Source organism: Carassius auratus, unplaced genomic scaffold (assembly GCF_003368295.1).
Source record: "Carassius auratus strain Wakin unplaced genomic scaffold, ASM336829v1 scaf_tig00015192, whole genome shotgun sequence".
Taxonomy (NCBI): domain Eukaryota; kingdom Metazoa; phylum Chordata; class Actinopteri; order Cypriniformes; family Cyprinidae; genus Carassius; species Carassius auratus.
In genome coordinates this window covers 1999-71009 of record NW_020524560.1, presented here as the reverse complement: position 1 = coordinate 71009, position 69011 = coordinate 1999, and the positions used below count along the sequence as shown (strand labels likewise).

General features: G+C 38.9%; 1 protein-coding gene and 1 long non-coding RNA gene across 4 annotated transcripts; one reads left to right on the top strand and one right to left on the bottom strand.

Moving 5' to 3' along the window:
• Positions 1 to 27503: 27503 nt before the first annotated feature.
• Positions 27504 to 30785, bottom strand: LOC113074582 (uncharacterized). Of its 3 annotated transcripts, XR_003280677.1 has the most exons (4): positions 30616 to 30785; positions 30377 to 30455; positions 29188 to 29714; positions 27994 to 28052 (listed from the first exon to the last, which is right to left on the bottom strand). It is a non-coding gene; the product is annotated as an uncharacterized LOC113074582 (long non-coding RNA). The 3 variants fall into 3 exon arrangements; XR_003280676.1 differs by lacking the exons at positions 27994 to 28052; positions 30377 to 30455 and adding an exon at positions 27504 to 27984; XR_003280675.1 differs by lacking the exon at positions 30377 to 30455.
• Positions 30786 to 31044: 259 nt separating this feature from the next.
• LOC113074581 (zinc finger protein 271-like) lies at positions 31045 to 48033 on the top strand. Its single transcript, XM_026247431.1, has 2 exons — positions 31045 to 31098; positions 45843 to 48033. The coding sequence occupies exon 2, from the start codon at positions 45971 to 45973 to the stop codon at positions 47660 to 47662; it is 1692 nt and encodes a 563-aa protein (XP_026103216.1). The 5' UTR covers positions 31045 to 31098; positions 45843 to 45970; the 3' UTR covers positions 47663 to 48033.
• The last annotated feature ends 20978 nt before the right edge of the window (positions 48034 to 69011 follow it).

The following is a 69011-nucleotide window of genomic DNA, read 5'->3' as shown; positions in this document are numbered from 1 at the left end:
TCTGTGAAATCCTTGTGGAATATGCAAAAGCTGTGCTTACACCTTGATTAATACTGCAATATTTAATTAAAGTGCACCAAGTAGTTTTTAAGAGTTTTAAAGAGGTTGTGAATAGACGTCCACTGACGTCTTTTACACGTCTCGTTATGGTTTGTGAAAAGATGTCCAAGCAAGACTAGCAGAAAAAAAAATTATATACAAAGTAAATATATTCACTTTATCTTGTTTAAAAAAATTATAATCACAAAGAGCCCAGTGTGGTTGAGGGATTGCAAAGCAATGCTGCAATTTAGTCATTATTTCAACCTGTTTTATGTATTTGTTGTTATTATTTTTATTGAATCTATGCATATACATGTGAAACAGATATATACCCGGTCACAATTTCGTTCTGAGTTGAATGTAATTACTAAAACGGTGCTGCCAAGATGTAGACACAAAATATACTAATGTATTTCGTGATATTACAAAATCCCGCGATAGGATAGATTATCTCGCGAGATCTCGCTTTCTTCCGGAAGTTTTGTATTATTTGATTAACGTGCTTGAGTTTTACTTGTTTGACACGAAGGAACCGAGAGAAATGATGCCCACGTTGTCAACTGAAATTCACTGAGTATGGCTAAAATTAGCTAACGTTAGAAAGCTAAAAGTTACTTATATTGATGTGATTTTTATTGGTACGCTTTAATTAATTATTCAGGGGACATCACAGCTCTCCTGTCTTATCAGAAATTTCCTGTTCACTTTCTCACAGTTACACTGTGAGTGTTTCTCAAGGGCATCACATTAACTCATAACACCTTTTGTACAATAAAATTAAAATCTAATGCTTGTTGATTACCTTTTTCTAATGTTTCATTCATGATTCATTCATCTTGGTCCAAGGTTTTTTTTTTAGCTGTAGACCATAAAGATATTTTGAAAATAAGTGCATGTCATTTATCTCAAATGTTTTATTTTATTTATTTTAAAAATACATGTATTCTCTTCCCTCAGATGCTGTGAAGAGGTGGAGACTCTGAATGGGATGCAGCAATGACAGAACAACTGAAGCTTGCTCCGGGAAGAGATGGGGGTGGAGGTTACAAGAAATGAGCCAAACAACTGTAGTTTGTTTTTAAGGGATAGTTCATCCAAAAATGAAAATAGTCATTTTCTCACCCTCATGTTACGATCATAATAATTTTTCCTACAGTGGCAGTGAATGGATTGTGAGATCTGCTTGGTTACAAACATTCTTCCAAATATCTGTGTGTTTATGAGACAACTGTGTAAGTCAATGACAAGATTAATAAACAATTAATAAAAAGAAACCATCTTTTAACATTCTAGTAGAAAACATTCTCAGAAATGTAATATTTTAATTAATGTCGGTTCTATACAGTTTAAAAACATTTACCCCACTTTGATTTCATAAATAGCAATGATTTCAAACATATTTTATGATGAGGGTCTTATGTTTTATGATTTTCTTGTCACATGACAACAATGGCTCCTGCAAGGTGTTTATGCCACATGTTCAAATATTAATATGAATAATAATCTTAATATTATATGATTAATGTATTTTAAAATAAATGCATTTAATATTGATTTATATTATATATTAAAAACATTAATAAACACTTCAAATATAACAAAACAATAATAATGGACTTTAAGATTGAGTATTTCAGCACTTTTTATTCAGTGATGCCCCTCATTAAATCATATTTGTGATGAAAAAAATGGTAGGCCTGTAAACTTATTTCAGAAATCCAAAATGGATACAAAGATAACATTGAAAAACAAATTTTTAAATATATTATCATCTTTAAGATTCTTATTTGTCATTGTCCCAGTAAAGCAAACATGAAAACCATATCGTCAGAACACAGAAAGGTATACAGGTTTGAAACATGAGGGTGAGTAAATGAAAGAATTTCCCCTTTATATAATAATTCAGTATTTTGTAATTAGTATTTTATTTTGGTTAACAGATGCTAAACTGTTCAAAAACAATAAAATGTGCTAAATCAGAACATGCTTCTTTTTTTGCATATGTCCACAAATAATGTGTTATTGTTTGTGATGTACACGTGATTAAGATGTTTTATAGACGTTCATGTCTGACTGGACCGATCTTGAACTTTTGTCAAGATGTTTTAAACCTCAAGACATAATTGATTGCCTTGCAAGATGTTACACAGTGGGTGTGTGATTATTTTATATGCAGGCTTTTATATACATACACTTAAACTATGCAGCAACGCATTTAAAAATCCAGAAGACAACGACGTCCAGAAATCGGCGCATTTAGACGTCCAGGGACGTGCAGAAAAGACGTGCAGTTCACGTCTAGAAGACGTCAAAGACGTCGGTTCAACTTTCATTTTGGAACTATTTTTCAACCATAACGGGACGTCTCGGATGGACGTCTTTTCAACGGTCAAAAGACGTCCAAATGTTTGCTGGGCATCTTCTCGACGAGGAGCTTGGGTTCGGGGGAACCTGACTGCCCTGCCGGAACGTTCGCAGCTGGCTACACGATGGACGCGTGGGCGAATTGGCGGGTCGTGCGTCTGGCGGCTCTTTCCGTGGAGGACATTGAAGACATCTTAGAGAGCTGCACGGGTCCGATTTTGTAAATCCGCACCCGCCCGTACCCGCAGTGTTTAAAACCGCATCCGATCCGTTTTCCGACAGCAGCACTAATTAAAATCTGCACCCGAAATCAAATCAGTTAAGCAAATCACATTAGACACACTTTTTTCGAATTTTATTGCCAGGTCATACAGAAGTTATTTATGGAAAACTCTTTTTAAAAGAGTTTTTTATACATTGTATCTTAATTTTGATCAATGTTTTATCTATCAATTGCCCATATTTTAATAAATAAGAAGCAAATATATAGCAGACAATGAAATAACCTTAGTGTAATTGACAGAATTACTAAAAAATATTTCGCTACCTTAAATTTAAATATTTTATGCATAATATAAATGCATGCATGTCTATTTCCCTCATATTAAATATAAAACGCATGTGGACTGATATTTTCCAATGTCTGGACTCCTTTATTAATGGAGTAGGCTATATAAAGAGACGTTTCAATATACTGGTATTAAATGCATTTTCTGTCGAAATACGTGCTTTGCAAAGAACATGGTCCATCAATCACTGATCACATTAGAATAATGTAGAGGCCCTGAAAATGTTTGAGTTTCAAAAGTAAAACTGTAGTAGAAAAAAAAGAAGAGACAAGAGAATGTCATAATTTGTATGTCACAATTTTTATTGGTGTGGCATTCATATGCAAACAAATATTTGATGGATTTTGTTTTTTTTATATATAATGTATTTTTATATATAATGTTCTGAAAGGTTTAAAATGTGCATATGTGAAAAAAAAAAGTCATACAAGGACTGTTTTCTTGAGAACGTCATATTTGCGTTGAGAACTGTGGACTTTGACCTCTCAAGTTCAAGAGGGGAGGGGTCGCAGAGGAGAACGAGAGGAAGCTCGTGGGAGGGAAAGGAGTGTTCGCAGCGGAAAAAAAAAACTGGCAGTGAGTCAACGCTCACGGACATTTTGAGTGGCAGGCCAGTGACTAAAGTTGCGTGAGTTGCTTGTGTGACTGTGTCACGCATCAGGTTTGCAGCTGCAGCACGCAAGAACATTTTGAGGGAGTTTGGAAAGAGGCTGCACACTTCAACTCCGTGTGAGTCAAATTTATGCACGAGCATAGCACGTGAGAGAATCAAAGTTTTTTTATTCGTTTATTTGTTTATTAGAGTGAGAATTCATCCGAAGAATAATCCCGTGTTTCATTTCTCAAGTTCAGTGATGCAGTTATAATAAATTGGGTAATTTGGTTGAAATCCGGAAGAATATACTCGTGTTTTATTTTATTAGTTCAGTGGAGAAAAAAAAAGTATCACCGTTGTGCGTAGTTAGGAGGCAAGTGCGTGCATATTTTCGTTAAGAAACAGAGACCGTCGAGTCAAGATTTGGAGCACTGCATGGACTTTAGCGGATCCATCTCAAGAGTTAATCGACATCCACTCAACGTCGTCACGGGACACGACGGGGTTGCTGTTTATCATCTCGTCAGGACGTGAAGATTAGAGGTTTCTATTCTGAAATTGGAATTTTGTGTTTCCTGGATTCGTGAGTACATTGGTTTTGCATCAAAAGAGCTCCAACTAGCGCGCCATCGGTGTACTGAAATCCCAGCTGGGTAAAAATTCAAAGTGTTACCTTATTCATTGTATTTTTGTTTGTTTTGGGGGAACAGTGATTATTTGAATTTATTGCTGTTGATTTTGTGACTTTGTGAATTTGATCATTCGAGAAGAGAAAAATCACACAAAGACAAAAATAGTTCAGAGGAAAATAAATAAATATATGTTTATTGATCTGGTATAATTTTGTGTGATTTCTGGTGGAAAAAAAAACACTTGCTATTTAATTTTTCCTGTGAAATATTTGTATTTCCATAGTTAAGTGTAAACACATTTTTTTTTAGTTCCAAATAGAAACATAGGTTAAGATCTGAGATCTGGGTTATATTGGTACTGTAACTGTAAGAGAAGTGTGCCTTTAACTGGGGTAGCGATAAAGTAAAGATCCCTTAGCCAGATAGCTATCTTGTGAGCCACGTTTAGAGACGACCCGGCAGGAGGGCTACATTTTTGTGGGGGCTCGTCCGGGATATTTCAGATCATTTCAGTTTGTGTTTTCAGAAGCTGTGAACGTGTATGTTCAGTGAAAATTTGGAAGTAATTTATGTGTATACATTGTTTCTTTGAGAATTATATGAAGAGAGCTTTAATGCTAAACAGTCAGTTCCTGTTTTTCTGAGTACATACTGTTGATGATGCAAGTGAAACAAAATGGAGGTTAGTGAGATTATTGCTTGGTGCAGAGAGAAGGGTGTTGAGCTGGACAGGGTTATCATTCTGAGCAACGTACCTGCAGAATGTGAAGACAAAATAGTCTATGATGTGCTGGATGCTGTCCTGGGAATGAGGAAATGCAAAAGTGCTTGATCGCCATTCTGATAAGACTCAGCGACAACAGTTTCTTCTGATTGAGACCGCTAGCAAGGTTTCTGAGATGGCTATCCCTGCAGAGCTCGGAGGACCTGAAGTAGGTACCTGGTACACACAGGTTATTCATGTCGCAGCTGAGGCACCTAAACAGAACAGTGAAGATGAATTTCAGACTAAGCTGATGTCTTTTCTTCAAGCGGAAGGAAAGTCGCTATCTGACATTCCAAGTTTAGCTTCCCCTGCACCTGTGCTTAACACTAAGCTTGTTGATGCCATAAATTCCCTTGTTCAAACGTGTCATGTGGCATCGTCTGAAGAGAGAGCTGGATATAGGAAGTTGCGTCCCTTCTCAGGGTTCATTCCCACTCCCCATGGAGAGGATGAGTATGAGGTCTGGGTGGAGCAGACCACCCACATTCTGGAAGAGTGGCAGTATTCTGATAATGTTAAGAAGCAGAGACTAGTAGAGTGTCTCAGAGGTCCTGCAGCAGACATTGTAAGGTTTGAGAAGACTGGTAACCCATCCGCTACCTTCAATGATTACCTTAGTGCACTAGAGTCAGCGTTTGGCACTACCGAGGATGCTGCAGACTTGATGTTAAAATTTCGGAGCACTTACCAGAGCGAGGGAGAGAAGCTCTCAGCCTACATAATGAGGTTGGACAGGATGCTGCACAGTATGTTGAGGAAGAGAGGCATTGAGTTCCCTGCAATGAATCGTCTCCGGATGCAGCAAATAGTTAGAGGTGCCCTCTCAAGTGACCTGGTGGCTATGCGTTTGAGGATGACCCATAAGTTGTGTGCCCCACCTCCCTTCAATGAGCTAATGAAGGAGGTAAGAGAAGAGGAAAGTATGTTACACCAAAGGAGGTCAGTCCAGGCAAATGTAGCTGTGGCTGCACGGAATGAGTCGTCTGGCAACAGTCTGGCCAATTCAGAAGTTGAAATGCTGAAGAGGGAGATTAGGGGGTTGAAGAATGAGGTGTCTCGCTTATCAGCTGTGGCAAAAGAACCCGTCACTCATGATCGTCCAGTTACGCACAGTTTAGCTGCAACTGCAGAGAGTAAAACACCCACCAGACCAGTGAACAAGGCTAACATCTTCTGTTACAGATGCGGAGAAGATGGTCATCTGAAACGTGACTGTACAAAGGAAGAAAACCTCAGGAGAGTAAACCAGCGGCTCATTAAAATGAGACAGCCGTCGGGAAATGCCTCCGGGGCTCAGTAGAGGAACGGCCTGAAGCTCCGAGGAAGACGCGTTCCACAAAGTGCAAAAGAGCCAGAGTTGAATTGGTAGACCTTCCGAGCGGGTTAGTGGGACCTAGCTCTGTCCTTCCCATCCAGGTTGAAGGTATCTACACTAAGGCCTTACTGGATAGTGGATCGCAGGTCACACTGCTGTACAGATCATTCTATGAGAAACACTTGAAGCATCTGCCATTGACACCAATAGAAAATTTGGAAATATGGGGATTGAGCTCACAGAGATACCCTTATGATGGCTGCTTGGCTTTAAGGCTAGAGTTTCCAGGATCTGTAGCAGGAGTGGCAGAATCCATAGATGCACTTGTGTTGGTCTGTCCTGACCCTGTCATGAAAGGAGATGTCAACATTCTGGTGGGAACAAACACGACTGTGGTAAAGAAGCTGGTAGCAGTTTGCCAGGAAAGGATGGGAAATGATTTTCTTCATACCATGACTGTTCATCCTGAGATCAGATCTGCCTATGAACGGGTCATTACTGTCAGCAAGTGTGATGTTGACGAAAGTAGAGGTACTGTCTGGTTTCCTCGCCGCAAGCCGTTGAAGCTGACTCCAGGAGAGAGTGTGAGGGTTTCTGGAATCCTGAAATACCCTGTTACCTTATCTACTAAAACTTTGTTAGTGGATCAGCCAGAAGAGTCCTGCCTTCCAGAGGAACTGCTAGTGCGAGCTGAGGTGCAGTCTGCTACTGCTGTCCAGTCAAAAAGAGTTGGAGTCACTATCAGGAATGTCTCTGCTCGGCCAGTGATGATCAAGAGAGGAATGCCTATCGCACATGTGTTTCCTGTTGATGTTGTGCCTACAGTCTCTAAGCCCAGAGAGAGTAGTGGGAAAACCAAACTGACTAAGGATTCATTTAACTTTGGCGATTCCCCTGTGTCTACCGAATGGAAACAGCGGCTGGCTAAAAAGATGTTAGAGAGAAAGGATGTTTTCTCTTGCGATGAATTCGATGTTGGATGTTCAAAGAGTACCCAACACCACATCAGACTGATAGAGGATAAACCTTTTAGTGAGAGGTCACGACGGCTTGCACCAGGCGACATTGAGGATGTTAGGCAACACTTGGAGAAGCTGAAGGAGGCTGATATTATTGCTGAGTCCAGAAGTCCTTACGCTTCACCAATTGTCGTAGTCCGGAAAAAGAACGGACAGATAAGGATGTGTGTGGACTACAGGACGCTGAATCGTCGCACAATACCTGACCAATACACCGTTCCCCGCATTGAAGATGCTCTGGCCTGCTTAAATGGAAGCCAGTGGTTCAGTGTATTGGACCTTAGAAGTGGATATTATCAGATTCCCATGAGTGAAGAGGACCAAGAAAAGACAGCTTTCATTTGCCCAGTGGGATTTTACCAATTCCAGCGGATGCCACAGGGGATTTGTGGAGCTCCCTCGACCTTCCAGCGAGTGATGGAAAAGACGGTGGGAGACATGAACCTGTTGGAAGTGTTGGTCTACTTGGATGACCTCATTATCTTCGGACGGACTTTGGAGGAGCATGAGGAGAGGCTGCTTAAGGTGCTGGACCGCTTACAGAGCGAAGGGTTGAAGTTGTCCCTGGACAAGTGCACCTTTTGTCAGACTTCTGTCAGTTATGTTGGTCACATTGTGTCTCAAGATGGTGTTTCGACTGATCCCTCCAAAATTGAAGCTGTCAAATCTTGGCCCAGACCCCAGAACGTGACAGAGCTACGTTCTTTCTTAGGTTTCTGTGGGTACTATAGAAGATTCGTGAAAGAATATTCTAAAGTGTCTTACCCACTTAATCAGTTGCTGAAAGGGTGTTTTCCGGCCAAGACCTTGAAGAAAATGAAAGCTGGAGACAATCCCGACCGGATTGTGTACAAATCTTTGGATCCATTTGGAAGTAGATGGACGGATGCTTGTGAAGCTGCTTTCAATGAGTTGAAGGTGAGACTTACCAAGGCTCCTGTGTTGGCCTTTGCCAACTCTCAGCTCCCATACGTCCTACATGTTGATGCCTGCTGTGAAGGTTTGGGCGGGGTTCTATATCAGGACCAAGGACAGGGATTGAAACCTGTAGCTTTTGTCGGCAGGAGCTTGACGCCTTCTGAAAGGAACTACCCAGTCCACAAACTTGAGTTCTTGGCTTTAAAGTGGGCTGTTGTGGACAAGCTACATGATTACCTGTACGGAGTAAAGTTTGAAGTGCAGACAGACAACAACCCACTAACTTATGTTTTAACCACAGCCAAATTGGATGCTGCAGGACATAGGTGGCTGGCGGCTCTCTCTGCTTATGACTTCAGTCTCAAGTACAGGCCTGGGAGACAAAATGTTGATGCCGATGCTTTGTCTCGTCGTCCTCATAGGAGCATAAAGGACCAGGAGTGGACTAATATATCATCCTCTGGAGTGAGATCCCTGTGTAACCTGAGAGGGCAAGACAGGTCCAGCTGCTTCGCAACTGCTAGCGGGATTATCATATCATTGGGAGGAACTCCTGAAGCAGTCCCCAGAGCTTACTGTAACTTAGCCACTCTGGATACTTCCACGATTCCAAAACTGAGTTCCGTGGATCTGTCACATGCTCAGCAGGAGGATCTTTGTCTGGGAGAGATATGGAGAGCACTGAAAGGAGGAGATCTGTCCAAGGTCAACAAAGAAGCTCACAAGGACCTTCCATTAATAATGAGAGAGGGGGACAGATTAGTGCTGGAGAATGGAGTGATGTTTCGGTGCACAAAAAGCCCAGACAAACCTCGTCGTGAGCAGTTGTGCCTGCCCAGGAAGTTTCATGACGTAGTTCTCAGGTCGCTGCATGATGATTCTGGACACCTGGGATTTGATAAGACTTATGGCTTGGTGAGAGAGAGATTTTACTGGCCACGAATGAAGATTGAGGTGGAGAAGTACTGCCAAACATGTGCCAGATGTGTCCAGAGGAAGACTCTGCCAAAGAGAGTAGCACCATTGTCACACTTATCTAGTAATGGACCAATGGATCTTGTGTGTATGGATTTTCTATCCATAGAGCCTGACTCCAAGAACATCTGTAATGTCCTTGTCATCACAGACCACTACACCAGGTATGCACAGGCGTTTCCGACTAAGGATCAGAAGGCGTCCACAGTTGCAAAGGTCCTGTGGGAGAAATACTTTGTTCACTATGGACTGCCTAGACGGATGCATTCGGACCAGGGACGGGATTTCGAGAGCAGGCTCATCCATGAGTTGTTTGACTTGTTAGGAGTGGAGAAATCCCGGACAACACCGTACCATCCCCAGGGTGATCCGCAACCGGAGCGGTTTAACCGGACACTCTTGGATATGTTGGGGACCCTGGATTCGAGGCAGAAACAGCAGTGGAGCCGTCACATTGGACATCTTGTACATGTGTACAATAGCAGTGTGAACGAAGCCACAGGATACTCACCTTACTTCCTTATGTTCGGAAGGGAAGCCAGATTGCCCATAGACCTGAGTTTTGGTGTGTCTAGTGATGGAACTTCCACTAAGTCTTACCAGCGCTTTGTGCAGACCATGCAAAGAGAGTTGAAGTCTGCGTACGAGCTGGCGGAGGAAAAAGCTGGAAAGAAAAATGCAGGAAATAAGAGAAGGTACGATCAGAGACTGCATTACTCTCACCTTGTTTCGGGAGATAGAGTCCTGATCAGGAATCTTGAATTGCAAGGGAAGCACAAGTTGGCAGACAGATGGAGTGCTGAGCCTTACATTGTCCAGAGTCAAATGCCAAACTTACCTGTGTTTCGGCTTAAGCCAGAGAGTGGAACTGGACCTGTCAAGATCCTGCATAGGAATCACATTCTTCCTATTGGTCAAGGGTTGAGGCAGCAACAAGTTTCTGACAGTGTCCCGAAACCCAGAAAGAGAGTTCTGAGGAAAAGGAAGAATGCTGAAAAGAATCAGAGTCCAGAGCATGTTGTGGAAGATGCTCCTGTAAGGCAAGAAGCAGAAACCAGAGATGCTCAATATGCTGATGAAAGTTCAGAGAGTGAGGATGGAATGTATGGGGTGTGGTATTATGTACCTGAAAATCATCCTTTGACCCCTAAGAGAAGGGACACTTCTCAGAGTGATGCTGTGGTTTCTGATAACACTGTTCATGAGAATGTTGTTTCTGAGGATGTTTCTGAGCACTCTGATGAAGGAATTGAGCCAAATGAGTCTGTTTCAAGACTGCTACCAGAAAGTGATTCGGGCAACTTACAAAATTTGAGCCGAGTATCAGACCTCTGTAATAAGGTTTCAAGTGAGGGTCAAGACCACTCAGATGAGAATGTAACGCAAGGTATCTCTGCTGATGTAACTGAAGATTACAGAAGGTCTCATAGAGAGAGAATTGTGCCTAAGAGGTTTACATATGATACTCTTGGGGAGCCAAAATTTGAGCCTGCCGTTTCTCAAACTAAAGTCGTAAATCCTGTTAGATACTGTTCTACTGTCTTTTTATGGTTGAAAGTACCTGCGAGAAGGTTGAGTACCTGTTCAGTTGATTTTCCTACTAGACGCTAATGTGAGTGATTTCCTTCAGTATAGACATGGATCTATTGTGACATTATCTTGCTCATTCAATTGAAAAGTGTATAAGTGTCTCAAACTGTCTGGGAAAAGAGTTGAGATATTGAAATGTAAAAAAAAAAAAGTTACTGAAGGGACTGTATGTGATTCCTTTGTTTCTCTCGTTATGAGGACATAACGATTCTTGGTGGGGGGAGAATGTAGAGCCCTGAAAATGTTTGAGTTTCAAAAGTAAAACTGTAGTAGAAAAAAAAAGAAGAGACAAGAGAATGTCATAATTTGTATGTCACATTTTTATTGGTGTGCATTCATATGCAAACAAATGTTTGATGGATTTTGTTTTTTTATATATAATGTATTTTTATATATAATGTTTCTGAAAGGTTTAAAATGTGCATATGTGAAAAAAAAAAGTCATACAAGGACTGTTTTCTTGAGAACGTCATATTTGCGTTGAGAACTGTGGACTTTGACCTCTCAAGTTCAAGAGGGGAGGGGTCGCAGAGGAGAACGAGAGGAAGCTCGTGGGAGGGAAAGGAGTGTTCGCAGCGGAAAAAAAAAACTGGCAGTGAGTCAACGCTCACGGACATTTTGAGTGGCAGGCCAGTGACTAAAGTTGCGTGAGTTGCTTGTGTGACTGTGTCACGCATCAGGTTTGCAGCTGGCAGCACGCAAGAACATTTTGAGGGAGTTTGGAAAGAGGCTGCACACTTCAACTCCGTGTGAGTCAAATTTATGCACGAGCATAGCACGTGAGAGAATCAAAGTTTTTTTATTCCGTTTATTTGTTTTATTAGAGTGAGAATTCATCCGGAAGAATAATCCCGTGTTTCATTTCTCAAGTTCAGTGATGCAGTTATAATAAATTGGGTAATTTGGTTGAAATCCGGAAGAATATACTCGTGTTTTATTTTATTAGTTCAGTGGAGAAAAAAAAAGTATCACCGTTGTGTGCGTAGTTAGGAGGCAAGTGCGTGCATATTTTCGTTAAGAAACAGAGACCGTCGAGTCAAGATTTGGAGCACTGCATGGACTTTAGCGGATCCATCTCAAGAGTTAATCGACATCCACTCAACGTCTTCACGGGACACGACGGGGTTGCTGTTTATCATCTCGTCAGGACGTGAAAATTAGAGGTTTCTATTCTGAAATTGGAATTTTGTGTTTCCTGGATTCGTGAGTACATTGGTTTTGCATCAAAAGAGCTCCAACTAGCGCGCCATCGGTGTACTGAAAATCCCAGCTGGGTAAAATTCAAAGTGTTACCTTATTCATTGTATTTTTGTTTTGTTTTGGGGGAACAGTGATTATTTGAATTTATTGCTGTTGATTTTGTGACTTTGTGAATTTGATCATTCAAGAAGAGAAAAATCACACAAAGACAAAAATAGTTCAGAGGAAAATAAATAAATATATGTTTATTGATCTGGTATAATTTTGTTTGATTTCTGGTGAAAAAAAAAACACTTGCTATTTAATTTTTCCTGTGAAATATTTGTATTTCCATAGTTAAGTGTAAACACATTTTTTTTTAGTTCCAAATAGAAAACATAGGTTAAGATCTGAGATCTGGGTTATATTGGTACTGTAACTGTAAGAGAAGTGTGCCTTTACTGGGGTAGCGGATAAAGTAAAGATCCCTTAGCCAGATAGCTATCTTGTGAGCCACGTTTAGAGACGACCCGGCAGGAGGGCTACAATAAAATATCTCATAATAAAATACAAAATTGACTGATTTATTAATGCATAGTTCTCATCAGTCGGAAATACAGATAAACGCTTTCATTTGTTGTATTTTTGATCCTGAAAGAAAACAGAACAACAAAAGAGCGAATCATACCACTGTCTGAGGTTGTGCTTCAACCCAGCAAACATTCAGACGTCTTTTGACCGTTGAAAAGACGTCCATCCGAGACGTCCCGTCATGGTTGAAAAATAGTTCCAAAATGAAAGTTGAACCGACGTCTTTGACGTCTTTTAGACGTGAACTGCACGTCTTTTCTGCACGTCCCTGGACGTCTAAATGTGTCGTCTTCTGGACGTCTAAATGCGCCGATTTCTGGACGTCGTTGTCTTCTGGATTTTTAAATGCGTTGCTGCATATTTTAAGTGTATATATATATATAAGCCTGCATATAAAATAATCACACACCCACTGTGTAACATCGTGCAAGGCAATCAATTATGTCTTGAGGTTTAACACATTTTGACAAAAGTTCAAGATCGGTCCAGTCAGACATGAACGTCCATAAAACATCTTAATCACGTGTACATCACTAACAATAACAAATTATTTGTGGACATGTGCAAAAAAAGAAGCATGTTCTGATTTAGCACATTTTATTGTTTTTGAAAAGTTTAGCATCTGTTAACCAAACTAAAATACTAATTACAAAATACTGAATTATTATATAAAGGGAAAATTCTTTCATTTACTCACCCACGTTTCAAACCTGTATACTTTTCTGTGTTCTGACAATATTGTTTTCATGTTTGCTTTACTGGGACAATGACAAATAAGAATCTTCAAGATGATAATCTATTTAAAAATGTGTTTTTCAATGTTATCTTTGTATCCATTTTGGATTTCTGAAATAAGTTTACAGGCCTACCATTTTTTTCATCAGAAATATGATTTAATGAGGGGCATCACTGAATAAAAAGTGCTGAAATACTCAAAGTCCATTATTATTGTTAAAAATGTATATTTGCACAGTGTTTGTTTATTAATGTTTTTAATATATAATATTATAACTCAATATTAATTGCATTTATTTTAAAATACTTTAATCATATAATATTAAGAATATTATTAATATTTGAACATGTGGCATAAACACCTTGCAGGAGCCATTGTTGTCATGTGACAAGAAAATCATAAAACATAAGACCCTCATCATAAAATATGTTTGAAATCATTGCTATTTATAAAATCAAAGTGGTGTAAATGATTTTAAACTGCATAGAACCGACATGAATTCAAATATTACATTTCTGAGAATGTTTTCTACTAGAATGTTAAAAGATGGTTTCTTTTTATCAATTCTTTTTTAATCTTGTCATTGACTTACACAGTTGTCTTATAAACACAAAGATATTTGGAAGAATGTTTGTAACCAAGCAGATCTCACAATCCATTAACTGCCACTGTAGGAAAAATTATTATGATCGTAACATGAGGGTGAGAAAATTATGACTATTTTCATTTTTGGGTGAACTATCCCTTAAAACACACTACAGTTGTTTGGCTCATTTCTTGTAACCTCCACCCCCATCTCTTCCCGGAGCAAGCTTCAGTTGTTCTGTCATTGCTGCATCCCATTCAGAGTCTCCACCTCTTCACAGCATCTGAGGGAAGAGAATACATGTTTTTTTTTTTATAAATAAAATAAAAAATTTGAGATAAATGACATGCACTTATTTTCAAAATATCTTTATGGTCTACAGCTAAAAAAAAACCTTTGAACAAGATGAATGAATCATGAATGAAACATTAGAAAAAAATGTAATCAACGAGCATTAGATTTTATTTTTATTGTGCAAAAGGTGTTATGCTTTAATGTGATGCCCTTGAGAAACACCCTTAACTAACGTTTAGAGGTGTAACTGTGATAAAAGGTGAACAGGACATTTCTGAATAATTAATTAAAGCGTGCCAATAAAAATTACATCAATATAAGTAACTTTTAGCCTTCTAACATTAGCTAATTTTAGCCATACTCAGTGAATTTCAGTTGACAATGTAGGCATCATTTCTCTCGGTTCCTTTTTGTCAAACAAGTAAAACCCAAGCACGTTAATCAAATAATACAAAATGTACTTACACAACAGTAGATTTTATATAATTTATATCGATACATCTCAGTCCTCTTCGAGTCCTCTCCTCCTCGTGGTTGCCTGCTCAATATACCGGAACTTCCGGGAGAAAGCGAGATCTCGCGAGATAATCTATCATATCGCGGGATTTTGTAATTACACGAAATATATTAGTATATTTTGTGTCTACATCTTGGCAGCACCGTTTTGGCAATTACATTCAACTCAGACCGAAATTGTGACCGGGTATTTATCTGTTTTACATGTATATGCATAGATTCAATAAAAATAATAACAACAAATACATAAAACAGGTTGAAATAATGACTAAATTGCAGCATTGCTTTGCAATCACTTAACCACACTGGTCTCTTTGTGATTATATATTTTTATAAACAAGATAAAGTGATTATATTTACTTTAGATGTCTTGCTTGGACATCTTTTCACAAACCATGACGAGACGTGTAAAAGACGTCAGTGGACGTCAATTCACAACCTCTTTAAAACCTCTTAAAAACTACTTGGTGCACTTTAATTAATTATTGCAGTATTAATCAAGGTGTAAGCACAGCTTTTGCATATTCCACAAGGATTTCACAGAGGGTCATGATGGACGTGTGATGGACGTGTAACGTACGTGTAAATGACGTCACTAGGTGACGTCCTCTCACAACCGATTCACAACGCGGGTAAATATTGAACTACACGTATCTAAAAGTCAAAGAAACAATTATACATGAAACCCCATAGAACTATAAACGTGTACAAACATATCTGAATGCATTTTTAGGAAATGTTCTGTGTTACATATTTCTACCGATTTATGCCGTCCTACCGCGACTATTTTTGGCCGGCCACACGACGTCGCTGTCGGACCAATGTTTGCTGGGAAGTCATTTATTAATCGTTCAAAGCTGGGCATCGCGAGAGGCGGATCTGCGCCAGAGCACGCGTAAATGAGCTGCACAAAGTAAAAAAAAACAACCCTGGATAGCCTAGATTAGGCCCATATTCACAAATGTGTTAGCTATGGAATGAAATATCTGATATTCCGATTGTCAAATACATGCAAGTGGAAGTGTATTGTTGTTTAAACACCTTTATAACGATCGCGTTATGCGCAATATAATTTTATGACACAAATTTTAAAATAGGCTTAAATCAAACACATTTTAATTCAGATTCTGTATATATATATATGAACGGAAAACAAAAACAACGGAAAAAAAACAGCTGGCTGATCATAACTGATCTTAACGTCTGTTAACTATGACTCATGCAGCCGTCCCTTACGAAAATTAACCATGGTTTTACTACAAATAAAACCAAAAAACCATGGTTACTGTAGTTAAACCATGGTAACCACAAATTAACCATGGTTTTGCTATATTAACCATAGTTTAACCATGGTATTTGTAGTAAATCTGTGGTTTTACAAATGGCAGTCAGTACGCCAAAAAAACCATGGGTTACTACAGTTTTACTATAATAAAACCATGGTTATTTTTGGGGTTCGCGCCATGGTGATTTTTTTTTTTTTAAACTGGAACGTAGGCCAATTTTAACGTTTGCACGTGACTGTTTTGTACCCGTGTTTAGACCCGTGTTTCCCTGTGTCCGACCCGACCCGCACCCGTATCCGACACAGTTGGATATTTTTCACCCGTTTCAGACAAATTTGCAGGACTCTAATCTAGCTATTCGGAACCATGATATCAGGTATTGGATCATTGGGCCTTGCCCTAGGTTATGGAAAAAAAATTAAGAAGGTGGGAACAGCTGTCCAAAGCCTCACAAGGCTGCCCGTCATGATTGAAGCAGTGGGCAGAGCGGTCAGCATTGAGACTGAGAATATTAACTGCAATATGGGTAACATCACAGTGAAGCTCTCGGCTTTGGAAAGGGAGATGGAGGATTTGGAGACCAAAAAAGACAATCACAGTGACCGTTAAATTGGAATGCGGCTACTAGACCAAAACAACTGGTATCTTATCTTCTTTCGGCTCCACTCCCAGCTTGGCCTTGGCTGGATAACAAATTTTCCCCTTGGAAAGCATGGCAACGAGACGCTCCACGTTCCTCAACCTATTTCCCAAAGACACCTGCTGATTGTTGTTGACTCTGTCTAGGACCTGACCAAGGCTGTCTCCATGGCAACTTGCTGTTACGCTGTATAATCTGCGGACTGAGGCATCTAGAGACTGAGGTAGAGGATGGAGATTCTGCCGCTGATTATATCCTTTTTTCAAAATATATTATCTCATTAATATTGTGTAATTATTAATCAAGTGTTTGATCAGTATTTAACCTCCAAGATTGTTGTATGATGTGATGAAATGAAGAAAGCCATCTATACACTATAGATTGATGCATGCATACTCAGAAACATATTATTTCTTCCTAGAAGTGTCAGGTTTTACATGTCATGAACGTGTGTGAGTATTCTTTCTCCTAGGGTCACAAGGTCAGCTAAAAAGGACCAGGGGGCTTCTTCTATGTACTACGAGGGAGACATGCAGTATTCTAACATGTCCAAATGTACATTAGATATTAAGAACTCTGTTTTATCCTGTATTTCTATTCTTCAAGATTATGTCAGCCTGCTTTGTGTGTGTAACCAACCGTAGTGATAAAAAGGATTGCCAGTGCTAGAGAACCTTGGAAATAGCAGATAAGGTTTGTGTGTGTGTGCGCCCATAAAGTGATGCGGCTGACCTTGCTGGATTCCAGACCTAGGATGAGGTGTCTTCTTCAACCGTGCTGACACCTGCTATAATCACTGGAGATATGCTGAAGATGTGTATGCCCATATGTGAAGATTGTCTAAGTTTATCTAGGTTTTGGAACCAATCAGATTGCTGCTGACCAGCGCTTTGACGGAACTAAAGTCTTTGTCTGGAGTATAACTATGACTGATTTTGTATTGTACGGCAGAGCAGCTTGCGGACTCCTGCGAGAGTATTGACGCTGACTTCTGCCGATTAAACTGCAAACTATTTCCTTTAAGTAAAATTATTATTATTAATTGAACTCATCTCTGACTCCTGGTCTTCATTACGACAACACCTGGTCCTTGGGTTTTGAACTGTTATCCCCAACAAGACAATCGCAACTCTCCCGGCCTACTAATACACAAACTCTTACACATATACAGATATGCACTCACCTCCCCACCCCCATCCCTCGCCTTCGCTGCTTCATACCGCCAGTCTGTCAAGCGGGTCTGTGACCAGCGCTTTTTAGCTTAAGGTTAGGACGGCTGCTGCCTGCACTGGATTACCTCGACCCCCCCCCAATTTCTGTCCCCAGTTGCAAAGTCGTGTGTTTATGGTGATTATGTGCTTTTGTTGCTGAGGTGTTTTTTCATGTTCCCATACTGTACTCCAAAAGGAGCATAGTATGGGTGTTGGTTCTCCTCACTTTCCTAATGTTATGCTGTATTTCTTCCTCAATTCCCTGTCTTCCTGTTCTGTCTAGCCCATTGTATGTATGTTCTGTATGTATGGACAGGTTGATGGCTAATTTCGCTGGTACTTGTGACTAGTGACAATAAAGGGCTACTTTCTTACTTACTTTTAGTGACTGTGCATTTATTTGCAATCAAGTCAATGATATCGCTGTAGATGAAGTGACCCCAACTAAGCAAGCCAGAGGCGACAGCGGCAAGGAACCAAAACTCCATCGATGTCAGATTGGAGAGAAAAACCTTGGGAGAAACCAGGCTCAGTTGGGGGGCCAGTTCTCCTCTGACCAGACGAAACCAGTAGTTCAATTCCAGGCTGCAGCAAAGTCAGATTGTGCAGAAGAATCATCTGTTTCCTGTGGTCTTGTCCTGGTGGTCCTCTGAGACAAGGTCTTTACAGGGGATCTGTATCCGGGGCTCTAGTTGTCCTGGTCTCCGCTGTCTTTCAGGGATGTAGAGGTCCTTTCTAGGTGCTGATCCACCATCTGGTCTGAATACGTACTGTATCCGGGTGACTGCAGTGACCCTCTGATCTGGATACAGACTGGATCTGGTGGCCAGGGTGACCTCGGAACAAGAGAGAAACAGACTAATATTAGCGTAGATGCCATTCTTCTAATAATGTAGCAAGTACATAGGGTTTTATGGGAAGTGTTCCCGGTTCCGGTTTACCTAATTAATGCAGCCTAAAAATCCTTTTACGGATTTGGATATTAAAAGCATATTAGTATGTTATGTGTAAGCCAGGTTAAAGAGATGGGTCTGCCACCCGAACAGTGTTAGGTAGATTATTCCAGAGTTTAGTCGCCAAATAGGAAAAGGTTCTGCCACCCGCAGTTGATTTTGATATTCTAGGTATTATCAAATTGCCTGAGTTTTGAGAACACCGTGGACATGGAGGATTATAATGTAACAGGAGCTCATTCAAATACTCAGGGTTTCCGCGGGGCCATACAAAAATCATAAATTTAACAATAAGAATTTAAGGCTATATAAAGTCATAAAAACGTCAGATTTTCCATACAAGGTCATAAAAGACATTTGGCCATGTCTTAAATTGATATGCTAGTCCATTAATTTGTTCTTCCATCAAAATGCGCTCGCAGCGGCAATGGCATTAATTTGTTTCACCTGTTGTAGTTCTGTATGAGGAATCTGGGTGGTATCACACTGGTATCACATCGTTCCAGAACTACAAGGTCCATGCGGCAGCATACAGACTTGTCAGAAGGACTTTCACAGAAACCCACGCGAACTCCGAACATATGCCGCGTTTCCACCGAAATTACCCGGAAAATTTTTACCAGGAACTTTTTTTCCCAGGAACTTTTTTCCCCCCAGACCTGTTGCTTTCTGCGTTTCCACCGCGGTGTAAAGTACCTGGAAGATTAGGCAAATAGACTGGTGACGTAGGTCTGCGCGCGTTTCTCAATACAAAGTACTGCTGATTTTTTTTTTTTTTTTAAGTACTCTGATTTTGGACGTGCATCCTCGGTAGTTAGTTCAGACTTTGTGCATTCGACTCGGGAGTGTGATGTCCGCGACGACGCAAGTCCGGTAAATCTATAAACAGCAGTGTACTTGATAACTTCAGTCAGCTCGTCTTGGCTACTGCAATTTTCCTATTTACAATAAAACGAAATAGGATATAAAATACCACTGCCTCCTCTGGTTTTCATTTAAGCATAATAACAGCTGCAGAAATGTACTTAGTTCAGGGATATGTGTATATGCAGCCATTACAATGAAACGAAATATTATATAAATTTGCCTTTTTTATTTTCATTTTAACATATAGATAAATTGAATACAGACCAAAGAAAATCTGTTAGATTTACCCCGCAGCTGAATTATATGTTATGTTTAACCACTAAAGACACATCAGAGCCAGCGGCACATATCAGAAGGTCTATCCCAGGAGAGGCTGCTCTCTGCGGATACATGAGGACTGAGCTCTCGCTGATCGAGTGGAGCTCACCGTCGCAGAGATCGGCGAAACACATTTTTTAAATAGGCACGGTCTTTATAAATAAACCATAGATTTGAGTTTTAAACAACTACATTCTCGCCTGAAATACTTTTAAAATTACATTTCATGACACAATAACAGTAATATTTGAAAATGATCCAAATAAATGGTGGTTGAACTCAACCAATGCTGCGTGAACTCAGATTGCTTTGGCTACTGCAATTTTCCCCTCAGTACATTTACAATAAAACGAAATAGGATATAAAATACCACTGCCTCCTTTCGTTTTCATTTAAACATAATAACAGCTGCAGAAATGTACTTAGTTCAGGGATATGTGTAACGTTATATACAGCCATTACAATGAAAGAAATATTATATAGACTTGCCTTTTTTATTTTTATTTTAACATATAGATAAATTGAATACAGACCAAAGAAAACCTGTTAGATTTACCCCGCAGCTGAATTATATGTTATGTTTAACCACTAAAGACACATCAGAGCCAGCGGCACATATCAGAAGGTCTAGCCGAAGTGAGGCTGCCTCTGGGCGGATAGATGATCACTGAGCTCTCGCTGATCGTGTGGAGCTCACCGTCTCAGAGATCGGCGAAACACATTTTTAAATAGGCGCTGTCTTTATAAATAAACAACAGATTTGAGTTTTAAACAACTACATTCTCGCCTGAAATACTTTTAAAATTACATTTCATGACACAATAACAGTAATATTTTGAAAATGTTGATCCGAATAAATGGTGGTTGAACTCAACCAATGCTGCGTCAACTCAACCAATCAGGATGTTTAGCGCCAAAGTCCCGCCCCCGAAAGTTCCTGAACTTTAAAAAAGTACCACCTCGCCAGCAGGGACTTTCTGGGGGGCATTTTTTTACCCGGAACTTTATTTAGTTCCTGGTTCCTGCGGTGGAAACACACCTAGTACCGGACCAAGTCCCTAGTTCCTGGGTAAAGTTCCTGCGGTGGAAACGCGGCTATACTGTATCATACTGCTTAGAGTCACGCCCCTGCCTGTGGGTGTTCAATACTGTGACCAAACAGAAAGTAATGCCATAAAATAATTGTTAATTTACAATGTTAATTTACAATGTTACTTTACAATGTTACGATTGTTAAGTGTTTCTGTGTTCTTGATCCTCAAGAAAAAGAAGGCGAAGGCTTCAGTTTCTTAATCTTAAGAAATAATAGAATAACTCTTTAAATAATAAAACTTGTTACTTTCAATGAAAGTCAAAAATAGGAATTTTAATGACTGAAGTTATTTAGGATTTTTAGAAAAAATTAATACAAGACGTAGTCAGCTAGACGATGAACATTATTAATATTATTAAATAATAATTGTTATATGATGCAGTCACACTTGTAGCAATATTTGTTAGTTCTGTTTGTTGATTCAGGGTTAGCATCATCTGGGGTCCTCTGAGGGTCAGCATCATCTCTTCTCAGGTGTTCTGGATCCAGACTGGAGCTTCTGTAAATCCCGTGGCAAAACATAGAAACAAATAGAGACATCATTAGCATAGCTGCTGATCCAACAAAGCAAAATTAATTAGTTTAACCAAAGATAAAGAATAATAATGCACTCGCAATTTAAGAGATACATTATTGGAATGCTTGGCGAAAGAGATGTGTTTTTAATCTAGATTTAAACAGAGAGAGTGTGTCTGAAACTCGAACATTATCAGGAAGGCTATAGATTTGAATATATACTGTATTTTATTCCTGTGATGTGCAGCTGAATGGTCAGCATCATTCCTCCAGTCTTCAGTGTCACTTGATCTTCAGAAATCAGAATAATATGATGATTTACTGCTTAAGAAAAATTTGTTATTATTATTATTATTACTATTGTTGTTGTTATGTTATGTTGAAAACAGCCGAGTACAATCTTTTCAGTTTCTTAAATGAATACAAAGTTCATAAGAACAGCATTTATGTTTTATATATATATATAAATATATAATATATCTGGAGCTTGTGTAAATCCTAGTTAACACGGGATGTAAATCCCGTGGCAAAACATAGAAACAAAATACAGACATCATTAGCATAGCTGCTGATCCAACAAAGTAAAATTAGTTTAACCCAAGCTAATGAATAAAAAATGCACATTTGATCAGATGCAACTACACTCACAATTTAAGAGATACATTATTCGAATGCTTGGCGAAAGAGATGTGTTTTTAATCTAGATTTAAACAGAGAGAGTGTGTCTGAACCCCGAACATTATCAGGAAGGCTATTCCAGAGTTTGGGAGCCAAATGTGAAAAAGCTCTACCTCCTTTAGTGGACTTTGCTATCCTAGGAATGACCAAAAGTCCAGCATTTTGTCACCTTAGGGTGCGTGATGGGTTGTAACGTGGTAGAAGGCTAGTTAGGCACGCAGGAGCTAAACCATTTAGGGCCTTATAGGTAAGTAATGATCATTTGTAACTGATACGGAACTTAAAGGGGGGGTGAAATGCTATTTCATGCATACTGAGTTTTTTTACAATGTTAAAGAGTTGTATTCCCATGCTAAACATGGACAAAGTTTAAAAAATTAAGTTGTACGTTTGAAGGAGTATTTTTGTTCCAAAAATACTCCTCCTGGTTTGTCACAAGTTTCAGAAAGTTTTTTTCGAGTATGGCTCTGTGTGACGTTAGATGGAGCGGAATTTCCTTATATGGGTCCTAAGGGCACTTCTGCCGGAAGAGTGCGCGCTCCCGTATAGCAGAGCACTGAGAGCACAACAGACATTCACTGATCAGAACGAGAGCGTCGCGAATTGTCACAAAAGAAGTGTGTTTTTGGTTGCCAGGGCAAGACAACCCTGCACAGATTACCAAAAAAAAAAAACAGCATCAAGGGACCAGTGGATGGAGTTTGTTTTTACAGAGCATCAACGGAGTTGTGTAAGTGTTTGTGTTTGTTCCCTGCATTTCGAAGATGCTTGTTTTACAAACAAGGCCCAGTTTGACGCCGGATTTGCATATCGGGTTCGAGCCCCGCTCGGAGCGAGTCGTTGCTGCTGCTGCTCTCGTTCAGTTTCAGCCTCGGGATCTGATTCTGGATCATAAATAAACGGCTGAATCTGACTGTTAGCCATGGTTTGTTTTGGATGATGTTTTTTTTTCCCTCACGGTTAGGGATGCACCGAAATGAAAATTCTTGGCCGAAACCGAAAACCGAAAAAGAGAAAACCAAGGCCGAAAACCGAAACCGAAACACCGAAAGAAATTATGCCAATTATTAGTACCATTGCATTTTTTGCTATGACCGTGTACTAACTTTACTAAAATTAAGACATTGCAATTGCATAAATTAATATTAAAGTTTCAAAGATAATTACAATTACATAACTTATGAAAAAAAAAAAATACATAATTACAAATTATGCAAATATTTATTAAGCACATTGCAACAATGCACAGTATAAAATAAAATTCAAACTAAAAATGTATCCCACTCATGTGTATATTTAATAATAATGTACAGGCCTACTGGCCTGCAGAAAGGTTTTAAAATGAACTGTTCTCTCATAAAAACAAAGTGCATTTAGGTGAAGTGCGTTTGAAATTTTTCTCTGTAGGACTAGAAAGTGCATTACTTCTCCAGTTGGCAAGACTGTTATCACTTCTGGGGATGGGGACTTCAGACAGATAACCATCTAGCTGTTGAGCAGTTGAGCTTGTCATCTGCCTGACATTTGAGAAATATTTGAGAGAGTGTATTTAAATACAGGGCCAGGGCATAAATAAACATTTTTATCAAATTAAAGCAGAAATCTAGCAGAAATATGGCTACAATCTGATATTATGTATATATATATATGTCACATAATGTAGCCTAAGAACAAAATAGCCAACGAATTATTATTATTTGAGGCACTTTCTTGCTGAGCTGAACATATCAGACAACAAGGGTTCATGCCACTCATCTGGTGCAGAGACGAGTCTTTTTTTCTGCGCTCTGATCTGTCTCCTGCGCTTGATGGTGATAAAAGTATATCGGCCGAAAACCGAAAAGGCCATTTTCGGCCGAAAATTTTCGGTGGCCGAATATTCGGTGCATCCCTACTCACGGTAATGTCACAGCTTCCACATGCTCTCAACGCAAAAGCCTACTCGCGCTCGTGATTCTTTAGCTCCGCCCACACGTCACAACTCCAGCCGGTCGTGTTTATCCGGGAAAAATCGGTACAGACTATTTTTCTCTTATGAATATAATAAAACTAAAGACTTTTTGGAGTTATGAAGGATGCAGTACTACTCTATAGGTACTCAAGATTAACAGGATATTGAGTGAAAACGAGCATTTCACCCCCCCTTTAATAGGTAGCCAGTGTAGAGACTGTAAAATTGAGGTAACATGATCATATTTTCTTGACCTGGTAAGGACTCTAGCTGCTGCATTTTGGACTACCTGTAGCTTGTTTATTGAAGAAGCAGGACAACCACCTAAAAGTGCATTACAATAGTCCAGACTAGAGGTCATGAATGCATGAACTAGCTTTTCTGCATCAGAAACAGATAACATGTTTCGTAGCTTGGCAATGTTGGAAGATGGAAGAATGCAGTTTTTGTAACATTGGAAATATGATTTTCAAAAGACAAATTGCTGTCTAATATGACACCCAGATTTCTGACTGTAGAGTAAGTAACAGTACATCCGTCTAGTTGCAAATTGTAATCTACAAGATTCTGTGTAGTGTTTTTTGGTCCAATAATTAATATCTTAATTAATGTCATATCCGAATTTAATTGGAGAAAATTATTTGTCATCAAATCTTTTACAATTTTAACACACTCTGTTAGCTTAGATAATTGGGAAGTTTCATCTGGTCTCGTTGAGATATATAGCTGAGTATCATCAGCATAACAGTGGAAGCTAATTCCGTATTTTCTAATAATATTACCAAGGGGCAACATGTATATTGAAAATAGAAGGGGACCTAGGACGGATCCTTGTGGCACTCCATATTTTACTGATGATAAATGAGATGACTCCCCATTTGAGTAAACAAAATGCTAGCGATCAGACAGGTAGGATCTAAACCATCTCAGAGCCTGCCCTTGAATACCTGTATAGTTTTGTAATCGATCTATGAGTATGTCATGATCTATGGTGTCGAACGCAGCACTAAGATCAAGTAAGACTAGAAATGAGATGCAGCCTTGTTCTGACGCAAGGAGCAGGTCATTTGTAATTTTAACAAGTGCAGTTTCTGTGCTATGGTGGGGCCTGAAACCTGATTGAAATTCTTCATACAGATCATTTTTATGCAGGAAGGTGCTCAATTGAGCAGACACAACTTTTTCATTTTTGACATAAATGGAAGATTTGAAATAGGCCTATAATTTGCCAGTACACTAGGATCTAGTTTTGGTTTCTTAATAAAAGGCTTGATAACCGCCAGCTTGAATGGTTTTAAGATGTGAACTAAAGATAACGACGAGTTAATGATATTGAGAAGCGGTTCTTAAGCTACAGGTAACAACTCTTTCAGTAATTTAGTGGGTACAGGATCTAATAAACATGTTGTTGGTTTAGATACAGTGATAAGTTTTTTTATTATAAAGATTATTTAGCTCTTCCTGTCCTATGGTTGTCCTATGGTTGTAAACCATTGCAGTTTATTTTTGGGTGCGATGGATGAAACTGAAGTGTTAGACGCTGTAGAATCACTATTGTATTTCTAATGTTAAATATTTTATCAGTGAAGAAATTCATAAAGTCATTACTATTTAACGTTGGTGGAATATTTGAATCAGGTGGCGTCTGGTAATTTGTTAATTTAGCCACTGTGCTAAATAAAAACCTTGGATTGTTTTGGTTATTTTCAATGAGTTTGTGTATATGCTCTGCCCTAGCAGTTTTTAGAGCCTGTCTATAGCTGGACATAATGTTTTTCCATGCAATTCTAAAAACTTCTAAGTTAGTTTTTCTCCATTTGCATTCAAGACTATGAGTTTCTTTCTTGAGAGAGTGAGTATTACTGTTATACCATGGCACAGTACGTTTTTCTGTAACCTTTTTCAATTTGATGGGGGCAACAGTTTCGAATGTTTAGAGAAAATTGTGCCCATGTTGTCAGTCATTTCGTCTAATTCATGCGTATTTTTGGGTACAAACAGCAGTTGAGATAGATCAGGCAGGTTATTTGCGAATCTTTCTTTGGTGGCTGGAACAATAGTTCTGCACAGACGGTAACGCTGAGACATAGTTACTATCAGTTATACGCAGCATGCACAATAAAAGGAAATGGTCTGTAATATCATCACTTTGAGGTACAATATCTATAGCAGTAAGATCGATTCCATGAGATATAATTAAATCTAGTGTATGATTAAAACGATGAGTGGGCCCGGTGACATTTTGCTTGACTCCAATAGAGTTTATTAGGTCAGTAAACGCAAGTCCTAATGTATCATTTGTATTATCAACGTGAATATTAAAATCTCCCATGATTAGCGCCTTATCGACTGTAACTAGAAGGTCTGAGAGGAAATCTGCAAATTCTTTTAGGATTCTGTATACGGCCCTGGTGGTCTATACACAGTAGCCAGAGCAAGAGATACATTAGATTTCTTTTGTATGTCTGACAGAGTAACATTTAGCAGAAATATTTCAAAAGAGTTAAACCTGTATCCTGTTTTCTGGGTAACATTGAGAATATCACTATATATTGTTGCAACACCTCCGCCACGACCAGTCTGACGGGGCTCATGTTTATAACAGTAGTTTGGTGGAGTAGACTCATTTAGACCAAAATAATCATTTGGTTTTTGCCAGGTTTCAGTCAAGCAGAGTACATCAAAACTATAATCTGGGATCATTTCATTTACATTAACTGCTTTGGGTGTGTAGTTAATATTTATGAGCCCAAACTTAAAACATTGTTTTTGTTCATTTACTTAACATTTTTCTGGTTTAATTGCGATAAGATTTTTTTTTTTTATATTTATATTTTGACCTCACTATTCGGGGAACAGACACAGTCTTAATAGGTTTTACAGTGCAAGTACTTTTATCATTTAAGTGGGTGGAACAAAACTCATCATAATAGTTATTTGAGAATTGACTTACTAGTCACATGGAGCGAAGTGTCCTGGAGATGTTTTCCGAGAGCAGCTCCGCTCCGCCTCTGCTGGGGTGCAGACCATCAGCGCGAAACAGTCTAGGACGCTCCCAGAAAAGATTCCAGTTATTAACAAATAGCAGTTTCTGTTCTTTACACCATGACAACAACCATTCATTTAAAGCAAAAAGTCTACTGAACCTTTCGTGTCCTCGTCGATACGTGGGCAGTGGTCCTGACGTTGTTCGTCGCCGCGGGCGTCGTGCTGCGAACCGTCTCGATCAGGCTGCTGAAGTCCCTCTTCAGCATCTCCGTCTGCCGCAGTGTGGTGTCGTTAACCCCGGCGTGAAGCACGACCGCTCTGGGGCTCTCGTCGTCCTTCAGGATCACGGGTATCTGCGCAGAAACATTGAGAACACTTTACTTTCGGCTAACGTAGCACTTACGTGTCGGACGATGGAGTCTCCGATGATCACAGCGTCGCATCCTGTCTCGTGGAGGGGAGCAGAGCGGTTCCGGATGGAGATCTCAAAGGCAGGAGGCGGAGAAGTCGTCGCCCGGGGCCCGACTCGCGTCCTCCGCTGTGGATGCACCCAGGGTCCGTGGTGTCCCGGCGTCGCAGTGAAGGACATCTGGGAAGAACGCGTCCTGTGTGCACCGGGCCTGTGCAGAGAAACACACGGAGTAGACGTGGTTTGACTGTTAACAGCATGCTGTATACTTACACTGGACTTGTGAGTGTCAGCCCGGGATGATTCCAGCGCGGCTCTCCACTCTCTCAGCTGGGCCTGCCTTACCTCCAGGTCGCGAATCTGCTTCCCCACGGCCTCGAGCTCGAGCTGCACAGAGTGGAGACATTCATCCGCCATGCTTGCTGATGCTAACGGGCTATAAGCCAATAGCGGACCTGGGAGATCAAAATGAAAATAGTGATAGCGAGGCACTCTGATTGTTTTTGTTGTAGAATACAATAGAGGATATATTCACACGTTATATAAACGTAAACTATGGTGTATAAAATGTATTTTTAAGTTAAAAAATGTCGATGAAAATAATATAGTGACGGAGCTCAAACGCAGTACAGACGCCAACAACAAACAGGAAGTGACGTATAATCTCACCAATTGCTTATTTATAAGTAATAAGCAATATTTTAAAATCTATATGATGTTTGATAGGGAGCCAGTGCAGTGTTGACAGGACCGGGCTAATATGGTCATACTTCCTGGTTCTAGTCAGAACTCTTACTGCTACATTTTGGACTTTTTGTTTACGAAGCGTGAAGAACAACCACTCAATAAAGAATTACAATAATCGAACCTTGAGGTGATGAATGCATGGATTAACATGTCTGCATTTGACATTGAGAGCATAGGCCATAATTTAGATATATTTTTGTGATGGAAAAATACAGTTTTACAAATGCTAGAAACGTGGCTTTCTAAGGAAAGATTTCTGTCGAATAGCACACAGAGGTTCCTAACTAATGACGAAGAATTGATAGAGCAGCCATCAAGTCTTAGACAGTGTTCTATGTTAATACACGAGTTTTTAGGTCCCATAATTAACACCTGTTTTTTTTTCAGAATTTAGCAGTAAGAAATTACTCGTCAACCAGTTTTTTATATCGACTATGCATTCCATTTAGTTTTTCAAATTGGTGTGTTTCACCGGGCCGTGAAGAAATATAACCTGCAGAAACCCTGAAAAACTGCTGCCAGTGGCAGTGAGCAGTAGCTATGCACCTCCACCTCTCTCTAGATACTGCTACTGCACTTTTTTCGCATCACAACACCCTTTGGGCTATGCCCATCCACACACACATTACTATTTATAGTGTGTCTACATCATCCCAAAGGCTCTCTCCACAATGTTACGTGCACGAGCATGCTTTGAGTTGAAGCGAGCCTGTACAGGATTCTGTGCTCAAACAGGGATAACCACCATCTCCAAGGAGGCATTTTTCTGCAGGTGGATAAAGGCAGCCAGTGTAAATGGGGCTGTTCTTCAGCACCCTGGCATCGTGCACAGACCCAGGATACCTGACAAAGATGTCGATGAACTTCCCCTTGTGGTCAGTGAAGAACTGCAGCTGGACTGAGTGGAACAGCTTTCAGTTGAAGTAGCATGGGGCTTCACTTGCTGGTGGCTTGATCCGGATGTGGAATCCGTCTATTGCACCAGCCACCATGCAAAAAGCTGAAGACCCAGCCAGTTGAGCAAAAACCTGCCCCCACTTCCTCCAGGTCGTCCAGGGTCGGGAATACAAAATACTGACGACTTCCCTGCTGATTCTGTGCACAATGTCATGCACTGTGGCCCTTGGGATGTCGAAGGCCAGAGATACAACCCGATATGATGCTGCATGAGCCAGCCAGTACAGGAACACCAGCACCTCAATATCCTTTTCCCAGCCATGGTCAGAGTCTGACTTCAAAGCAGCGATGATGGACATGATGGACTGTCGTGAAAGCCGGAGGCTGAGGTGATGGTCAGATCCATCTTCAAAGTATAGTCGAAGCATTGGCACAGTAGCATTCAGGTGGCAGTAGGTTGTAGGGCTCACAGTCTGTAAATGTGTATACATTTATTTTTTAGAATATTATGTATATATTATTTATTTTGTATATATTATGTATATATTTCATCTATATGTAATATTTATTTAGCACAGACCTATGTATATATTGTATTCATTCTCTTCTCTTTCGCGCGCTCTCTCTCTCTCTCAATATATTATATATATATATATATATATGCATGCATTAATTCAGGTTTATTCATTTTTCCATGTGTCTTGTTTGTCCTGTGTATTTTTAATTATTCATAACAAACTACTTAATTTCGTTGATCTAAATCAACCTCTGTCACGGTGTTCACAGACATCTCTTCTTATTCTGAGGTAAAATTTGCAAGCTAAATAGGTGATTATACTATATGCTATTTTATAAACATTGTATAAGCTGTCGACGAAGGCGTGATCTACAAGCAGCTGACCTATTCCTCCTCTGAGCTGTTGATCCTATCAACGTTAAAACGCAGATGAAAGCAGTAACAACTACAATAATTAATATTAATTAATTAAACAATTGCTGATCGAGTGCGCAGTCGAGTGGGCTCTTTACATTTTCGCGCTGTTGTGAAGACGCACGTCACGTGACGAGTACGCCCGAGTTCCATTCATACTACCCACATTCTAAGGTCGAGTAGAACATTCAAATTCAAATGTACCCAGTACGCAGTATACGATTTCGGACGCAGTGCAGGTCTTTCTTCCTCTCGTCGCTTCGCTCCAGTCCAGCGGGAGGCGCTAGACACACAAGTTTGTTTGACAAACACAATTAAACCTCAGAGGAAGAAGTTCAGTTTCACCGCGCTCTCTGTTGTTGTTATTGTCGGTGTGCTGCTTTAATACAAACTGTTATTTTTCTAAAAACAAAATACAGTTTTTGAATCAGTTCAGTAAATACCTGTAATAATCTCGTCCTCACAGTCGTGACTGAGTTTTGAAGCGAGCAGGAATATCTGGAGGAGTTTATCATCTGAACTGAGATCTGCTGCTGTGAAGATGGAGTTTGTAAAAGAAGAGAGAGAAGAGAACACGAGTGAACCAGAAACCAGCACAATAAAACACGAGGAACCAGAAATAAAACACGAGGAACCAGAAACCTGCAGAATAAAACACGAGGAAACAGAAATAAAACACGAGGAACCAGAAACCTCGAGAATAAAACACGAGGAAACAGAAATAAAACACGAGGAACCAGAAACCTCGAGAATAAAACACGAGGAAACAGAAATGAAACACGAGGAACCAGAAACCTGGAGAATAAAACAAGAGGAACCAGAAATAAAACACAAGGAACCAGAAACCTGGAGAATAAAACAAGAGGAACCAGAAATAAAACACGAGGAACCAGAAACTTTTAAAATAAAACAAGAGGAACAAGGAGGTTGGTGTTAATTCTTCATTCACCTTTAATGACTGTTTGTGGTACATTAGGCTTAAAAAAGCTTCTTTTTCTTTTTTTCTTAGCCCTGGATAATTTCTGTGTAGACGCGCCCGTGTGTGTTTAAGCAAATTAAGTCTGATAACACTATAATCAGCACAGTCTGTGCAATTATAATATGCTGTGCAGTATGGATGTTGACTGTTACATGTTTGTGTTTTTGAAGAAAAAAAAAACGTTTATTTATGGTTACTGAATTTTTTTTTAAGTCACTGAAATAAGGCCATGATACACAAACAGAACTTTTGTTCACAAAACATTATAAATGTTATTTTGAATAATGTGTATTACCAGACAGTTGAACAGTATTTTTTCTACTATCAAATGTGCACCAGCTACTGTTTGGTTACCCACATTCTTTTTAAAATATCTTTTTTCTTTTGTGTTCACCGCAAGAAAGATATTAATGGTTTAGTTCACCCAAAAATGAAAATGAGGACATGTTTTACTCACTCTCAAGAACTCTTTAGGTGTATATTACTGATTTATTCCAGATTAATCCAATCTGATTTATATAAATAATTATCCTGGCTCTTCCAAGCGTTAGAATTGGAGTAGTTTTTGTTCAATAGAGCTTAAGAAACTACGCCAATGCAATTGCATAAATTAATATTAAAGTTTCAAATAGGGCTGGGCAATATATCTAACGATATGATCATGCGCATCTAATCAGTAAAGCTGCTTCCGTGACCACTGCTAAAATCGCCATCACCTGCTTATAATTGGAGTGGCATTTAATAGACAGAGCCGTAGATCGTTGATAAGCTACGCAATATCGCGTTCATTATCGCAGATGAATCGCCTTCGATAATGAACGCGATATGGCGTAGCTTGTCAGCGATCTACGGCTCTGTCTATTAAATGCCACTCCACTTTTCTTCATTGCTAAGAGCGGAAATATGAACAAGCATGCTTTCTTCATTGCAGTGAGCTTTAGAGAAATGCACTTTATGTGCGTTTCAGACTTATCTGTTTGCTCCCGACTCCCCCTTTCTTCTCCAACTTCTGCTGTGAAAGTCTCTGTTGTCAGTCTGCCTCAGCTTTCTCTGGTCCAGCCGCCGTTTGGTGTATCAAATGTGCACAGTGAATGTCCCCTCTCCACCAGTGTAAAAGCAAACATCTGGATCAGTCTGAGACAGTCTTTGTCTTCTGCTCTTCTGCGTGATTCTGGTTGTGTTCACTCTGACTGATCCGTTGACAGTTTTTCTACTGCTTGATGATATGCTTCGTTGTGTCTCTTTCAAGTCTTTCTCGCTCCATGGTTGAGAGAACATCACCGTTCTATTCAGCCCAGCCACTTGAATCATGGGGAAATCTCTGACATGCTCTCCTTTTTCCTCCAGTTTCTTCTCATTCAGGCTATCCGGCTGCAGTTTCACTCTCTCATGAGGCCATCCTTAAAAATATTTTGGTTTACATTAACAGTATTTAAAAAAAAAAAACGGGTCGGTAGGTCAGTCTATTTTTTTCTTTTCAAGTTTTCAATGTAAAAAAAAGAAAGAAGAATTTTGGTGATGGTGATGACGTAGGTATGAATTTAAACAAATTAGCATATCGTGACGTCACTGACTGGGTCTTCAACCTGGCCTTCGGGCCCATCATTGCAAACCTCATTTTGATGCAGGCTATAAAGACCACAAACAAAATAAAATTTTTGTCAAAAACATGTTTATTGCATGAATTTCAGGTGAGAAGAAAAAAAATAGGTACTGTTATACTGTTTTACTTGCATCCACCACTAGGTATCAATGCAACCTCCAAATGAGAGACCGTTTACTTTGCTTTCTTGGGTTGTCACTTTTGTGAAAAAATCCTGTTTGATTTGAGTGACAAGTGTTCATTGAACCGATTGTAAAATCGATTTTGCATGTCTAAATAAGTTTTATACGGCAAATAACACCAAAAATAGGTAAATCCGCGGACAACAGGCAGGACGAATGTAAAGACCAATATTTCTGATTATTTACTGGCGTGTAGTTACGTGCACAATGACAAACAGGAATGCAACTTTTTCGAAAAACAATAAGCAAAGTGGACCGCCATAATGCAAAACATTTACTGCAGGCTTCAACATGGCTGTGTTTACGATTAGAAATGTCAACGACAATAAAAAATCGCATAGGCAATTCTAGGGCTGTTAAAAAAAATAATTGTTGAATTTAAAATAAAAATCCATATTCGAATGCAAAAACGTTGCATTAAAATTTTATGTGTGCATTAAGGAAGCTGCCTTATGAGCCCCGGTACTTCACAGTCCGTGTTCGATGCCATCTCGCTGCGCGCACAGCTGTGTTTACACAACTTTCAAAGGCGGACGAGCTCGACACGCAGTAGCAGCCGTCTTATCTTTCACCTCGTGTACGCACACTGTCCGCGCGGTCTCAAAAAATGCCTGCACGCGGATGATGAAAAGGACATAATGCAGACAGTGTGCGGACGGCTGAAGTATACTTGATCTTTATCAGTGGAGGACGAGATGCGATGATGAAGTATGTGGCATTGCATTATAAGGTTATGTATAAAAAAAAAAAGCGAGAACATCAATATGTAGAAGATCTTGTTCACATCAAAACCGAAACCAAGCCATTCACACAGAAAGCATATTTCGCACATTTTCTAGAGGGACACCGTTTGGACTCGCGTCTCGCCCAAGAGAGCCGGATGTTTAGAAAGACATGTAAAATGTATTTAATTTTCTAAAAATATCTCGAGATTTTATGTTGGGTTTTTGTTCCCCATCCCTCTGCATCTCATTTTTTTAAATGAAAAAAAAAATTCTGTGTGACTGGTTTTCCGCCCTTTTTATTTATTTAACAATGCTTGCATACATGACGCTGTTTTGCTTTATAGTTCTTTAAGCAACTTGATATTTAAAATTTGTGTTGGTTGGTCAAATCGATTTGTGCAATAGATTTTGCGAACATAAAGTGACAGTCGACACGGACACGGTTTTAGACTAGACGGGAGAAGGGATGGGAAAAGATCTGGCCTGTTTTTCCAGAACTTTGTGCCAAGTTAAAGCGGTGTCGAACTGTTTTAATGCATTTTTTATATGTATTATGGTGCACGAACATTTTGTTTACTGCAGCCGCAGCCATCATTATCAAGCACGAACCGTTGACTCAGACAGTGAATGAGACGAAGCGAACGCACTAGAGCCTGACCGATATGGTTTTTTGGGGGCCGATGCCGATATTAACTCGAAAAGAGCCGATTTATAAGCCGATATTTTGATTTTGAAAATAAACTGGATATTAGACCCATTTCCTATATACTGCACTTACACAACATTCAATAGCAAAATATCTGCCTGTTCTATGTATGTGGGCTGTATAAACCATTTTCCAGAAGAGATTATGTAAAAAAAAAAAAAAAAAAGCCTTAGATTATAGTCTCAATGACTAAACAATTGCACATCAAAAGTATATATTTTTTAATGATAAAAAAAACAGCCTGATTTTAAACATTTAACACTTTTACTTTCTTCCAGTTGAAGCTGGTTTTAACAGTCTGTGTGTGTTCTGTAAATAAATTATAATACTAAAGTTAAAGTATTTGCAGAAGTAGTCCCACACTTTGCTGCTACAGCATGCCCTTTTTCAGCCATCTGTAGGGCAGAAAGAGACAGAGAAAGAATAAGCATGTGTATTAATAATATCACCATGTATCATTACTCGTGTCATCATTAGAATTAGAATTATAATAAACAGGGATCTCCTACATAGGCAAAAATGAGAAATATATATATATTTTATTTGTCAACCAATAGGTATTACCTATTACCTACTTCTATTTAACAATATTACAACATTTTCCTGTTATGTCTTTAAAGCTGCTTTGAAACAATCTGTAAAAAATAAAAATAAATAAAATAAAAAAAGCGCTTGTTCAGCTCACATTTATTTACATGTCCTATCTGGTTAATCATTTCTGACGCATCTAGTCGAAGTTGAATGGTTAACGTTAGTGTCATGAACACACCGCTGTCAATTTTGAGAAGAACCACCTTCAATCAAGTTAATAGCAAGCATTTAAGGGGCCTGCTAAAAAGGAAGCTATATTAGCGTTAGAATAACATAAGGCTGTAGCTATCGAATATTTTAGTAATCGAGTCTATGATAGGCTTTTGTACATTCTGCTGAACAACAGCCTTTAACTGGACTTTTATTTTGACGGGTTGGCGTACATTTACAGTTCTGTGTATGTGATGTGATGCTGCTTTTACTTAAATCAAACGGTCAAATGCTCATGAAGTGACTGTCAGAGCAGTTCTGGAGATGTTGTTCATGTGTTCACGTGATTATTTAGTGAGACAGCAGACGCTGAATTCACCGCGAGCTTAATGCGCTTACATGTGTTTAATGAATGAAGAGGCGCTTCTGCGCCATTCATTAACAGAGACACGCAGAACATGCAGGATTCATATTTAAAAAGACTATTCCGGCTTAATACTTACAGATATTCGTCCATATCGTGATTTGATGTAAGTGCAATGACCTATTTTTAATGAATTCATTCAATAACATAACAGCTGTTGTTTTTTCGAGGCACGCTGAACATAACTTCTAGTCATTGCCCCCCTGCCACAGTTACCCGGTCATTATGTGGGAAACACTGCAGATATATTTAGAATAAGTTAAACGATAACGTTATAGTTTGACCTCTTATTAACGTTCGCACTCTTCCACTGATAAACATGGTATTAGCTCTGTGGCTAATCTAATATAGCAATGCATTAGCGGCTGTAAGTGATGTTACAGAATATTTATAAGTGATAATGATAGGACCGTTAGCTAGAACTACCACATCATTGTATATACAGTGTATGAACTAAATCATTTCACATGAAGAACGACAGACTCACCGTCAAAACAGAAAAAAAAATCTCTGTGGCTGGCTTGGCTGATCGCTTTCTTCGCTAGTGAATTTCTGGCGCTGTTGTCAACTCTGGAGCTGCAGAGCTCCCTCTGGTGGGTAAACTATGCAACACTCATAACATGAGTAAAGCATGAGACTGTTTCTCATCATTCATCGGCCGTTATAAACGCCGATGCCGATTTAAATGCAATAAGCTCATATCGGCCGATAATATCGGCCGGCCGATATATCGGTCGGGCTCTAGAACGCACAGCCCATAGTGTGACATCCGTTAACCAATAGTGTAAGAATAGATGAAGTCACAAGGTTTTTTTTAATTAAGGAAGATAGCCTTCGTTTGTATGTAGGCCTAGGAAATTTATATATTTACAGTACTTATTTAAATATAATTAATATTATTTTATTGCTTTTGTATTAGTTGTTTGAAGAGTAAAAAAAAATTGGTCGGTCTTAATGCAAATTTACAATCAGCAAGTTGGTCGGGTTACGGCAAACAAGAATATTTTTAACGATGGCCTAATCTTTAGATCTGGTGCTGACTGTGTGGACAAATTCATCTTGATAATATCAGATAACTGTGATAGAAAGATATGTAATGGATTACAATCAAACAAAACTTCAGACAACAGTCAATACTTTGTTGGCCAATTACCAATCAATGATTAATTGTGTTCAGTCTGGTGTGAAAAGGTTGCATTAGCAATTCCGCAAAGGAGAGCTCAGTTCAGTGTTGTTGTCTGTCAGATGCGGCTCTCTCTTCACCTGCGCACCGAACACCGTGTGCGAGTAACCAGCTGCTCAGTTCAGCTTTTCCGTGTCTTGTGTTTGAATGCTTTAAAGTTTTTTGAATGGTCAAATTGGCAAGTGTTAAGGCTTAATAACACGTGAAAATGTTACGCTTTCATGACGACGCAGCAGCATTCTGTCAACTGTCCTGAGTGTCTTTTTAGACAGGCCTCAGCCAGATGGTTGAGATCGACTAGTAAAGGTGGGATATTTTTTCCTATTGAAAGAGCGATCATAGCTCACTATCAGCAGTTATTTTATCTATGTTCATAACATTTCTTATAGATTATTCCTCGGTGTAAGAGATAGATAAAGATCAGATAAAGATAAATTAGCACAGTACCAGTACAAGTGATTGCGTGTGTGAATTAGTCATACTGTCTCTATATTATTGTGAAGATGTGGGTTGGAAATAGCCTAGTTACTTCAAAAGTAGAAAAATATGCTATAATAGCTATAAGCTATAAGCTGCTTTAGTAATAAATCACAGGACAGCTCTGACAAGTAGTTTCTGCATTCCTCTGTGTGTGCGATCTTATGCCACTGACTGGAGAGCAGATTAATGTGGCTACACACGCGGTAGTAGTCTTTTAAGGGAGAAGTATTAGGATTAAAAAAACAAAATAATCGACATGGTCAAATTAAGTCAGTTAGAGGTTCTGAATTTCTGTTTCGATTACTTTTCGATTAATCATCCAGCCCTAGGTGAAGCCAGGAGTCCAGATCAAAGTCCACTTTGGCACACCGCAGTTCTCTAATGGGATAAAGAGAAGAATTCTGAACAGTATGATCTAGATGGATCTTAGATTTGAGATTGAGATTGCAATCGTCCTCTTTACCTCACACTTGGTCGTCACCACCGTGTGGCTTCGCACTTACTCGCACAGTCTTATCATCCCCGTCCTGCTTACCTGCAGGCCCGTTTCCCGTACCCGTGAAAAATCAGTCTTGCATACCTGCGAAACTATCCTCTTTCATGTACTGGCGAAAAGCAGTTTCACGTACAGGCAAAATGTATGCGTACCTGGGCCTGTCACGATAACAAATTTTTCAGGACGATAAATTGACCTAGAAATTATCGCGATAAACAATAATATTATCGTTCTAAGACCAGTTTCAACTAATATAATGATAATGGCATAATAATGCAGGTACATCTTTTCATTGAGCAATAAACTTTTATTTTGTTTTATGACAGATTCGGAGCAAGAAATACCAACATGTTGACTTTGTGTGGCTTAAAATTAAATAATTTTGTATTTTATATTATGTTTATATGCCAGTTATGGATGCTCATATTGACCATTTAACCGTTAACTGTAAGTAAATATTTTGACTGATGAAGGGGCCGTTCCACTGATCTATACATTATTGATCAGTGGGCCGTTCACATATCGCATTTTTTGGGTGCTCAAGTTCGTATATTTCAAAGTTGATGCGCAGTATACGCTCATAATGGAAGTGATGCGCTCGTTTTTTTTCCAGACGTGTCCGCACCTCATCCAGTTAAAAACATCTCAGCTTTTCAGAATGAATTAAGAACACCAGGTCATGTGACAAGAAACAACTCAATCAGCTTCCCTCGGGGTGAAATTCCAGAAATTCCCTGTTGTTTTTGAAAAATGGTGTGCACCCAAACTCTGCAGAGTTTTTTACTTTGCTTCGCAAAATGCTTGGCTTGGTCATCTCACCGTTTGTAGCACGTGTTTCCTAATCCGTTGAGAAACCAGCAGTGAAGGTCCACAAGCCCTCAGACGTCAGTCCCCCTTTCCCTGAAACCTTTTTGGGGTTTAGGGCTAAACCCTTTGTGGGTTTAGGGTGATCAGCCAACTAACATCCTCAGGTCCCGGATGATCAGCTGTGGAATCCCGTCACTCATCGCCAAGTTTGTAGTGGAAATTCTAATTCAGTAACAATTTTGTTTTTGTATTGCTTTAATTCTCTGCAGAGAATGATCTGGTTTACACACAGCTTGAGTCTGGGTGCAAGAGATAACACACAGACTCACAGTCCACTTTTTTAAGTATGTAAAAAGATATATTGAAGGACAGGTAGGACCTCTGAGCCAATTATGTTGCTCAGTGCACATCACTTCATAATTCATGTACATCTCATACACCTCTCCCTGGTATGGACTAGGGCTGTCACTTTTGTGATAAAATCATTTTCGATTTTTAAGACATAAGTGTTCATTGAATCGATTGTAAAATCGATTTTTCCATGTCTAAAAAAAAAAGACGTTTCCTTTTTCAACGTCAAATAACGGACGAACGTAAAAAGAGTGCTGGAAATGCACAAGTCAACAATATTTCTTATTTATTGGTATGAAGTACAAACAGCAACAGGAGTGCAACATTCTCGAAAAAATATATGTGCAGAGGGGAAGGCTTCAGAGTCAGAGGAGGGCGGGTCTCTTGTCAGAGAGTCGATTTAAAAGAATGGCGGAGGCTGCTCCAGATACCCCGCTGCGTCCAGCGCTGAAACAAAAGTGGATGCAAAAGTACCGACGAAAGTGGGAAGAATCAAATGCTTGGCTGGAAAGTGTCCGTGGAAATGAGTATCAAGCACATTTTGTCGGCGAGTGTTCTCTGTTGCGCACGGTGGCTTGTCAGATGTGCGACAGCATGCCTCGGAAGAACAACATTCATACACTTTACAATAAGGTTCATTTATTAAACATTAGTGTATTAAATAACAATGAGTAAGAAATACATTTGTTACAGTATTTATTCATCTATGTTAGTTAATAGAAATAAAGCTGTTCATTGTTCATGTTAGTTCAGTGCATTAACTAGGCTACTATTAACAAGATTATAATATAGTATTATTAAATGTGGAAATTAACATGAACAAAGATGAACAATTGCTGTATAAGTGCAGATCATTATTAGTTAATGTTAATGTAGTTAACTAATGAACCTTATTTCAAAGTGTTTATTATGGTTAAGGTGTACAGTCAGACACATAAGCATTATATTAATAATAGATAAGATAGATATATTTAATAATAAAAATATAGTGCCTAAGTGAAGCAAATAATTGCATTATTCAATAGGCTACTGTAGAATTAACAATAGACTATATAAAATAGATTAACTTACTAATAAAAAAAAAAAGTGAAATGTGAAAATTTAGAAAATGTTTGTAGATCGGTTATTTATTATGTGGTTTCACTGTTTGGATGGTGTAACTGTCTGCAAACAATGACAAATATTTTATCCAAAAACTGTGTTCATGCTGCCTTAATTACTAAAGTTCATTAGCTTTAATATTTTTATGAAAACATCATTTAGGTTGTGATCAAAAACCCACCCATCGTTTGCGATCACGAGAACTTGTGCAAACGCAGATGGCTGACATGAAGACTCAACACTAAATTAATGTGCTTGAATGCATAAACTGTTTGTATGCGCTCAAATCTTGCCAATCTAAAGGAAACGCTGTGTTTGAGGAAATTGTTAATTACCATAGACTTAGAATTTGCAACTATTACAGTTATTACACTTATATACAAAATTTTGTATTATGCTTGCTATAGAGTGTGTGACGTCACATGCACTACGTGACGCGGTTGTCAAAGCAGCCGTCACAGCCCTAAGCCTCACATGCATTTTTGTGTGCTTTTCATCAAATTTGTTCATGTGTCATTTGAGAACGGTTGGATGAATCAACATGAATTCCATAACTTTTTGCCAGAATGGTCTGATGTTGATCTGAGACAATTTTCGTGAAAATCAACTTACCGTCTAGGACGTGTTTGAAAAAGTATGTTTTTCGTACTGTGGGATTACAAATTTATAAAATGTTAAATCTAGGTTCCAGTATAATAGTAGACTTTTTGGGGTAATAAAACTGACATCCAAGAAGCTCAAATCAGGAAAATCAAGTGTCTGAGACATTAACCTTTTGTCTTTGTGTTCTTCCTTGAAGCTCAAGGCACAGCTGTGCCTTTTGTCTCTGTGATAATTTGAAGGTATCAGTGATACTGTCAGGCACCTCTGTATTTAAATGACACTGTTATGCTGATAAGATCAAGGCTGGGAAGATGCCAGTGTCTGGTACTTTCCTGATTGCATTTGCATGCTTTGTTAAAATGGTCTCCACCTCTACTGTATGGATCCCTCCCACTTGAATGTATATAAAAACTACGATGTCTTAAGGACAAGTTAAGCCGCGTTTCCACCGCAGGAACTTTACCCAGGAACTAGGGACTTTGGCCTGGTACTTGGTGTGTTTCCACCGCAGGAACCAGGAACTAAATAAAGTTCCGGGTAAAAAATGCCCCTCAGAAAGTCCCTGCTGGTGAGGTTGTACTTTTTCAAAGTTCAGGAACTTTTGGGGGCGGGACTTTGGCGCTAAACATTCTGATTGGTTGAGTTCACGCAGCATTGGTTGAGTTCAACCACCATTTATTCAGATCAACATTTCCAAAATATTACTGTTATTGTGTCATGAAATGTAATTTTAAAAGTATTTCAGACGAGAATGTTGTTGTTTAAAACTCAAATCTTTTGTTTATTTATAAAGACAGCGCATATTTAAAAATGTGTTTCGCCGATCTCTGAGACGATGAGCTCCACGCAATCAGCGGGAGATCAGTCCTCATGTATCCGCCGAGAAGCAGCCTCACCTTGGATAGACCTTCTGATATGTGCCGCTGGCTCTGATGTCTCTTTAGTGGTTAAACATAACATATAATTTAACTGCGGGGTAAATCTAACAGGTTTTCTTTGGTCTGTATTCAATTTACCTATATGTTAAAATGAAAATAAAAATGAAAATAAAAAAGGCAAGTCTATAATATTTAGTTTTTTATTGTAAAAAATATCCCTGAAGTAAGTACATTTCTGCAGCTTTTATTATGTTTAAATGAAAACGAAAGGAGGCAGTAGTATTTTATATCCTATTTTGTGTTATTGTAAATATACTGAGGGGAAAATTGCTGTAGCCAAAGCCATCTGAGTTCACGCTTCATTGGTTGAGTTCAAACACCATTTATTTGGATAATTTTCAAATATTACTGTTATTGTGTCATGAAATATAATTTTAAAAGTATTTCAGGCGAGAATGTAGTTGTTTAAAACTCAAATCTGGGGTTTATTTATAAAGACAGCGCCTATTTAAAAATGTGTTTCGTCGATCTCTGAGAGACTCGATCAGCGGGAGCTCAGTCCTCATGTATCCGCAGAGAGCAGCCTCTCCTGGGATAGACCTTCTGATATGTGCCGCTGGCTCTGATGTGTCTTTAGTGGTTAAACATAAAATATAATTCAGCTGCGGGGTCAATCTAACAGGTTTTCCTTGGTCTGTATTCAATTTATCCATATGTTAAAATGAAAATAAAAAAAGCAAATTTATATAATATTTCGTTTCATTGTAGTGGCTGCATATACACATATCCCTGAACTAAGTACATTTCTGCAGCTGTTATTATGCTTAAATGAAAACCAAAGGAGGCAGTGGTATTTGATATCCTATTTCGTTTTATTGTAAATACACAGTAAGGAAAATTGCAGTAGCCAAGACGAGCTGACTGAAGTTATCAAGAACGCTGCTGTTTATAGATTTACCGGACTTGCGTCGTTGTGGACATCACACTCCCCAGTCGAATGCACAAAGTCTGAACTAACTACCAATGATGCACGTCCAAAATCAGCATACTTTTTTTTTTTTTTAAATCAGCGGTACTTTGTATTGAGAAACGCGCATGGACCTACGTCACCAGTCATTTGCCTAATCTTCCCGGTACTTTACACCGCGGTGGAAACGCAGAAAGCAACAGGTCTGGGGGGGGGGGGGGTGACAACACTATTGCAGACGAGCTGAAGGCCACTGTCAAAGAAACCTGGGCTTCCATACCACCTCAGCAGTGCCACAAACTTATTACTTTCATGCCACGCCGAATTGAGGCAGTAATTAAAGCAAAAGGAGCCCCTACCAAGTATTGAGTACATGTACATGAATGAACGTACTTTCCAGAAGGCAAACAAGTCACTAAAAATGGTTTTCAAATTTGTTGATGAATGAATGTTGAATTGGTGGGTTTTTGTTCAATGTGAGCCAAAATCATCACAATTAAAATTACCAAAGACAGTGTGAATCTACAATTTAATTTTCATAGTCATGAAATATATAATTAGGTAATATATACACAGTACAGACCAAAAGTTTGGACACACCTTCTCATTCAAAGAGTTTTCTTTATTTTCATGACATATATATATATATATATATATATCTAAATTAGTTGTTGGCATGACTATGAAAATTATAGATTCACACTGAAGGCATCAAAACTATGAATTAACGCATGTGGAATTAAATATGGAATTATATACATAACAAAAAAGTGTGAAACGACTGAAAATGTCATATTCTAAGTTCTTCAAAGTAGCCACCTTTTGCTTTGATTACTGCTTTGCACACTCTTGACATTCTCTTGATGAGCTTCAAGAGGTAGTCACCTGAAATGGTCTTCCAACAGTCTTGAAGGAGTTCCCCCGAGAGATGCTTAGCACTTGTTGGCCCTTTTGCCTTCTGTCCTGGTCCAGCTCACCACTAAACCATCTGGATTGGGTTCAGGTCCGGTGACTGTGGAGGCCAGGTCATCTGGCGCAGCACCCAATCACTCTCCTTCTTGGTCAAATAGACCTTGATGCCTTCAGTGTGACTCTACAGTTTTCATAGTCATGAAAATAAAGAAAACTCTTTGAATGAGAAGGCATGTCCAAACTTTTGGTCTGTTCTATCTATCTATCTATCTATCTATCTATCTAACTATCTACATATATATACTGTTTAATAACAATATCATGCATATGATCCTTTGTGTAAAGGTCTTCTTTTAATTTTTGATGAGTAAACTGTAGCCTAAGACTATCCTATGTTTTGAAATTAACTCACTGTAAATTTTTTTATGTTTTTTTTTTAAAGATGTTACAATGTTATATCATAATGTTATTGTTGTTTTACTTCCTCCTCTTATCTCATTTTACAATTACATCCATTTAGAAATCCATCCCATTGCACAACCTGGCGGTAGTTTCGCGAATTATTTTAACACGCGACTGACTTGGGGTTAACGCCACGGCCCTGTTGTCCCATTTAGGTTGTCCACCTACTGTATACACTGCCCCAGTTTTTCTTGAGCTGATCTCAAAGATCTAATACTTTTTCCACGTACACAAAAGGCCTATTTCTCTCAAATATTGTTCACAAAGCTCTCAAAATCTGTGTTAGTGAGCCCATCTACTCTGCCGAGATAATCCATCCACCTCACAGGTGTGGCATATCAAGATGCTGATTAGACAGCATGATTACTGCACAGACCTTAGGCTGGCCACAATAAAAGGCCACTCTAAAATGTGCAGTTTTATCACACAGCACAATGCCACAGATGTTGCAAGTTTTAAGGGAGCATGCAATTGGCATGCTGACTACAGGAATGTCCACCAGAGCTGTTGCCCATGAATTGAATGTTAATTTCTCTACCATAAGCCGTCTCCAAAGGTGTTTCAGAGAATTTGGCAGTACATCCAGCCAGCCTCACAACCGCAGACCACATGTAACCACACCAGCCCAGGACCTCCATATCCAGAATCTTCACCTCCAAGATCGTCTGAGGCCAGCCACCCAGACAGCTGCTTGCAACAGTCGCGTTGCACAACCAAAGAACTTCTGCACAAACTGTCAGAAACCATCTCAGGGAAGCTCATCTGCATGCTCGTCGTCCTTGTCGGGGTCTCAACCTGACTGCAGTTCATCGTCGAAACTGACTTGAGTGCAAAAATGCTCACATTCGATGGCATCTGGCACTTTGGAGAGGTGTTTTCTTTACACATAAATCCAGGTTTTCACTGTACAGGGCAGATGACAGATAGTATGTATGGCATTGTGTGGTTGAGCGGTTTGCTGATGTCAGTGGTGGCGGTGGGGTTATGGTATGTGCAGGCCAATGTTAAGGACAACGAACACAGGTGCATTTTATTGATAGAATATTGAATGCAAAAAGATACCTTGACGATATTCTGGGGCCCATTTTTGTGCCATTCATCCACGACCATCACCTCATGTTGCAGCATGATAATGCACGGCCCCATGCTGCAAGGATCTGAACTCAATTCCTGGAAGCTGAAAACATACTGGCCGGCATACTGACTGGAGATGTCCCCTATTGAGCATGTTTGGGATGCTCTGGATTGGATGGATCTTTTAGATGGAACTTGTTCAAGTTCCTGACAATTTCCAGTAACTTCGCACAGCGATTGAAGAGGAGTGGACCAACATTACACAGACCACAATCAACAACCTGGTCAGCACTATGTGAAGGAGATGTGTTGCACTGGGTGAGGCAAATGGTGGTCACAGATTCTGACTGGTTTTCAGACTGCCCCCCCCCCCCCCAGTGCAGTAAATCTGCACATTTTAGAGTGGCCTTTTATTGTGGCCAGCCTAAGGCACACGAGTGCAAAACTCATGCTGTCTGATCAGCATCTTGATATTCCACACCTGTGAGGTGGATGGATTAGGAGGATGGATGGAGGAGAAGTGCTCACTAACACAGATTTAGACAATGTTTAAGAGAAATAGGCCTTTTGTGTACACAGGTAAAGTCTTATATCATTGAGTTCAGCTCAAGAAAAATGGGGGCAAAAACTAAAGTGTTGCATTTATAATTTATATATATATATATATATATATATATATATATATATATATATATATATATATATATATATGGTGGTAAAGTGTTAAAAATCTGCCACCATCACAACCCTAGTAAAATTTATATATTTCTTGTTTTATACAGCATAAAGACCCTGGGGTCAAACTGACCGAAAAGAAAAATGATGCTTAAAAATGTTTTACGGGGTCTCCCTATTAAATTAGTAGAACACATTACAGTAACATTACAGCAGACAAGACAGTAAATCTAATGCAAGAAAAGTAAATTGTGTATTTACAGATGTTCTCTCAGCTTTTAACAATATACCAAAAATAAATAATTTTTACTTTTATTTCAGAATTCATTGAAGAAAAAGAGGAAAATGAAGAATCAAGTGAAGTTGAGGAGAAAAATCATGTCAAAATTGGCAGAAAACTTTGCAAGTGCGGTAAGAGTTTCACACAATCATCAAACCTCAAGGATCACATGAACATCCACACTGGAGAGAAGCAGCACGCATGTGATCAATGTGGTAAAATGTTTTTATTGGCTTCACTTCTGAAGAAACACTTGAAAGTTCATGCAAAGAAGAAGCCACATTCATGTCATTTGTGTGGTAAGAGTTTTTTGCATCTACAAAGTTTGAAAGTACATCAGAAAATACATACTGGTGTGAGAGAGTACGTGTGCGTTGAGTGTGAAAAAACTTTTAGTTCAGTGAGCAGTTTAAAACTGCACGAGAGGATTCACACTGGAGAGAAACCTTACAAGTGTTCACACTGTGACAAGAGATTCAATCAATCAGCATATCTGAAAACACATGAGAGGATTCACACTGGAGAGAAACCTTACAAGTGTTCACACTGTGACAAGAGATTCAATCAATCAGCATATCTGAAAACACATGAGAGGATTCACACTGGAGAGAAACCTTACAAGTGTTCACACTGTGACAAGAGATTCAGTCGTTCATCAAATCTGAAAACACATGAGAGGATCCACACTGGAGAGAAACCTTACAAGTGTTCACACTGTGACAAGAGATTCAGTCATTTATCACATCTGAAAACACATGAGAGGATCCACACTGGAGAGAAACCTTACAAGTGTTCACACTGTGACAAGAAATGCAGTGATTCATCAACTCTGAAAAGACATGAGAGGATTCACACTGGAGAGAAACCTTACAAGTGTTCACACTGTGACAAGAGACTCAGTGATTTATCAAGTTTGAAAACACATGAGAGGTTCCACACTGAAGAGAAAATTTATAAGTGTTCACACTGTGACAAGAGATTCAATAATTTATCACATCTGAAAACACATGAGAGGATTCACACCGGAGAGAAACATTACAAGTGTTCACACTGTGACAAGAAATGCAGTGATTCATCAACTCTGAAAACACATGAGAGGATCCACACTGGAGAGAAACCTTACAAGTGTTCACACTGTGTCAAGAGATTCAGTAATTCATCAAATCTGAAAACACATGAGAGGATCCACACTGGAGAGAAACCTTACAAGTGTTCACACTGTGACAAGAGATTCAGTGATTTATCAAGTTTGAAAACACATGAGAGGATTCACACTGGAGAGAAACCTTACAAGTGTTCACACTGTGTCAAGAGATTCAGTCGTTCATCAAATCTGAAAACACATGAGAGGATCCACACTGGAGAGAAACCTTACAAGTGTTCACATTGTGACAAGAGATTCAATCATTTATCAAGTCTGAAAACACATGAGAGGTTCCACACTGAAGAGAAAATGTATAAGTGTTCACACTGTGACAAGAGATTCAATAAGTTATCACATCTGAAAACACATGAGAGGATCCACACTGGAGAGAAACCTTACAAGTGTTCACACTGTGACAAGAGATTCTGTCAGACAAGAGATCTAAAAAAACATGAGAGGATTCACACTGGAGAGAAACCTTGTAAGTGTTCACACTGTGACAAGAGATTCAATAATTTATCACATCTGAAAACACATGAGAGGATTCACACCGGAGAGAAACCTTACAAGTGTTCACACTGTGACAAGAGATTCAGTCAGACAAGAGATCTGAAAAAACATGAGAGGATTCACACTGGAGAGAAAATACATCACCGCAACGTACCTGGGAAGCGTATCATTAAGTCATCTGTTATACAAAAAAAACAATCAAAGTAAGGCCCTGTACATGCGGAGACACATTTAGTTGTATATGTAAATATTTTGTATGGTATATGCGTTTTGTCCAGACGGATCCGGCATTCGGGGCAGTGAAAAGGCAATTTTCTTTTAAACCAGGTCCCAGAGTGGATAAATCTGAAAATGACACCTTTGGGGTTTTGTGTTCTGCCAATCCATATATTTTGTGAAACAATGATGTCATCACCCCACATCTCTACTATATTCAGACACCAAAAATTATCCAGACTCCAGATATAATTTTTTTAATACATATTTTACTAGTAGGTACTGGACACTAATACATTTATGTAAGTGAGTATAAGCAAACTGTGACATATTATACCCAAAGAATCTTCATACAGTGAACTACTAGTGAAATAGATAGATAAAATCTATCTAACTATATATAAAATTGGGAACAAAAATTATTCAGCACCTTATAAAGCACAATGTATTGCTTATGTGTGTGTTTTTTTCTGAATTGCTAATGCAACCTTTTCACACCACAGTCTGAACAAAATGAAGCATTGCTTGGTAACTAATTGATCAACAAAGTATTGATAGTTGTGTAAATATCGTCATAATAAAAGTTGTCTGTAGTTTTGGTTGATTGTAATCCATTCCGTACATTTCTATCAAAGTTATGACATTTTTCAGACGAATTTGTTCAGAGTTTAACTCTAAATTCTTGTCGTACTTTATAACCATTTTAGAAGCAATAGCAAATAAACCAATAATGTGAGAAATGTTGAAGGTGTCTGAATAAATTTTGGTTTGATTGTATATTTAATTTTTACATTGAAGACTATCCAGTGCTATTTTACATTTAATTATTCAGTTTATGTACCTTGACACCTACAAACTTTAAAAAAAAACTTAAACATTGTGTAAATAGCAAAAATAAAAAAAATGTTGTTAATACAAATTAAACAATTTCAAACAGGGACCACTGTACAACATTCAGCGGGGCCCCGCAAACCCCAGCTACGGCCCTGCCTGTGGGTGTTGAATACTGTGACCAAACAGAAAGTAATGCCATAAAATAATTGTTAATTTGCTATGTTACTTTACAATGTTACAATTGTTAAGTGTTTCTGTGTTCTTGATCCTCAAGAAAAAGAAGGCGAAGGCTTCAGTTTCTTAATCTTAAGAAATAATAGAATAACTCTTTAAATAATAAAACTTGTTACTTTCAATGAAAGTCAATAATAAAAAAAAAAGACTTTTGAAAGGAATTTTAATGACTGAAGTTATTTATCGTAATTTGTGTAGGTCATAAACTAAAATGCTAATGGTCATAAAAAGGTCTTAAAAAGTCTTAAATTTGACTGATTAAACCCTGCAGAAACTCTGAATACTGAGGTGCTAAACCATTCAGGGCTTTATAAGTAATCAGCAATATTTTATAATCTATACGATGTTTAATTGGGAACCAGTGCAGTGTTGACAGGACCGTGCTAATATGGTCATACTTCCTGATTCTAGTAAGAACTCTTACTGCTACGTTTTGGACTTTTTGTTTACGAAGAGTGAAGAACAACCACTCAACCACAAGAATTACAATAATCGAACCTTGAGGTGATAAATGCATGGATTAACATGTCTGCATTTGACATTGAGAGCATAGGCCATAATTTAGATATATTTTTGTGATGGAAAAAGGCAGTTTTACAAATGCTAGAAACATGGCTTTCTAAGGAAAGATTTCTATCAAATAGCACACCTAGGTTCCTAACTAATGACGAAGAATTGATAGAGCAGCCATCAAGTCTTAGACAGTGTTCTATGTTAATACATGCAAGAGTTTTTAGGTCCTATAATTAACACCTGTTTTTTTTCTGAATTTAGCAGTAAGAAATTACTCGTCATCCAGTTTTTTATATCGACTATGCATTCCATTAGTTTTTCAAATTGGTGTGTTTCACCGGGCCGCAAAGAAATATAGAGCTGAGTATCATCAGCATAACAGTGAACGCTAACACCATGTTTCCTGATGATATCTCCCAAGGGTAACACATAAAGCGTGAAGAGTAGCAGCCCTAGAACTGAGCCTTGAGGTACTCCATACTGCACTTGTGATCGAATTATGTTTTAATTAATAGTCTAATAATGAACCACAAATTACTATAGTTTTAAAGAAAGGGGAAATCCAAAGTCTTTAAAATTTTTCTGTTACAATACAGATAAAACATTTTCCTCATTCATACTGTTAATAAAAGTTCAAAGTTTAATATAAGAGAATGTCATCCCACTGTTTTAGCCTGTTTTGTTATTAATAATAATAGGATAATAATGAACCACAAACTAAGCATTCGTTTGAAGTAAGGGGAAAATGTAGATTCATTACGCATATTTTTGTTGATGATAACTGATATATGAGAGATTGCGATTAACTGAGATGTCTTTTAGAGATGAATGAATGCAGTGCTCTTTGGTGGGATTTCATCAATTTCATGGAGAAAAAAGTAAAGTAGGCAGACAACCAAAATGGTTAATACCACCACAAGTTCTGCCGCCACAGGGCCGCGGCGTTAACTGCAAGTCAGTCGCATTAAAATCATTAGCAAAACTACCGCCAGGTGGCGCAAAATGGAATGCATTGGGAACGGAATGTAATTTTAAAATGTTGTGGGAGCAGCTGATGAAGGATTCCACTTGGTCTTAAAGCCTTCCACAAACACCTATGTTATTTGATAATTTATTAATATTTTGGTCTAGTGATAATAATTATATGGCCTGCGAGTAATAATGAGTAAAAAGAGAACGGCTGCTGTGAGTGCAGCCATGTCTTAACCCAGTAACAAACACACTGTTCCTCACAGCCAAAAAACAGTCCGAGTTCAGTTCAGCTGGAGGGGGCTGGGGCTTTTGGGGTAGTTTTGTGTACCTTGTGGAGCTTGATATAAAGGTGTGAATTTCTTGCTCTTTCATAGGGACAGTGTCTTATAAAGGGTTTCAAACTTGCAAAGCAGGTTTAGCCAAAGTAGAACAATTGCCTCGTCGTAATGTTGAAGAAAGGTTTTGATCCACTTCAGATGTTGACTACTGTATAGCGCAATATAGTTTAGTAACTTAATTTCAGAGGAAGTTGCCTTTAAAAAAAAAAAAGCTAACTGTTGCATTAATTTTCTTTTGTTTCATCTAAACAGTAATTTTTAGAGTGTGAAATATAGCCTATATCAGTGGTTCCCAACCTTTTTCAACTCGCGGCCCACACAACTAAACACATGTTTGCGAGGCCCACTTCAAAAAAATTAACTATTAACCGCTATTGTTGGGTTAATAACTTAGTATTCAGAAGCTAGATTTTAAACTGTATTTATTGAATAAACTAGGGCTGTGTGATATGAAAAAACTATCGCGATTTTTTTGATCAATTTTGCAATTGTGACACACACCGATATGCTTTTACAGTCATAAATGCATTCAGGATTAATTTGAAACATATTTCCAAAAGAAAACCAATCAGAGCTTTATCAAAAAGTTGTAACATCTCTAAAAACAGACATAAGTCAAAATTATCACTATAGTGAAGATGTAAAAAAATGTATAGACTTTGTATAGAACACTTTTTTTTTTTTTTGCCATGCATTGTTCATAGAGCTCATTAATTGTAGCGGTGCCTCAGGTGTTTGCAGTGTGTATACAGTATGTGTATGCGGTCAGCAGTGAGAGCGCATAAATATAACGCGAAAGCACATTAAAATAATGCACGAGTGCGAATCTCTCTGTTCGCAGCAGATTTCCTTTGCTCGGTCACAAAACCAGTCGTGCTTGCTCAGATACACGCTGCTTTGCGAGGAGAGAGTGTGCACACTTAAAACGTGTCTCCTCTCACTCAAACTGCATCCTGTTCACTAACAAATTCGCTCTATGCTCATGTGTTAGACATGAATTATTTTCGCACGTTTTTATTTCTAGCCTTTTACCGCAGTGAGAACGCTCTGATCCGTCAACATTGGCTGAGAAAAAAGGCGCATCACAGACAGTGTCTGAACCTGGAGGTAGGCATATGCCCAGTCTCTGTTCTCGCGCTAGGCGCAATGCATTCTGATGGGATCGGATACGGCAGGTCAGGGCCACGGAAAATTGTGCTATAAAGCGATTTAAAAATCGCGCACGCTCAAATCGTGATTTTAGGACGTTTTCTTTTAATCGCACAGCCCTAGAATGGACTGGAAATGAACAGAAAATAATTGGCGGCCCACAAGTGGCCTAGGCTTTTTATTAAAAAAGAAAACAGCAAGGGACCATGGAAAAAGACTGTTGCAGGTGTATTTTTTATGGTATTATTTATTTTATTTTATTTGCAGCGGGGCAACTCAAGAATGTTGGGCACTCAAGTACTGTGGCTCTTTTGCCCCATGGCCAAGATGGCCAAGCCAACATCAAAGTTAGTTCACTAACTTTTAATTCTAGTTATTATTATTATTATTATTATTATTATTGTTTGTATTTACAATGCACAAACCAGAAGCAATAATATCTGCAGAGAAGGGTTGGCCATTCTCAAAAGATAAAATAGAAATGTTATTTACATTTTAATTTTTGTGTTTCAGAGGAAAAATCAGTGTTAAGGTATCTCTCCGTTCCAGACCATTCTGAAAGAAGAGTTTATGCAAACGCATACAAAATAATTTAGAATCCTGAACAGAGATCTCTTGAGGGTATTTAATTTGTCTGCCCCCACGTAAGATTTTTCTAGTTACTAGTTGTTCATTTGTCATTATTCAACTAATCGCAGATTTATATTAAATTTACATCTACAATCCATAATGAGTCTTAATATATTCTGCGCTCAAGCACATGCATTAAGTTTGTCACAAAGCACAGGCAGAAGTAGCTTAATAATTGTGAAAAAGGAGACCTTTTAATTATTTATTAATAAAAAAATAATAATTCTTGCCGACTGCAAGATGAAATTCCCAGTGCTATTTTTTATGTATGTGAGACACCCCAATTTTTATTTATTTAATTATCAGGAAAAAAATTCAAGAGATCGAGAGGGTTCCTCCTTGTCATGCATGTGCATTAATAATTTGAATATATTTTTTTACTTAAATTATATGAAAGCAAGTAAAGAAAGCTCCCTTTAAAATCACAGAAGTTGTCAATTATTGAAGCTCTTTTTTTTAAATTGTGTGCATTTTGCTGATTATAATGAGAGAACTTGAGTTTAAATGTGAAGACGTTTTATTAATCAGTCCATTCTTTAGAGTTTCAAGGATTTAGCTAAATCGTGCAGGTTTAATTTAATCGTTTCTGGTTTTAGGCTAATTGGGCCTAAATAATGGGAACAGTGTGTAGGGTCCCCTTTACATCAAGTGGACGTTCGCGAAGACGTCCTCCGGACATGCATGGAGACGTTTAGGGGACTTTCACTTTACATCCTCTGAATGTCATTTTATGCAGCAGCCGCGCGGGACAACTTCAGCAAATGTTTAAAAAGGTAAACTTCATCAACTGTAAGCATTAGGAGATAAACAGTAGTTACGGTAGTTATAATGTCTAATAATATAAAAGAATAAACACCTTTTTGACCAAACAAAAGGGAAAACTCAAGGCAGTGTCTGAGGAAATCACCGGATGACCGTTAACTGCCTGTAGTATAGCAGTCTTAAATGCAATATCTAAAATATATGTCCTAAATAACTTTTTTTTGTCGGCTTACCAACAGTTTATACAAAACAAGTTTATTTGTATAGCACAAATAAACAGTTTAATACATAAATGAAAATAATTACTTTATTTGTCTTACCTGTGTTGTTTTCCACTTTCTTTTCTTCATGTTCTATAACATTCTTGTAGAGCTCCTGGGATGTAACCTTATTTTCTTCATTCATGCATAAACCTAATTGTAGCTATGTTCAATTATATTATTGAAGGGCATCATGATTTTGATGTTTAAATGCTGAAAACAGACTCCTGATTGAATGACATTTTTCATTACAGAAGTTATGCCTATTTTCTTTTTCCGGAAATGAAAATGATTAATTTAACATAACATTTATTTTACAATGTTCAGAAATTATATTAAAAGAAAAATGCATGCATAACACTAGAAGAATGCAACCGGTTCATGACTCGAGAATGAGTCGATCTTTTTTTCGTTATCTGGCTTGGCTCGATGTTCATCTTCAGTTCTCTCTTCACAGTAGTTTAGTCAGTGTACTGTTTGAGTAAATGAATTGCTTCAAACTATTTGTATTTGCTAAATTTTTAATACCCAAAAAAGGCACGTCTTAAAGCAGGTGGTAATTTGCACTGCTTTTGGTAGATTCCACTGGTTATTGTGGGAATGATCTGGCTTCGTCTGCTCTTTAAAGTTTGCATTGTCAGTAAATCACAAACATAATTTTCCCTCCCATCGGTACATTTATGGAATTGCGCTCTTATGCTAATTTGGCCTGTTTAGTAAATCTGGCTCAAGGGCTCTTAAAGGGGTCATATGATGTGGTTTCTATTTTTCCTTTTCTTCAGTGTGTTATGTAGGTATTTGTACATATATAAGATCTGCAGAGTTACAAAGCTTAAAGTCTCCCACTAAAGGATTTATTCTAGGCAGATCCAGACCGTGCTAAACGGCTCATTCAAACACCCCCCCCCCACACATCTACGTCAAGATGTGGAAATATTTGCGTAATGCCGCCCAAATGTCCACGCAAAGAATGAAGGTGTGGTTTCAGGAAGTGTTGAAGCAGCCATGTCAGGGAGACGCTTTGTGTTTCTAGGACTTTATGTGGCCTTCTGAAAGTAGATGCAATCATTGTTAAGATTTATTTACAAAAGAACAGTACAACCCAGATTTTCAAATCTGTACAACACATTTAATGGGTGACAGTTTTTTGAACCTAGGAGAGTAGCCTATAAGGCTGGCTGTGCACAAAGGCTATTTATTAAAAAAGGTACATTTTGACTTTGCTATGACAATCTTTGCAACAATTGTATTGTAAAATGAGCTACACAAATTGAATCTGGGTCTTATTCTGAATTAGATATTGTAAGTGTTTTCTTAATAGTTTAAGTGTTTGCTATTGACTGTTCAAATGCAGAGTTTTGTGCAGCGTAGAGTAACGCGTTGTATGTTTGCGTTTGTGTGTGAAGGTAACATCACAGCAGAGTAAACAGACTGTCAGAAATCATAGCACGTAAGCTGTCTTAACCGTGGCTTGTGTACTGCATCATCACTGTGTCTGTCACTCGACTCTGTTCCCCTTTCAGGCTTGAACTGATGGTAAAACGAAGGACATTATTAACAGTCTTGATATTTATTTTGAAAGATGAATCTTGCGATTATGGAAAGGGGTGTTGCATTTCCGACGAGTGCTTGTGGTGTTCGCCCAATAACAATGCATTGGGTCATTGGCCAATCAGAGCAGCCTGTGCTTGTCAGAAGGAGGGACTTTGTTGAAAACAACGTGTTTGAGAGAGGCGGGACATAGAGGAACTACAATAATCTACAGTATTTGAAAAATAATGTTTTTTGAATCTTAAAGCATGTCAACATATGTTACACCAAATACACAAAATAATGGTCTTTAAAATAGCATCATATGACCTCTTTTAGTGATACTGAAATTGTAATAACTGAAATTGACTATTTATTTATTTTCTTTTACTTTGCATTATTCCTTGTTGTGTGGTTGATGGTCTTTGGTCTTGAGAGGGTCTTAAGGCAGAGAATTTGTTCTCTAATTAGAAAAAGTGAAAAAAAAATATAAGGTTGTGTTAGGACATCCTTGATTTTAAAAAGTGAATCGACGTTCATAACACGACATTGTTTCACCGTCGTACCGTGCCCCATGTATAAATACACAGTTGTATGTACCATTAGATCCTAGTTTACATTTAGATCCACAGCACAGGATAAAGGTAAAAAATCTAATGACGGGCAGCAATGGCTTTACAATCAACTTCAATAAACTACCACATGCTCAAAATTGTAAAACAGCAGTTTTATTTTGGAAACACTGTACAAAACAAATACAAATAATTCCAAACTTTATTTAGCAGAGTATGCATGGACGTATTGTTAAAACATGTAGAATAACAATTCAAATTCAATAATATTTAAAAGTTTTTGTCAAATAATTTGGAATATTTTTGCATATAAATGCATATTTTTTTGCAGCACTTGCAAGAGAAACCCTTGTACCTTTATGACTGAAACAAGCTGATCTTTTTGTCATGTCCGCTGTCTGATCACCCCGTTCTTCGGTGTGTGTGTGTTTCTGTATATGTCTGCATTTCGTGTGCACATGGTGTTTTGTTTTGGTTTCGATCGTTCGTCTTGCACCTATCTGTGGCGTTCCTCCCTCCCCCTCATCACCACAGTTTCCACTTCTAATTGTTTGACTCCGCTCACCTGAATTCAATGTCTGTTCATCTCTTGCTCTATTTATTCCCGTCTGTCGCGCCTATCGGTGCCAGATCGTTGTTCGTCAATAGTCCCCGTGTAGCCATTTTGTCTGATCCTGTCAAGCCTTGTTCTGTCGTGCCACTGTTTGCTGCTATTGGTTTTGTTTTGTTTTTCTATTTTTCCCCTCCCTCATTTCCTAGACCGGGCACCGGCATTTTTCAGGAGAGTTTTTGTTTGCTTTGTCGCTGGCTCTCTCGTGGCTTCCTCCCCTCTCCGCTCTCATTGCGGATGCGCCATTGGGCGCCCCCTGCCAGGTGTTTATGCAAGGACATTGAAGTCTCTTATTTTTCTGTTGGACATTTTTCCTAATTTCCCGGCCTGTTTCTGTTCATTGGAGGAAGTTTTTTCTTTTTGAATTTTTTGAATAAATTGGTCCCGCACTGTAACCTGCATCTGTGTCCAGTTGTGTTCCTGACAGAACGATCTGGCCAAGATGGACACAGCAGGTACAGATTCTGTCAGAACCGCAGTCACCCAGCAGGGTGTTCTTTTGGGCCAGCACGAAGCCAGACTCGCAAATACCACAAGGGAGGTGGAGTTTTTAGCCAACCAAGTGGCTGAGCTGACCAACCGGATCCAAGAGCTGCAACGAGAGGCTGCTCAGGGTGGTGCAGTTCACCATCTTTCTCGCCATGAGCCTGAGCCCCGATGCAATAACCCCCCACCCTATGATGGGGACCCCAATTCCTGCCGGGCCTTCTTGTCCCAGTGTTCTGTGGTGTTTGCCTTGCAGCCACGCACATACGCACTTGAGATGTCCAAAGTGGCTTTTGTTTTGACTCTTCTGACCGGCAAGGCCAGAGACTGGGGAACCTCCGTCTGGGAGACTAAAGCTCCCTGTTGTGCTTCTTTTAAAGATTTCCGCCAGGAGATGGAGAAACTATTCGACCGCTCTGCAAGAGGTCAGGAAGCGGCTGACCAGCTAGCACGGCTCCGTCAGGTGGGTCACTCAGTGACGGACTATGCGATTCATTTTAAGACTCTTGCAGCGACCTGCGATTGGAATGAGGGGGCCTGTCGAGCTATGTTCCGTGCTGGGCTAGAGGATGACATCCAGGATGAGCTGGCCACTCAGGACCTGCCATGTGACTTTGACGATCTTGTTAACATGGCGTTGCGGATCGAGGGTCGCCTTCGCCGCCGTCGTCAGCGCCTGGCAGTTCATGCACCCTGGAGGACTGAGGAGTCGTCATCTGTTTCCCCCACAGAAACCACAGAGCCTATGCAGGTGGGGCGCCTTCGGCTCACTCCTCAACAAAAGCAGCAACGCCTCACCCTAGGACTATGTCTGTAGAACACATTTGACCCTTCTTGTGTTCACATTACAGTTTTTGTTCTCCATTGACATGTCACGACTCAAATTTGCTCAAAAAATAAATATAAATAAATAAATAACAGGCAAATATAAAACAATTCCTGAACGACCGAACAGTTACAACAAGCAGAAGCTCACAGTCAGCCGCCTCAGCCTCACTCACAGAAAGACGATAATCACGGTCATATTTTTAAATGTAGAAAGGCGCAAAACGATTCAATGTCCAGTTTCCTGAATGACAGCCAGATTAACCAATCATGATCAAAGTAATAAAACAAAACTACCAATAGAAATTGTTTCAGCGTGATAAAGCAGTGAAATGTATTTAGTTTTATCTTTGCTAAACCTCAACAGATTTCCCCTGCTCAGGGAGTAGGGAGCAATTAAAAGTGTATAGGGACCATGTCAATGGGAACACAGTTTATGCACGTAGCTCTCTTCCAATGAGCTGAGAACAAAACTTGAAAGTAGCAGAGAAAATGCTCCAGTGAAGAAATATTGTTTGTGGTTTGCCCTGACAGATGCTTTGACAGATGTGTGTGGACCTGAGTCATGTTTCTCCAGAGCACAACTTACATTTGATGGTAGAGTCCTTGTCTAATTTTGGAAATAATTGAATAGAATAGCAGTGCAATGATTCTGACTACAATTTACATTTTATTAAAATATTTATTTTAAATGTAGGTTTAATATTCTATGTTATATTTATGAGAGCATTAAACGTAAATGGGTATACATGTAATTGCTACAGTTACTACACGTAAAACAATTGCTGTGTTAATTTACTATATTCAGAATATACGTGTATATTTACGTGAATACATGTTCCCCATAACAGTTAACATTTAATGGGTGTTTTGTTTTTAGGATTTATAACATGCTTTGTTTTAAAATGGCAAGCAAAGAGTTTTTTGTTTTACAATGTCATGTTTGTATTTTAACCCCATTTTTTTTTTTTTTTTTTTGCTAATGTGTAGCAGAACCTACATAAATACATTCACTATATTTGTTTTCTTTGACTTCAGTTTTCACATTGTTTGGAGGACATAAGAGGCTCAGTGAATTTTTTTTCACTAGAAAATAAAGTGTAGTATTAACTCTCATAGTCAAATATGAGACTTTTGTCAGTTATTAATTCTGTGAACCAAATGAACTTTTGTATAGTGTTTTCATCCGAAGGCTTCTTCCTCATTCAGTTAAACATCAAGGGTTTTCTTTGCCTTTGTCACCTTTAACTTTCTCATTGGAAATTGTGAGCATCATTATTTGGAAGAAAATAAGAATGATATGAAAATGGCTTTGGATTTCAATGCATTGCATGCAGTCAAAGAACAACACAAACCTTTGACCTTCATACAGACATGGTATACAAAAATCCGCCGCGTACTCTATGGGCGCCGCCATCTTGCCTGCCCCAATTACTGCGTGCCTGCGAAGTGTGACGGTGTGACACTTGCCGGTGCCCTCTAATAACAATTCAATGAAAGCGAATCCTGCTCATTAAAGAAAATGTCTGGTGAAAGGGAACATTGGGTAGATGATGAAAGGCAGTGGCCAAAACTTACTGATAAAGGTAATTTATTGACAACATAATGTAATAAAGTAATGTAATGTTATTAAGAGGTGTATTAATTGATGACAACAATAAAACCGAATGCTGTTGTTACTAGCTGTGTTGCTAATATCTTCACAAGCTTCACAAGTTTCAAATAATTATGCCATCCTTAAAAATATTCTTGTTTGCCATAACCCGACCGACCCTGTCAATTTAGGACCAACCCAATTAATTATATTTCCCATTTTAGTCTGACCGACTTAACGATTGTAATTGCGTTAAGACCCACAGATTTTTTTTTCACTCTTCAACTAATACAAATACAATAAAATGTGAGACACACGCTTTTCACACGCTCTTATGCAACACATCCATTTTCTCACGCACAGAAAAACCGCGAAGAGGACACGGAGACCGACAGACTAGACAGAGCAGGTTACTTATGATCAGTGTTGTGGGTAACGCGTTACAAAGTAACGCGTTAGAGTACTCTAATTACTTTTTTCCTGAAATTTGTAACTTAACGCGTTAGTTTCGTGCGTAAGTAATCAGTAACTTAGTTATTTTTTTTAAAAAAGTAATACGTTATTTTAAGGAAAGGAAAATCCCGACTGCAGCCTGCTTTTTGTCAGACAGTAGTCCTAGGTCTACTGTGCCACCTGCGGATGTATCAGCGGAGCCGAAGCTCTGTGATCGTAAAGTCAATGGCTGTGATGCGTCTGTGCCCTGCGCCTTACCCTGTGTGTGTGTGTGTGTGTGTGTGGGTTTTTTTTTTTTTCTTTTTTTTTTCTAACTCCCGGCAAGATAGCAGAGAGGACAGCGTTTGGTTTATGGAAGTACGCACATTATTTTCAATTTGTCAACGAAAAAGAAAAGCACATAACGGTAAAATGCACACTCTGCTTTGGTGAAAAGCTTCTGTCGACCGCCAAAAATTCTACCTCAAATTTAACGCTACGTTTTAATCACTACTTTGAAGAGTAAATGTAAGAGGACTGTGTTCAAGCGAATTTAGGCTTGTGACTGTGAGTGACACTTTAATAATAATTAGTTCGCCTATTAAGCGATTTGTCATTTGCCTGTGTGGCAGTGAAGGATTTAATTTGGTTTGTTATCATTTTTGTTTGACAGGCAGCTGTTAATTTCTGTTAGATCATTGGCTGGCTGGTTGTTCATCATTTCTAAATGGATTTAAATCTGCAAGCCTGTTTAAGGTTGTGTTTACAAGTAAGCATACTTGTACTTTGATAACTGCATTATTTAAGGTTAAAGAAAAATCAGGAGTTATCTTGTGGTGCTCATAATATACAGTAGCCTAGGCTACCCGGGCTGGGTAACGTTAGGTGCGAATTTTGATTAATAATATGTTCTGTGATAATAAATAAATAAAACGCCATGTGGAATAGCCGATTGCTGACTGTCTTTCCTGTTATTGTTATCCTGCAGTGTTAATTTAGTCGGATGACTGACGTTATTCATTGTCGGGAGTCAAGACTTCTAGGTGCATTTAAAGGGGCCGGGGCTGTGTCTGTCATGTGTGAGCCGCTGCAAACGGCTTTTAATTTTTGGTAACGCATGAGTACTCTAACGCGTTACTTTTATGAATAGGTAATGCTGTATCATAACTGATTACTTTTAATTGATGGTAACGTTGTAACCTAACTAACTACTTTCCAAAGTAACTATACCCAACACTGCTTATGATAGAAAAAAAATCTCAGCTCTCAGATTCTGTCAATGTTATTACAAAATCCAAACAATAAATACAGTTTTGGTGCTTGTAAATGTGACATGCTAGAAATACAGATGAAAAAATATTACAATATCAAACAACGTATAATGTTATGTTCTTGTAAAAAAAAAAAAATGTTTTTTAAAATGGATTCATGTATTCACACTTACCTTCACACTTACCTTCGTCTGAGGTAAATCTCTCAGAAATGACCAAACGCTGTCAGCCAGCAGCCCCTAACACAGAACCTGTTTAGGCTGATATGTGTACGGTATTACATCTTTATTATATTTTTACTTATATCATTAAATAAAGTTGTTATTATAATAGAAAAAAAAATTAATGCCTACCTTGTGTAGCCTACCTAGTATTAAATTTTTTTGTGACCTACAGACCCTTTTTAATTTTTTGGGCTGTTACGGCAAACCAAAATATTTTTAGCTACGACCAGTTGTAGCAATAAAATAGATGTTCTTACAGGTATTCAAGATTATTTTATTGATCATCTGGCATGCGATGAGCTTCAGAAACTGAACTACAGGGCATTGATTGAAGGTCAGAATTACATGAGCTCTAGATGGATTGGCCAGATACTGCATACCATCACAGATGAGTTCATAAACTTAAAAGGTGTCGTGAGGTTTTCACAGGCAGTGAACGCGTACCATAATGTGTCGGCAGTGTTGGGGCTAGTTACTCAAAAAAGTAATATATTACATATTAAATATTACTCTCAAAAATAGTAATGCCTTACTTTACTTTATTACTCCCTGGAGAAAGTAACTAGTTATATTACTAGTTATATTACTAGTTACATATTTTTTTCTTAATTACTCTATGATTGCCTGAGATGCATCAGATGGAGGGAGAACATACAAAGGAGGAGTGTTCTTTAGGGTCTTTATCAGTGGCGGCTCCTGCCAAATCTCTCAGGGGGGGCAAATGTTTGCTCTATTAATGAGGATAGGTCACCCATTCAATTGATAAATTAACGGGTAGTTAAAGATGTAAAGGGAACCGAACTACTATAGTATTAATTAAAAATAAACTGACATTAGGAATCAATCTCTTGCACTCCTTATTTTTCTATATCCATGTTAACACTATTCAGCAGCATATGAAGACTAACACCAGGATGTGGTTTTTCCAAAAAATACTTTTTACTTTTCGATTTCAGTTTAATAAGAAATAATTGAAGTCACATAAATCACTGTTTACACAACTCACTTATATTACTGCTCGTGAGTACACTTGTTTTCTAATCAGCGGTTAATTCCATCAGGTGCGTGATTTCACATAGAGCAGCTGTTACTACACAGAGCCGTTATTAACTGAGAAGATGCGCAAATCCACGTTCATTTTCAGCATTTATTGGCACGGTTGTATGAACATATGGTTCACGCACCTGATGGAATAAACCGCAGATTAGAGAACCGGCTTTACTGAGATGCGCATTAACGATCGGCCGATCGTGATCGGAGCACTCCTACAAAATAATTACTGAATCTCCACCCGTCGAAACTAGCTTTCTGTTGCTGGGAACCTTCCTCTGAAAAAGAGCTTGCCGTTGTTGACGCTTCCATTTTTCCCCATCTATCTGAGCGTGCCGCTCTGCTGCAGGCTGTCGACCAATCAGTGATAGTAAATGATACCTCGTGCCAAACCCAGACCAATCACTGTTCCATTCACGCCCTCCTCCCCTTCCGTTCTGTTCTCTGTGTTGTGTGCGATGAAGGTGCTACTGGCAAATGTAACGCAAGTAACTAGCTTGGGAAAACTGTAATAATATTACCATTTTCAGACGAGTAATGCCTTACACTACTAGTTACTGAAAAAAGTAATATTATTACAGTAACGCGTTACACCCAACACTGTGTGTCGGTAACAATACAGAGAGAAAACTGCAAAGTTCTCGAAGTAGTGTGTGACTGCATGGCCGGCCGAGGGAAGTGTTGTAGCCATACGGCAGGGCTACTGTACAAAATTAAAGATGCAACAACAAGAGGGTTTAAAGGCTTGGCCTGCACAGACACGGCATGTGCCTGGAACAGCTCCACTTGTGACAATGTAGTGCCAGAGACAGTGGAAAATATGCAAACGCAGTGCAGTGGCCCCAGAAAATCCATGAGTGTAATTTCTTCTGCATTTCTGACAGATGAAGATGTTACTGCACATTTTTCAGCACCAGACATGGGTTGGCTTATCGATGGTTCACATGCATCATGTGTTGACTGCTCAACCACACACTGCACACACTGAAACAGGTCCACCCAAAGAGCACAACATGTGTGCAGATCAAAAATGCACACTTTTCAACACAACATTTAAAAGTATATACAATGTGGGGAACAGGACAGGCAGAGATTAGAAACGGAGACCAAGGGCCATAATGGTCAGCTGTGGTGGACCAGAGAAAAATGAGGATAACCAGTAGTGAGGCATCTGAGGTACCAAAAAAGAAAGACCTAACAAACTGGGTAGAAAGAAAACTTAACACAAGGTCTTCTGGAAATGAGGCTACTAGGTACAGTCAAAAAGTGGCTAGAGAGTGTTTCGAGCAGACAACAGGGCTTACAGTGGAGACTACAGGCCTGATTGTGCATGATCAAGAAAATTGGCTTGGTGCCAGTCTCGATGAAATTATTGACACAGATACTGTTATTGAGATCAAGTGTCCCACACCAAAAAAGCTTGTAGCACATGGTGGCAGTCTGCAAAAAATGATAGATTCGAACAAATACGATGTTAGATTGATTGATGGAAAGTACATTCTGAGGGAAACAGCATCTAGGTTAGGGTACTACTATCAGGTCCAGATGGCAATGCCCTGTGCAAAAAAAAAAAAAGAATTGTAAATTTATGGGGTGGACCACAAATGAACATGTGATTATAGATGTACCCTACAATGAAGAGTGGACAATGAACAAAATCTGCCACCTGAAGAGGGTGTACTTTCAGCATCTGCTACCAGCAATAGCAACAAGAATTGCACACAGGGTCATGACAATTTGTGGGCTCAAGTAGCTATTACACTTTAATGTGCTTTCCCGTGACAACTTAGCGGTAATACACAGATCAAGAGTTCGACATTTGTTCACTGTTTACAACTGTACATTTTAACTATCTGCATTGCATTTTTATGTCAACTTAATGCACGTTCGACATTTGTTTACAGTTTAAACCTGTACATTTTGACTGTTTGCAATTGCTGTCTGAAACTGTTGGTTGCTTTGTTAGATTTTCTGTTTAAATACAATTCATATTTACATAAATGTACATTAATAAATACATTAATATTTGGTATACTGTGACCTTCTTTAGCCTAAGGACATATTCTATACAATATTAACCATATCACACTCACACTTTCCCATGACAACTCAGCACATGACAGACAGATAGACAGACACACACATACAGAAACACACACACACACACACACAGACAGACAGACACACACACACAGAGAGAGACAGACACACACACACACACACACACACAGACAGACAGACAGACACACACACACAGAGAGAGACAGACACACACACACACACAGACAGACAGACACACACACACAGAGAGAGACAGACACACACACTCACAGACAGACACACACACAGACACAAACACACCCCATTTCAGGTGTTTCTTATTCATTCAGTAATGTTACGGATTAACTGAGGTTGCAAATTACATAACCCTGCACAAATACTTACAATCTCATCAACACTTTGCAACCTACCAGACATAACATTACACAAAATCTTAAAACCCTTCAGTGTGAATTCTGACATTAGCTAGGCGACATGTGGATGTCACCTCATGTTCAGACAGCTCCTTACGTCCACGTGTGAATGCAGGAAGAGCTAGACTCACTCTTGGAGGCAAAATATCCGTGATGATGAATCTGCTAAAATCTCATCACCTGAAGCAAAACCACTGTTCTTTGTGATGAAATTATTACTGGCCCTTCCACCAAAAAGCTTTGATACAAACATGACATAGCCATTGGGGGCTATACAGTATAGCAGTTAGTATGTGTTATGATGTTTGTAATTGCTGTGCGTTTGTGATTTTTTTCTTAAGTTCTTTGGCCTTTGTACAAAGACCTCTGTACAGTCAATGATGCATGTGGCTTTAGGATAGTTTTTGTGAAATGTCTTGGGCCTGATTCTGTTCAGTGTATCCCTGGGCAACCAAGCAATCACCTTTTCCCTCATGAATCTTGCAAGTATTGGTCTCCAAAATGTAAATATTTCAAATGCTGTGCTTCTACTCACCCCAAATCGTTTACCCAAGTCAGTAACCAATAGCCCCAAATGGTGTCTCATTAAAACAAGCAAAAATTGTTCATGAAGGGTCAATTTGGTATTCAGTCGTTGTGAGAAAAAAGTCGATAAGACTTGCAAAAGTTGCCAGAAATTGTCAGCACATAAACCTGTATAAAATTTAAAGTCTTTGTTATTTAAATTATGTGCTGATACTGACGGTGTTGGATCTGTTTGAGTCCCACAGTCCTTCATTGGCTTGTTACCGCAGTTGAAACTGTAGTTCTGCTCTATGTGATCTGGCCACTGGGTTCCGACATCACACGTCTCCAGAGGCATATTCTCAAAATTCCCAACATCCTCAGGTTTCCATATCTTCAGGATCAGTAGTTGAGTTCTGGTGTAATGGCTGAGGACATCTTTTGGGGGGAGGTCTAGCTGGTGTTACCTAAAGGGAAAAAAGAGAGGTGCATTAGTTAAACATGACAATCAAGCGTATTTAAATAAACGAATTGTGATGCAATAATATGGCTATCCATTGAGACCTACTTACATGACATTCATAACCCATGAACAACACAGGATTGGGGTTTTCTCTTGTAGGTTGTCCGTACGGAAAATGTATCCCACACACCTTAGAGTGATAATGAAGATGAATACATAATGAGCAATGCATTGGTGGTAAAAGTACTTCTCAAACAAGTGTGAACAAGACAACACTTTAAATAGCACTCTGGAATTTTTCCTTATTTATCGTCAAACATGCACAATTGCACTTCACTTTTTAGGGGGTGTATATGTTCTTCTTTTTGTGGGGTGAGGGCCAAAACTGTTGTTTATCTTGTCCTGTCCATCTTATTTGTTTTGTCTAATCTTTTGTGATAAGTCTCCTGTTGTATCAGATCTACTATATGGCACATGTTAGGTTTCTGCAAGGACGAACATATCTATTTATAGATGACATAGTAGTTTTATTATCTTTTTATCCAAAGCAAACAACAAGGACTAACATTTAAGCAAACTTAGCTAGCACTGTTTCACTGTATGTTGCACCCACTGCATGCAATCTGTGGAATTAACAGAATGAACAGTCAGAGCCAAACTTACCACAGTATTCTTGTTTGGCTTGAAGCCATCTCGGTTTATGTGTTTTATCCATTTGTGACGCACATCTTGGTCCTCCGCTCGACCAGGAACTCTGTGCAATCCGTATGGCCGTAAACATGGGCAGTCAATGTGTAACAAAGGTTTGTGGATTACACAAACGGCTTTATTCCAGGCCTGTAGTTTTGTGCTGTTGTTAGAAAAAACAATCACACAACACGCTCTTCCCGGCATCACTGGAAAGCATTTGTACCAAAAAAAAACAAAAAACAAACTATATAGCCAACATCTGCTAGAGCCGCCTACGGGACCAACACGCTACTTCTGCCACCTCCATAGCAGCAAGGCACGCAGTAATGGCGGCGCTGCTTTACTTCCGTGTTTCGCCGGATTTGTCTATAAATCAGGGTGCGATTTGCTGGTGGGGGTTTACATGGGATTTCCCCCTTTCTGGTCAATGTATCCCTGCTTCTGCTTAATTATTTTTATCCCGGTTAATTAGTAGCCCCCAAAGTGATCAGGGCTACTACACTAATGGCGAGACAGATCACAAAACTTATCAAGGATCCGTGGTTTGATTAAAGTCAATTTTATTTTAAAATGCGCTACTTTGGCTGGCTCTTATATAGCTGCCGCACAGTCTCATCTGCCCACGACGCTATCTGATTGGTTACACCTCACGAATACAGGGCTCTCAAGTTTTGAACTGAGTTCAGAGCGAGATTTTGGCGGCGGCCACGATGGCGGCAGGCGGTTGATGAGGACAGGTGACTGATTTCATAAATGACACATATTCTTACAAATAAAATAATATTTAATTCAGCATTTGTGTGTGTGTGTGTGAGAGAGAGAGAGAGAAAATAATCAGTGTTGTTTATTGTAGGTGTTGGTAGCTGGTTTTGAGGACAGGGGTTGGTGGCTCCCATTTGAAGCACTGTGGTTCCAGGCCAGCCATGTTTACTATCATGATGGATGACAAGGTTCCATCAAATGCTAAACTGTTCCTGGTTTTGGTCTTGTTTAATCCCACCATGAAGAAAACCCTCTCAGCATAGGCATTTGAATGAGGGAGCACTTAAACCAATGCAGCTATTTTAGAAAGCCTCCCTGCTTATGTTCCTCACACCTTGATGGACACAGGAGTTCTCTTGTCTGCAGACTAAGCACCAGTAAAAAGAGCTAGTGGTTCCCTTTGTGATGAATGGCCATCAGGTTGACCACTCCTTCTTAAAGGAACACCTATAGGTGGTTGCTCTACTTAACCCTCTCTTTTTCCCTGTTTCCAGTGGGTTCTCCACTGTTTCCTCAGTCTCTTCCATGGACCCATCCTCTACTGGCACCCTAATTGCCTCCTCCACTGTCTTCTCCACAGTCTCCTCCTCTGACCTAGACACCTTTTTAGGGAGCTGATCTTAGAGCAAAGCATGAAAGAATGCTCCTTTGCCTCTTCCCTGTCATCTTTGAAATAGACGAATGCAATAATCAATATTATACATTGGATAAAATATAATGAAATAGCTTAGGCAAAACGTTTTCAAAATGGGGACCAGGAAGTTGTGCAGTAAAAATAAAGGAAAGAAAAAGCTAAAAATAATTCAAACTACTGCCATACAAGTATTATGGATAGCCCTATTATAGAAGTCTCTTATATAAAACTGTCAGAGTAGCTCCGCATCCTTTTCAACGTTTAACGTTAACTATAAAAATAATAGTGCGCTAATAATAGGCGCAAAGCTACGGCCGACCACGTACGATGGCCAAAATTGCGTGGGGGACACAGTAACCATCAGACCAAAACATATCTTAGACTGTTTTGAAAAAATAGAAAATTCATATATTGATTTAAAAAAAAATCATATAACATTAGTTCAAACCGAGGTCATTGTCTTGTCAAGTCAATGGATTTGGACAAAACTGGGGGGGGGGGGGGGGGGTCACATCATATATGTCTGAACACATATATTCCCCAGCAATGGTGAGATGACTTACTGTACTCATAGGATGCTTACTGTCCTCTTCTGTAACCGTTACGTTACCTACTTCAGCAAGAGTCTGAATGAATTTTTTTTTTTTTTTTTTTTTTGATTAGCTGGTGCGTGTCAGGGCCTTCGGGAAACTCACTTGATTCCTCTACTTGTTTCGCAGTTTAAAAATTAGCGCCGCTACTTGGTGGGCATTATTATCCTCGTAATGTCTCTGCGTGAGAAATACAAGGTGTGGCGTGTGAGCGCGTGAACGAGTTTAAATGCGTTGGTCTCACGCCCAATGCTTGAGACTTGAGAGCCCTGCGAATAATAGCCTATAAACACTTAGGCCGGCGACACATTGGATGCGTGGCGTATGGAAGGCCAAAAGGGTCAAATTCACATGAATTTTAACGCGTCAACAACACGTTAAATACGTGTATTTCATGCGTAAACAACACGTATTTAATGCGTTAAATACGTGTTGTTTACGTGTTAAAAATCAGCGCGTATTTAACGTGTATTTCACGTGTTAAATACACGTGAAGTACGCGTTAAAAATCAGTTTGAACGGGTTAATGTCATTGGCAGCTGAGGACTTGGGTCAAACCACTTCTGTGAGCTTAGGGGGGTGTACCATTCGTAGACAGGCAACCACCATTTAACATGCTATAGATCAGCTTATTCATCCCTTTTATATTGTCCTTTTTTTACAGCCTATAGAAATAACAGTTTTATGAAACATTAGATATTATATTAGAAATAAATTTGCCTTGTTTTTCTTCACATATGCCTTTTCTTAGTAAATAAACCTATTATTGAACATTATAGTTTTAACAGTGATCAAACTTAAGTTAGCATCAGAGATTTTACATTTATGTGGGTAAATCACTTACAGTGGAGGTAAGCAATCAATGAGGGTTTAAGACGGACCATTGTAATCAATATATGTCTTTGGAAAACAACGTGTGCTTTTATTGTGCTTACAT

Coding starts and splice junctions, on each gene's coding strand:
- LOC113074581 (XM_026247431.1), top strand. CDS start 45,971: ATGAACATCCACACTGGAGAGAAGCAGCACGCATGTGATCAATGTGGT.